Source organism: Maylandia zebra, linkage group LG12 (genome assembly GCF_041146795.1).
Source record: "Maylandia zebra isolate NMK-2024a linkage group LG12, Mzebra_GT3a, whole genome shotgun sequence".
NCBI lineage: Eukaryota > Metazoa > Chordata > Actinopteri > Cichliformes > Cichlidae > Maylandia > Maylandia zebra.
The window spans coordinates 33,551,265-33,623,353 of NC_135178.1; the positions used below are offsets into that span (position 1 = coordinate 33,551,265).

Here is a 72,089-nt window from a genome sequence, read left to right on the forward strand (position 1 = left end):
GAGCTGATCAGACTGACACTGACCTGAGGTGAAAGTGTGATTAGACATTTTATTTGTTTGTTTAAAATATTTACAGATGAACTTGGCTCAGTCTTAGTGTTCTGTTTATCTGTTAAGTGAAGTCATTTCTAACATTTAATGATTTACATTTAAAAATGGGATAAGTGTAAATGTTTACAGTGTAAACATTTTTACTAGAGAAGAAAATCTGAACTTTGTCTCCATCTTGTGCGTAAATATAATATACAAATAAAACACCACTATTATAAAGCTGCACCTTCATCTGAAATCTCTGCAGCTTTGTTCATACAAACTATTTTCTGAGTTTGTAAACATACAGATTAGCTGTGAGAATGTAAAGTTTATCAATGATCACATTTGATTTCTGTCTGGGGTTAAATGTGAATGTTGGTCTGAAAAAAAGATTTAAAATGTAGCTGCTTAAAATAAATTCTTGATTTTATAAAATCTGCTGATTGTTTCAATAAAACAGCTTCAGCACAACAAGAATATTTACAAACTAATAGAAGCAAATAATATTTTATTCTAAGGAGTCAGTTAAATGTAAACACAACAATCAAAGTGAGTTTCCAAGTTAAATGAATCTGAACTAATGACTGTGTCTGAAAAGCTGATTTACTGTCAAACACAACAACAACAGAATCACTGAATTTATTTATTTCACTTCACAGAAACATTTTGTGATCTGAATAATCAAAGAGAGCAGTTAAAGAATAACATTGAAGTACAAATCAAAGGTAGGTGATTCATTGAAACACTGAGGCTGAGAGTGAAGTTTGAAAATCAAATTAAAACCTAATTATGAAACATGAGAAGATCCAGAAATCTTTCAAACTGTGAGAGATGTCAGCTTCTGATTAAGGTTAAAAACAACACAAGAAAGAACATTTTTAATGAAATCAATCAAGTGTAGTTACACTGATGAGACAGCGTCAGAACTTAGAAGTCATTTCTTTGAATTTAGAAAACTTTAAAGAAGACGTGTTACTTTCAAATGTTATTTAACTGAAAGCAAGATGCTGATAATCAGGACATTTAAATCTTGTAGTTGTAAAGTTGACTCTTGCTGATGTTTAATCATGAATCCTTCTTTTAAGAAGTGTCACAGTTTGCTGTTCACACTCAACAACTTTGAAAAGCAAAGAAATCATCATCATTCAGATTTTAAAACTATCAAAAATATTCACATGAACAACATGAGAAATATTCTGAAAATATTAATTTAAAAGAAACAAGAAAAAAAATGTAAAAGTTTCTTACAGAAACTCGAGTGGGTCACAAGATTTTCACATGAAAAAGTTGCTTTGGTTTCATTGAATTGCTAATAGTTCCACTAGAACAACAAAATGAAATAAAACCTGATAATGAAGTTAGACAGTGTGATTAATAATTTCCCTAAAATTAACCCTGTTGCTGTACTGAAAAAACAGTTAAAATAAAGAATCACTTTACAATCAAATCTCAGTCTGACAGATTTTGATATCAGAGGTTTTGGCGTCTCCTGCCTTTCCAACACTGAAATATGGGAAGAGTTTCTCAGTGAAAGTGTGTCTGTGAGTGTAGATGTGAGTCATGTCTTCAGGGTCATAGAAGGACACCTCCCCCCTGTCATAGTCCAGCTGGACTCTGATCCTCATGAGACTCTTCTTCACTGTCACAGTCTGACCATCACTATTAGTGTATTTTCCAATGCGATGGAATAAACACCAGTTTCCATATTCTGTTGAAGCAAAACGCTCTCCCTTCCTCTCAACTGACTCTTTAACTAAACCCACATTCCAGACAGGATGGTCTCCCACCTCCACCTCCCAGCTGTGTTTCCCTGAGCTGAAGCCCTCAGAGCCAAAAACAGTGGCACTATAAGTGTTTCTCTCTGGATTATCAGGAAGCTTCTGATTTGTGTCTCCTTGTCTCACACTGGTCAGATCATCAGACAGATAGAGCCAGCGGTTTGCAGTGTTTGGGTCCAGAATGACAGGACTGAAGTGGACCTTCTCCTTCATCTTCTCCCACACTCTGAAGGACAGGTTGCCCAGGTGTTTGGCCACATCTATCAGTGCTCCTGAGACCAGCTGTGGATCTGACACTGAGCTCTGGGCTCTGGCTCTGCTCTGAGTGTCTTTATAACTGCTGAGGAATGGCACGCTGTGTTTCTGCAGCTCTTCTTCAACAGCACAGATGCTGTCTGACAGAGAGGAGATCTGCTCCTCAATCATCTTCATCTCTCTGCTGATAGTCCTCCCCTTCTGCTCCTCTTCCTCCCTCAGAGCTGCCAGTCTGGACTCCTCTTCCTCTTTCAGGAACTGCTGGAGCTTGTTGAACTCTGCTCTGATCTGCCTCTCTGTGGACAACAGCTGCTTCTTGGAGTGTTGAATCACTTCATTGTAAGTTTCCTCCACTTGTTTGTATTTGTTCCTCTTGTCCTGCAGAGACTTTAAGTCAGATTTCAGCTGCTCCTTCAGGTCACTGACTGCTTCTTCTACAGGAACCACTTTGTGACTGTGGTGGAGAGAAAAGTCACACACAGGACACACAACTCTCTGCTCATCCACACAGAACAGTTCAGGCTCTTTCTGATGATCATTACAAAATACATCCACTTTCCTCTTCTTTTTTACTGTCTCTGATGATTTGTCTTCCTGTCTTTGAGCAAAAGTGTCAGCAAGTTCTTTCAGTGTAAAGTTCACATTAGGAAGATCCTTTGAAGATTTTCTTTTACAAATGGGACAGTTTTTGTTTTTAGTTTGTTCCCAGAATTTCTGCAGGCAGCTTGAACAGAAGCTGTGGCTGCAGCTCAGAGACACAGGATCTCTGAAAGTCTCTGAACACACATGGCAGCTCAGGAAATTTTCAAAAAGTCTAAGTTTCTCAGCCATTTGATCTTTAAGTATTTTTAACTCACCAAATTAGTGTCTCTTGAACTTTCTGATTAAAATCCTCCAAACGTGTGTTTTGCAGCAGAGATCTGACTCCCTGTAATGGCGTCTCAGCTCAGTTCAAAAGTGTCGGAATTTACTTTCATTTTCATGAATCACGTGTTAAACTGAAACACGCACATAAGACTTGTGTCCGTCAGAGGGCGCTGTCTGTGTCATTCAGATAGTTTTCAGTTTGTGCTCCTTAAAACGACACAAAAGTGAAAAATTTAGAAAATTTTGACTTCTCCTTTTTAAAAAACGAAACCTAAATAGAACATAAAAATGACACAAAGAAGGTGAAGCTGTGGTGTTTCAGAAGTTCAAGTAGGAAAAGTCAGCTTGTTCTCAGAGTTTTTATCTGCATTTAACTAAAGTTTTCGTTGCAGCCGAAGACATAAATTTGGATTCATCACAGGGTTTAGTTTGTCAACCTGCCAGACCTCTGCTCTCACACTCAAAACAAAGAAAAATTCTTGACCCTCACGAACATGAAGTAATAATTCTGAGTAAAATGCAGCTGAAATACATAAAATCAAAAGTTTATTTTCTCAAATAATACATCATTAAAATATGCTTGTATACCAGTGAAGTTAATTTCCTTTGACCAGATTCAATCAAAGATGACTGTATTACTGTAAACTGACTACATCCTGTAAGTAGTTCGAGTTCAGGGACACAGGATCTCTGAATGTCTCTGAACACGTTACAGTTCAGGAAAGTTTCTACACTCATCAAATGTCACATCTTTACAGCTTGAACCTTACAGTCCTTCAAGAAAGCAAAGTTCTTTTAGAGAATTCACCTGTTGTAATGGTGTTCTAGTTAATTAATAACCACCAAACACAATATCTGCTTTTACTACCTGGGCTGTGGCCTCAAACCTGCGTAAGAGTTTAGACCTTTAGACTCCAACTTTCAAGTTTGTCATGAACTGAAATGTGATGAGCTGACCAGTGTTAGAGATGTCACAGGAATTATAATGAAAAATAAAGAGAAAAATCACAGTGAACAGACCAGAAATGCTAATAATCAAAAAATAAAACTGATATAAACTGTTGATATGACATAATATGACATTGAACTGTGACAACACAGAAGAATTTACAGTCACATGTCACAAATCAGATTCTGGTCAAAGTCATGTTTAAGGTACTACTGCCTCGAAGTTGTTAATCACGTCCACTTTCTTGAAAAATAATTAAAAAGACAAAAACAACAACAACATTGTAGAGCTCTTATAAATACATTAAATGAAGCCAATGAAAGAAAAAATACAAAGAGTGAAGTGTTCAATAAATCAATACATAATATGACACAATAAGGATCTTATGTCTAAACTGAGTACAGGGATTGTGGTGTGAGGTGTAGATTTTCTGTATCTTTGTGTCAGTGAAGCTGAAACAGTTGTTGAAGGAAGTGTTTATCTGCAGGTCCAGTAGGAGATGCAGAGGTTGGTTTGGGTCCATTATCCACAGCAGCAGTCATCAGGATGGAGGGATCTAATCAGGTTGTATAAACCGAATGAATGAAATATTCAGTTTTTTTACAATCCTAAACTCATTACTTTCACCAAACGTGGAGCAACGTGTGTATGGTATACCGATTATTGGCCATGATTGTAGCATAACTATCCACACAAAACACAGGCTTTATTCAGACCATGACATGTGAATTAAGACAATAACTATGGTGTTATACTTGGTTAGAGTTGTAGGGACTCCCAAAAACTTCCTTGAGGTGACCGTTTTTGTGATTTGACACTATATAAAAAATGAATTGAACTTTTGTGTGGTTTTGACCTTTTTGTAGAGCAGTGTCTGCTTTACACGCGCTGTGACAGTTTCACGCTCTCGCAGGTAGCTCTCTGTGCTCGGAGAGACATCCTGCTCACGCGAGTAAATTAATTTTTATTTCTCTACAGGAACTTTGTGTTAAAGGGTCAACGCACCAAAAAGGGTTTTGATAAGATTTGATTGCTCGTGCAAGAGAGAAACTAATCAGGATGATTAATAATGAGCACAAGTTAAATGAGCTTATAACACTAAATTAACTTTATTAGTCCTGCACAGAACAGACTGATCTTGAATTCTCTTAAAGTCTCTTAAAGAAGTAAATTATGAAACTGAAGATTTCTGAATCTTAAATAAAAAACTAAATCTTAAAGAAACAACCTAGCTGTGGGGTTTAGAACAAATGTAAGGATAAGTGTGAGCTACTTAACATCAACTGATCATGTTGATGTTTTTCTGTTTTTATTAAAGATGGCTGCTTTTCATTTGAAACGTTTCTGGCTCTGGTCTCTTCACTGTGCTTTCCTCCATCACTCCTCTGAACCTAGAACTAGTCCAGTAGCTTATATATCTATTTTACAGCAACATCAGTGCTACAACTGGTTCAAGAAAACAGTGTCAGCCCAACAGGAGTATTTAAAAACCATCAGAATCAAATGTTCTTTTCTTCTAAGGAATCAATTAAATGTAAAAACAACAATAAAAGTAGAAACTTCTGTGATGAATGTATTTGAACTAGGGCTGTCTAAATTAACTCATTAATGCAGGTTAATCCATCATCATGATTAATCTGATTAACATTTTTAACGCAGTTAATCCATCTGAAGAGCAGAATGACTCAAAATCCCTGGAATGTCTCTGTCAACACATTTCGGGCAGTTTGTCCAAGTAGAGTCAAATGAGCAGTTGATCTGGTGACGGGCAGCTGAACCAACCAACTCAATATGCAAGATGACAAACAGCACGTTGGCCCTCTCAATGGGAAATCTGAGTATAAAAACAACAAGACGGAACAGTCGAGCGACATAAAGTATTATGCGCTTTGTGCAGGAAATAATTGTTTTCACCAAAGCACTTCCAGCTCAAAATATCACATTAACGCGAAGCATACGTTAGTCGGGGATGCTGCACTTTGTTGCCCAGCTTGCAACAAACCACTCACGAAGCATCGGGGACTCAGTGAACCTACCTTGGACAATTTGACTGACACAATTGCCGAGTGGATTGCAACAAATTGCAGACCTATTAATATCGCCGAGGACACGGGCTTTACAAAGGTTTTGCAAGTTGCTTTTTAAAAAGCTCCAACAAGAAGCACAATAGTGTCAAAAATCCATGGGCTCTATGAAACTGAAAAGGAAAAAAAGCACGAGGGCTTAGCTGTAGCCAAACATGTCGCCCTGACAGGTGACTACTGGACTTCTGTGAGTAACAGTAACTATCTTGGTGTTACTGCATATCTACTTACTGCTGCATAGGAATTAAAGTCATTTGCATTGAGAATAATGAAGACAGAGGAGCGTCACTTTGCAGTGCTGAACATTTTTTTTTTTTTTGCCTGTCCCGTTTGGCTCTTTTGCCATCAGAATTATTGTCTAAAGGCAAAGAAAGATGCCCAACGGATTTACTTTACCAAATTGACCATCCCAGCCTTGCCATAATGGTCCATTTGATTCACCTTTTATTGTTTATTTTATTTTCACTTGCTGAATACGGGACAGACTTGACTGGAGGAAAGAAGGGGAGAAAGAAAGAGGGAAAGAGAAACAGCTGAGAAGAGGGATGGGGGAGAAGGGCAAAAAACAAAAACCAACAGAATGGGCAGGGCAGGAAAAAAAAAAAGAGAAAAAAAATGCATATATCGATCACCTGGATCACCTGTTGAGAAAGAAAAAAGAAAACAAGCAGAAGAGAACAAGAGTAATAGAATAAACAACATCACAATGATATATGGGAATGTGACAGTAAATACTAAATATTAAACATTATTGTGCAGCACATAAGATCAACAGAACACAGTGTGCTTTGAGGTAGGAGCCAAAAAGGGTGTAGTTTGTGGGTGTGATCACCCGTGTGTACACCTGTGAGCACGGACGCGCTTGTTTTTTTAAAAGGTTCCTTCATGTAACGATCTGCTAGAGGGTGTGGGGAGGCCACAGCCCCGTCCTCCAGGTCATGAAGCAGGTATGGAGGAGATCAAAACTCCAGACATCCAGAGGCCCCCAGAACACAAGAGACCAAGGAAGACTAACAGAGGGGCAGCCGCGCCACTGTCCCAGAAAGAGCTGAGGAGAGTCCCAGATGAGGGGTCACTCAGCAGCCGCGGAGCAGAAGCCAGGGGGAGTTGCAGTGACGCGCCCGTGAGCTCCACCGGCAGCCAGCTGTGCCTGAGTGACCGAGCCCCAGGCCGAGAGGCCGGGGGCACCCCACCTCCGAAGTGGCCCGAGCGAGCCCCAGGCTCCAGGCCCCGATAAGCGGCCGCCAAGGAGTGAGCCGGTGTGTACCTGGACGCCCATCCCCGGACACAAAGAACCACCAACGCACCGACACCTGAGGGAGTCCGCCACTGGCAGGGGAAGTGGTGGTGGGGGGGAGATAGGCCTCCAAACCTTGGAGGGCCCGAGATGTCCCCAGAGAGGTGGCGTCTGATACCCAACCTGACATATAGACACAGACATACAGGCACACACAGATACAAACATCCATTCCCACCCTCATGCTCTCATATGCACTTACTCCACACTCAACCAACGTGGAGACAGACATAAAGAGACGCTGTACACACGATCACACTCCCCAAGCATACTCTACGAACCGGGTCTAGGTACCCTTGCCCCTGGAGGGGGGAACTGCACCCAGACCCAGGTGGTGTTACCCTTGTCCCTGCGGTGGGGAGAGGCAGACCGCCCCGACTCCGCAGCAGCAGGAAGGCCCCACACTCCAGACCGCAGTCGGACGGCCAACTCCTCCTCCTAGCCCCCCCGCTCCAGCAGGTCGCAGAGAACGGGGTGGGAGAAGACTCCAAACCTCCCTCCACCCGCTCATTGTAGTGTTGTTCCATGTGTGTTCTAAGGTGCATTTAAAACCCAGGAGGGCATGGAGCTACCTGCCAGAGAGCAGCAGGTAAGCGCATGGTCCCTCCTGCTAGCCCTCAATGTCTACGTGTATTTAAAATTGAGAGGTGGGCAACGATGCCAGGGGTGAGGTGTACACCCTGATGGTAATTTGGACTCCGTGTATCGTGCCCACCCCCAAGATCCTATATGTATGTGTAATGAGGGTGTGAGTAATGTGAATGTCTAAGTTGTGGGATAAAATTGAGGCAGAGGCAGCCAGAAGGGGACAGAGGGGGGGGGGGGGGTAGCCTCCTCTGCTGAACATTTGTTAACAGTGGCACATGAGTGGGAAACTGAGGGAAAAATCACAACTGTAGACTGTTCTCAGTTGCAGGCAACATTGTAAATAAGAAGCGGTCAGCTCTCCTCTCGAACATTGTCAACAAGTTAGTCTTAGTAACAGGGCCACATTGATGTTGATAAATGTTTAGAGTTATTTGTTAACATGAATGTTCAAGATGTTCAATAAGCATGTTAAGTGCATATGTATTCCCTTTTTTCTTGAGTCTGTTTGCTCATGCAAAATGAAATGCGATTTATACCGACTAAAAATGTCAGGATGAATAGAACAGACTCGGGCGCAGACTGAGAAACACAGTTTAACTGAGCTTTATTAACCACACCGGGTGCTCTATATACACGCGGGGGGAAAAGGGTCCACAGGGTAGGGAAACACAAGGTCCTCACACACGCTCCACGCTGAACAGCTCCACTCGCACTCAGGGGTCCAGGGTCACAGCTCCGGGAAATCTACACACAAACACGAAAGTTACTCGTAGGTACGCACAAGAAATGATTGCTTTCTACAGAGCCAGTCAATACTAACTAGAGTTACTCAATATTCCAGCGAGGAGTAGCTCAGCGCCCCTGCCTTATGAAGAGTCAGCAAACAGTTGTGAGGAATCATCGGTAATCAGCTGCAGGTGCGTCGGCCAAGGACAGGCACAAGGACCATGAAAAAAAATGAATGATATTTAATTGTGATTAATCAAAATTAATCCACAGCAATCCTGTGATTAATCTGATTACAAATTTTAATCATTTGACATCACTAGTTTGAATTAAATAAAACTACATGCTGGGTTAAATGTCTGAAGGAGGATTTTCAGGAAAAACAAACAAACAAACAATAAAATCACTGCTGGTGCTGATGAGTAAAATATTAATCAACCATAGACAATATGTTTGCTAATAAGAAGAAAGTTTAAAAAACAACCAAATGTTTACGATAAAGCTTTGCCACTGTAACTTTTCCCCCCATAAGAAAATGTTGATTTTATAATGAAATCTCAGTCTGACTTGATATCACAGGTTTTTGCATGTCTGCAGGGTAAAAAAAGATTCAATTGGCAAAAAGAATAAATGAAGTTTTACTGACTTTTAGTTAATCACTCATCTTTCTCTGATAATTATAGTAACTCAACATTTCTTAATAACTCCTGACAAATTATTTATTTAGACCCACTGTTTATGGAAATACAAGAAAAAGATGTTTTATTTGTCTATTTAAAAATATTTACAGATGAACTCGGCTCAGTCTTAATGCTCTGTTTTACCTGGTAAGTCATTCCTAACATTTAACGATTTACATTTAAAAATGTGAGAAAGTGGAAATAAAATGTTTAAACGTTTTTCCGTAAATGAAAATACAAACTTTGTGTCCATGTTGTGAGTAAAAATAATATACGAATAAAACACCAATATAAGTTGGAGTCACGTGTTGAGCTGAAAGACGAACATATTATTTGTATGAAAGTTTCATTAAGAAATGTATGTATTATATGAACTTTGTCTCCATCTTGTGTGTAAATATAATATACAAATAAAACATCACTATTATAAAGCTGCACCTTCATCTGAAATCTCTGCAGCTTTGTTCATACAAACTATTTTCTGAGTTTGGATGCAGTCATTTGGATGGAGGAATCCAATCAGGTTGGTGACTCAGCAATGATGAATTCTGTCATCAAGCACCACTCCCTGTTAAAAAATATTAACATACAATTACTGTTTTTTAGATAAATGCACCTGTGCAGTAACTGCTAGGAAATTAAAGACAAACATATTTATAGGAAACAACTGTAATGCTTTGAAGAGCTTAACACACGAGAAGTTAAAGGAACTGAAAATGTGTTGAAAGAAAAGGCAGAGTGTTTGGAGAACACGTGAAACAAGATTCAGCTGGACAAAAGTTTATTAAAGAGAAATGGGTTCTCCTCCAAGTTTTGTTCAGTAGATTTCACTTACAGATTCTCTCTAGTGATGTGAAGTCTAGAAGGTGTCTGCTCACAAAACTCATTTAACAAATATTTTGATCATTCATTTAAAGAAACAGCAGTGCACTGAAGACAGTACTGCAGGGCCGTGCAGAGAGGTTTAAAGGGGCGGGTGCTCAAAGTTAAAAAGGGGCACATTGAACCAGGTTGAATAACAACAACACACATTCATCAAGAATCTAATATGGGAAGGGCGGGGCAGTGTTGATCTGAGACTGTAGACATTAAAAAGTCCATAGGAGAGATGGTAGCTGATTAAACAAGTGTCATGAGATAATAACAAAATGCAAAGATTGGTGACAGCGCTTGGAACCATAAGGCAACAAAAAACTGTGAGAAATAATTTAGGCTCTGCCTGTGAATCACTCTTTGCTTCTCTTCTTCCTTCCTTCCCATCATTTCATATATCACTCTCCACTTGCTGTCTATCTGAGAACAAGGCACAACTTGTTATTGCAATAAACTATAATCTAATTATCCACACCTAACAACTCTTGCACTTAATCTATAATAAAATGATGACAGAAAAATGTTATAGCCCTGCCTTTAGTAGCCTCACACAGCTCCTACTGTTTCCTCCTCATGTCCTTACCAGCCATGTCTGGACAATGTTATATCATGAGTAATATTTTTTTTTAAAAATCCATCTAAATAAAACACACACATGCACGCACACACAGTGACATGTTAGACCTTCTTCAGAATACTGTATATATTATGGGCATCATGGTGCTGATCCAGAATCCTTACATTATTATTTATTACTAGAGCTACAATAATAAAGCAAAGAGGAGGGGGAAGTAATAAATATGAAATAATGTCATTATGATGATTCCATTTGTTTCACTATCCACTCTGTGCAGGGGCAAAGCTTATTACATTTTTAAACTGTAGAGATACAATCATTTTACTGCTGTAAAATCCAAATTTTGTCTTATTTAAAATATAAATCTAATATAATCTGCTTCTTAATGTATGTTCTTTAAAATACAGCGTGTGTTTTTTAATATATTATAATAATGCATAATTATGTGGACATGCATATTTTTTTAGTGAAATATAATCCCTCCAGAAAGGCAGGAAAAGCCCGGAAACTTACTTTAAAACTAAATATGTTCTAAATAATTTAAAACTAAATATGTTCCCTAAAACGGTGACAGAGCTACAGACCCATGACAGCCTTACACAGGTAGCCAGCAGCTATGACCAGCACTACCTGTGCAGTTAATAAAAGGACAGGTAATGTTTGCAACAAGACAACTTACCAACGTGTACGTAATAAGCTAATACTCCTGTGTGCTACACACTACAGTGTGCGCTGTACACCTACTTACTGGTTTTGTCGCATCAGTCTGTGTCTCTGAGTTAACTTGTGTTTCTCCTACAGCTCCGGACCGCTAAAAATGCGCGTGCTCTTTGTGAGCTCGTTCCCGTCTCGTAACCAGCGCGTTCTGCCGTCGAGGGCGATCATTGGTTAAATGTGATCATGTGACTGATGCAAGCCAGATCCTTTTATTTAGCAAAACTGTGATTAATAGTTAAATATTATTGTTGAGGGGCACAGACAGGACTCCGCACCCACACACACATTAAAAAAAAAATAATAATTTTTTTTAAAAAGTTGCCTTATCAAAAGGGCACTTTGGGCACCCATCAGGAAAGGGGCGGGTGCTCAAGCCCCTCTAGCCCCCCCCCCCCCCTGCACGTGCCTGCAGTACTGTTACCAATAGAGTCAGTGTAAACAGATAAGTGCCGAGATAATGCTACAATGCACTGACTAACATGTCTAAGAAACCACAGTATCAATGTTAGGTTGCACAGTAAATGCACAGAGTCACATATAACTGTGTTAGGCCATTGATAATAATTTCATATTCATCATATAAATGAATTTATGAAACACTGCACTAATTTAGGATTAATAAAAAACATTCAAAAACATGTTTTTTTTTTATTCTGGAGAGATCACTGCATTACAAGAATGTGTACTCGATTAGTCTTTTCACTAGGCTGATGCTAGTACACTCTTAGAAAGGATGTGTTAAAAATGAAACAAAGAAATATGTTATTGCAGTAGTAACAATCTTTTTTTGTGAATTTTAACATAGCATGTAAAAAAAATGTGTAAAAATCTTAACAGTTATTTTCAGAATCCAACCAACAACAGGACAGTTCTTCGTAGTTATATTTTTCAGCAGGAGATCTCACACTTTGCAGTGGAATTTAAAATCAGATTTCAGCTACTCCTTCAGGTCATGACTGCTTCTACAGGAACCACTTTGTGACTCTGGTGGAGAGAAAACTCACACACAGGACACACAGAAAAGTTTAGGCACTTCCTGTTGAATTGTCTATTTTTCGTAGTTGTATTTTTCAGCAGGAGATCTCACACCTTGCAGTGGAATTTAAAGTCTGTTTGACAGTGTGGAAATGTTTTCATTCATGACTGTTAAAAGCAAGTCAACCAGCAGATGGTGTTGTCGTAATACAATCTTAGAAGATCTTGGCAGTTTTGTTTCCATACAGAAAGAAAATGAAAGAAGAAAATTATATGTTGAGCTCTCAGGATTTGCTTTTATTTAAATAAAGTATAAAAATGACAGAAAGATGGAGAAATCTGAGTTGTTTTAGTCTGCTGAGGAGGATTTCAACTGACAGATACTAAACCAGTTTTACAACATTTTTGTTTTTCAGCAACTGCCACAGGAAACACTTTCCCAGCATGACTTTAACAACAACATCAACATGCATAGAAAATAAAGAAATCTTTTTACATTTTTGATCAAATCCAAATCAAGACTGAACCAAAAGAGAAAGTGTAAAATGCTAAAAAAAAAAAGAAAAAAAAAAAGAGCAGTCATGTTTTAATCAAGATGATTTAAAAGTCAGAAACAGACATATTGTTACAAAATGCCTATCCCAGCTTTCATATCAAGACAGTCTAGTCTGCCCCAGGGCCAACACAAGGAGACAAATGACCGTTTTCACCCTCATTCACACCCACGGGCAATTTGAAAATCATCAGTTAACTGTGGGAGTAGTTGGTGGAAACCCAGGCAAACAGAAAGTCAGTTTGTGGATTCGAACTCAGGACTTTCTTGCTTCTTGCCACCACGCTACCATATTCAGACACAGTACAAGGTTTTAATGAATGTATCTGCAATATTTTCTGAAACTATAGTCTTGATTTTTTTGTTTTACTTGTGAACTAAGGTTACTGAAGCAAATCATATTACATATGAAAATGTGAAACTAAATTGTGTTATAATACTGTTTGTCAAGTTCCTGGGTACCACCATCTCCCAGGAGGTGAAGTGGGAGACCAAGATTTTAAAAAGACCCAGCAAAGGATGTACTTCCTGAGACAAGTGGGGAAGTACAGTCTTCTACATGAGCTGCTGATCCAGTTCTACACTGCAGTCACTGAGTCTGTCCTGTGCTCTTCCATCACAGTCTGGTATGGTGCAGCCACTAAACAGGAGAGGTGCAGACTGCAGCGGACTGTACGGGCAGCTGAAAAGATCATTGGCGCCCCCTGCCCTCCACCCAGGACCTGCACCTCTGAAGAACCAGGAAACACGCAGGGAAAATCATCACAGACCCCTCACACCCTGGACACAGACTTTTTGACCTGCTGCCCTCTTGTAGACGGTATAGAAGCCTGCAGACCAGGACCACCCGACACAGGAGCATGTTCTTTCCCCTCACCATCTCCCTCCTAAGTCTCACACTGCTTCACACTGCTAGACTGCAATAGATGTGTGTGTGTATTGAGTCATTTACATATTATTGTGATCCGGTAGAGACACCATCTACCGGAAACAAATTCCTTGTATGTGTTTGAGCATATACTTGTTCAATAAACGCAATTCTGATTCTGATTGTGTTGAGAAAATATCAACTTTGTCTCCATCTTGTGGTTTTTGCAGGAACAAAACTGTTCACAGTTTCGTCCACATGATCAGGTTTTATTGCAGTACATCAGGAGTCAGTGTTTGGTGAAATTATAAGTAGTGTGCATGAAGGTTGTGCTGTCCATTGGCAGGATGAGACAAACAGAAACCTCTAAGTTGCTCTAATAAGTTTTCATGTACTGTGTGCAGTAGGCAGGAATGGTGGAACAAAAGGTGAACTTCTCCTGTCAAATACTAAAGTTGTTCCATAAACTACTTGTGTTTTATGCTTGTTTCTGTGCAGTGTGGACCACAACAACACAAAATCACCTAAATTGATTTTTGTTTCACGTTACAGAGGCAACTTGCTGAACAGTTCTGTGATCAATATTCTAACATGTTAGCTAAAAATAAAATAGCAATGAGAGTTATAATAACTTTTGATTCACTGAAACACTGAAACTCAGAGTGAAGTGTAAAAAATAAAATTAAAGCCTTATTATAAAACATCAGAAGATCAAACTATCAGAGATGGCTGCCTGCTGCTAGTGGGGCAGAATTTGTTTTTAGCTTCTTCCCTGAATCTTCTCAGGCAGCTTAAACAGAAGCTATGATGGCATCTCAGAGACACAGGATCTCCGAAAGTCTCACAACAACATACATGGCAGCATGTCAGGAAAATTCGTTTTGCAGTCCTGTTTAGGCGTTAAATGTTTTTAAAGAAATATTATAAAATCTGACCTTCAGCTCACATCTCTGCAGTTTTGTTCATACAAACTATTTTCTGCTCTGTGTAAATATTTCTGTAGGATACGTCTGAATTTTATTTTTACTCTTAAACAACATATGTTAGAGTTTATAAACATACAGGTGTGAGAATGTAAACGTTATCAACATTTGCATTTGATTTCTGTGAGGATCAGACCAAAGTGAGAATCAGTGACTCCATCAAAGCAAACTGCACAAGTCTTCTCTGATATGCAGTTTAAGAGAGCTGAGGTTACATGTGAATGTTTGTATTTACAAACCAACAGAAGTAAATGATCATTTATTCTAAGGAGTCAGTAAATGTTTACACAACAATCAAAGTGAAGTTTCATGTTAAATAAATCTGAACCAATGACTGAATGTGTCTGAAAGCTGATTTACAGTCAAACACAACAACAACAGAATCACTGAATCTGATTTATTTCACTTCAAAGAGACATTTTGTGATTTTCAATAATCAACTGAAACGGCTGAAATGAAGATGCTGCTGAAGTAAACATATTGTAATTTTATCTGTTTAAACATTTTTAACCTGCTGATGAGACAGTTTCAGAACTTAGAAGTCATTTCTTTGAATTTGGAAAACTGTAAAGTAGACATGTTACTATAAAATGTTATTTAACTGAAAACAAGATGCTGATATTCAGGAAAATTAAGATCTTTAGTTGTAAAGTTCACTCTCGCTGATGTGACACAAGTTTAATCATTAATCCTTCTTTTAAGAAGTGTCACAGTTTACTGTTCACACTCAACAACTTTGAAAAGCAAAGAAATCATCATCATTTAGATTTTAAAATTAATAAAATATTTACATAAACAACATGAGAAATATTGTGAAAATATTAATTTAAAAGAAACAAAAATATTAAAAGCAAAAATTTCTTACAGAAACTCGAGTGGGTCAGATTTTCACATGAAAAAGTTCCTTTGGTTTCATTGAATTGCTAATAGTTCCATTTAATAAATAAAATAAAATAAAATAAACTCATAATGAAGTTGGTTTGATTAATAATTTCCCTAAAATTAACCCTGCTGCTGTACTGAAAAAACAGTTAAAATAAAGAATCACTTTACAATCAAATCTCAGTCTGACAGATTTTGATATCAGAGGTTTTGGCGTCTCCTGCTTTTCCAATATTAAAATATGGGAAGAGTTTCTCAGTGAAAGTGTCTCTGTAAGTGCAGATGTGAGTCATGTCTTCAGGGTCATAGAAGGACACCTCCCCCCTGTCATAGTCCAGCTGGACTCTGATCCTCTGGAGACTCTTCTTCACTGTCACAGTCTGACCAGCACCATTAGTGTATTTTCCACTGCGATGGAATAAACACCAGATTCCATATTTTGGTGAAGCAGAACACTCTCCCTTCCTCTCAACAGACTCTTTAACTAAACCCACAAGCCAGACAGGATGGTCTCCCACCTCCACCTCCCAGCTGTGTTTCCCTGAGCTGAAGCCCTCAGAGCCAAAAACAGTGGCATACTCAGTGTTTCTCTCTGGATTATCAGGAAGCTGCTGCTTTGTGTCTCCATGTCTCACACTGGTCAGATCATCAGACAGATAGAGACAGCGGTTTGCAGTGTTTGGGTCCAGAATGACAGGACTGAAGTGGACCTTCTCCTTCATCTTCTCCCACACTCTGAAGGACAGGTTGCCCAGGTGTTTGGCCACATCTATCAGTGCTCCTGAGACCAGCTGTGGATCTGACACTGAGCTCTGGGCTCTGCTCTGAGTGTCTTTATAACTGCTGAGGAATGGCACGCTGTGTTTCTGCAGCTCTTCTTCAACAGCAGAGATGCTGTCTGACAGAGAGGAGATCTGCTCCTCAATCATCTTCATCTCTCTGCTGATAGTCCTCCCCTTCTGCTCCTCTTCCTCCCTCAGAGCTGCCAGTCTGGACTCCTCTTCCTCTTTCAGGAACTGCTGGAGCTTGTTGAACTCTGCTCTGATCTGCCTGTCTGTGGACAACAGCTGCTTCTTCATGTGTTCCCTCATTTCGTTGTATGTTTCCTCCACTTGTTTGTATTTGTTCCTCTTGTCCTGCAGAGACTTTAAGTCAGATTTCAGCTGCTCCTTCAGGTCACTGACTGCTTCTTCTACAGGAACCACTCTGTGACTCTGCTGGTGAGGAAAATCACAGAGAGGACACAGAGGTTTGCCTTCATCCACGCAGAATAATTGGGGCTCTTTTTGATGTTTACTGCATACAGTCCAAGCTTCCATCTCCATCTTTTGGTTTTCTGTCCAAGGTTTCTGTCTCCCAGCAAAGGAATCAGCCATCTCTTTCAGAGGAAAATTAATTCCAGAATATTTTTTTGAACTTTTTCTTTTACAAATAGGACAGTTTTTCTTTTTCTTTTCCCCACAGAATGTTTTCAGGCATTTTGAACAGAAGCTGTGGTTGCAGGTCAGAGTAACGGATCTCTGAAAATCTCTGAACACAGATTGCAGCTCAGATGGCTTTTGATAAAAGTGGGTTTCTCAGCCATTTTCACTCTTTTCAAAATTTTAAAGAAAAACTCACGAAATGTTATTTCTTTCAGATTGTCCCTCTCAGTCCTCCGAGTAAGATCAGTTGAGTTCTCACCTCCTGTAATGGTGTCCTGGCTTCAGCGATGTCATATTCATATCTGCAGTTTCATCCAGATCTTTCCCTGGTTAATTTTTAATTGCCAACACTTTACTATCTGCTTTTATAACTTTTATACAGAATGGGATGCCACCTGAAACCTGTATAATGTTACCTTCAGACTGACAAGTAAGCCTTTAGCTTTCACACTGTGGGCTTACTTGTTGTTCCTAGAGTATTTAAAAGTAGAATGGGAGGGAGAGCCTTCAGTTTTCAGGCCCATATTCTGTGGAACCAGCTTCCAAATTGGATTTGGGAGACAGACACTATGTCTACTTTTATGGTTAGGCTTAAAACTTTCTTTTTTGATAAAACTTATAGTTAGGGCTGGATCAGGTGACCCTGAATACCCCCGTAGTTACACTGTAATAGTTCTCTCTACATGTAATTATTAGTAATGATTAATCTATGGCTCCACAGCATGTCTTTGTCCTGTCTTCCTCCCCTCAGTCCAACCGGTTGTGGAAGATGAGCCTGATTCTACTGGAGGTTTCTTCCTGTTAAAAGGGAGTTTTTCTTCCCACTGTTGCCAAAGTGCTTGCTCATAAGGGGTCATATGATTGTTGGGGCTATTTCTCTTTACTTTACCTTACAACATGAAGCGTCTTGAGGCAACTGTTGTTGTGATTTGGTGCTATATAAATAAAATTGAATTGAATTAAAAGTTCATGGTACTGTCATGGTCCTGGGTCGGTGACCCAGGGTTTTTGATTTTGTACTTTTACTTTTGATAGTTTTATGTATTATGACTGTTGTGTTTTGGATTCCCAGGGTTTAGTTTGTGTTCCCTCTGTTTGGTGTCATCCCTGCCTGTGTATCCCCTTTAGTGTAGTAAGGTCTCAGTGTGTTCAGTTTACGTTTCCCCTGTCCTGTCATGTCTGATTACTCCCAGCTGTGCCCTCCTTCTGTCTGCCATTCCCTCTTTATCCCTCTGTGAATTTAAGCCTTGTGTTTGCCTCTGTTAGTTGCGTCTTCTTACTGTTCACAGTCTCCATTGTTTGATTTTCTGTCTTAAAGCAAAGGCTTCAAATGGGGTCAAATTGGCACTTACCTGCAATCTGTTTACAATAATACCAATATTAACTGTGATTAAATCTAAATTCTGCTGCCTATTATTGAAATCTGCCACCATCTGCTTTGGACCTGTAGTGCTGTACAGACTCACACTAGAGGACCACACAGAAAGCTGCAGGCTGATGAAGAGTTAATATGAAAATAATATAAGGTTGAACTATTTTGTTAGAAATGACTGTGTTCCAGAGAACTGAGACTCAGGTGGACTGCAGGACTTATCCAGAGAGGAGGTGCTTTATTACAAACTAATCCTCCATATTAACCTAAAATCTGTGTAACAGCTGACATGTACAATGTGTAGCAGAAAAAACATTATTTTCTGTGAGATCAAGACCCATCTGTGTATTATTTAAGGTAATTACTGGGAAGAGTACTTTTCTGTGAATGACCACAAGATGGCGCCAAAACTTCGTCACTGTGCTCACAGCTTTGAGTCGTCCTGCCTGCCAATTGCATACTTGCTCCTATAAGATTCCCCTTAATTTAATCACAGCACCCCTGAAAATAACAGAAGTAATAGTAATGATAATCTATTTTTCTATTTTCTTACATTGTCCTCTAAGTTTTGCCACTTAGTCTACTGGAGATAGGGAAAACAGGTTTAACTGTTTAGTGTTCTTGGTATCGTTGTTACAGTGCAATTACAGCGAGGCTTTGCTGTTTTAACAACAGGTTTGTCATTAAAAATAGACTTACGAGCTTGAAAAGAAAGTGACTGGATTTGTTTCCCATTTTTTTGAAGACGTTTCACCTCTCATACAAGAAGCTTCTTCACTTCAGTTTGAAACTAACATCTTTTGTTTGCAAAGTTTTCTCTTGTTAATGTGATCCGAATCTTTTTTCAAGAAGTGTTGGAACTTATTAACAGATATTTAAAACTTAAAAGATCAACATCGTTCTGTTTGGTCAGAGTATTTATATGAACACCATGACAAATTATCTGGACATCATGAAAAAAAATCATTAAAAATAAAAGAGAAAAAAAAGCAAAAGAAAAAACGTTATCAGCCTTACATGGCATAAAATCATTGGAACAAACAGCAGCTTTAAATGCATAAATGTTTTGAAATTATTCAAAGAATGTTCCTGTTTAAATGAGAAATGCAGAACATTTGCTTGTTTGTGAGCTTTTTGTCTCTTTATCAGTCATGTTCTGGAGTTTCATAGAAAAACAATCAACAGATTGTTAAGTTAAATAGTGTTCAGTTGTAGTTGTAAATAAGATAGTCTTCAGTTTTCTCACACTTAGAAGTGATTAATTGTGTCTGATATTATCAAACAGTTCCCACAGAATTCTTTTTTGTAGAGTGGAAAGTACAAATTGAGAAAATAGATTTTCTGAATATTGAATAAGTGTAATTGTAAATTAGTTGTTATACAAATACAAGGTCAACTGGTATATCAACATGACTCGTTAGGTCTATTCTACACATGAATATTTTGTACTTTATTAAAACTATCAACAAAAACATTAAAAAATAAAGTAAAATACTTAACTATAAAACTAAAAAACAAGAGAGTAATAGAAAATATTCACTTTACAATCACATTTCAGTCTGACAGATTTTGATATCAGAGGTTTTGGCATCTCCAGCCTTTCCAATACTGAAAAATGGGAAGAGTTTCTCAGTGAAAGTGTCTCTGTGAGTGTAGATGTGAGTCATGTCTTCAGGGTCATAGAAGGACACCTCCCCCCTGTCATAGTCCAGCTGGACTCTGATCCTCTGGAGACTCTTCTTCACTGTCACAGTCTGACCAACACCATTATTGTATTTTCCACTGCTGTACCATAAACACCAGATATCATATTTTGGTAAAGCAGAACGCTCTCCCTTCCTGTCAACTGACTCTTTAACTAAACCCACAATCCAGTCAGGATGGTCTCCCACCTCCACCTCCCAGCTGTGTTTCCCTGAGCTGAAGCCCTCAGAGCCAAAAACAGTGGGATACTTAGTGTTTCTCTCTGGATTATCAGGAAGCTGCTGCTTTGTGTCTTGACGTCTCACACTGGTCAGATCATCAGACAGATAGAGACGGTGGTTTGCAGTGTTTGGGTCCAGAATGACAGGACTGAAGTGGACCTTCTCCTTCATCTTCTCCCACACTCTGAAGGACAGGTTGCCCAGGTGTTTGGCCACATTTATCAGTGCTCCTGAGACCAGCTGTGGATCTGACACTGAGCTCTGGGCTCTGGCTCTGCTCTGAGTGTCTTTATAACTGCTGAGGAATGGCACGCTGTGTTTCTGCAGCTCTTCTTCAACAGCAGAGATGCTGTCTGATAGAGAGGAGATCTGCTCCTCAATCATCTTCATCTCTCTGCTGATAGTCCTCCCCTTCTGCTCCTCTTCCTTCCTCAGAGCTGCCAGTCTGGACTCCTCTTCCTCTTTCAGGATCTGGTGGAGCTTGTTGAACTCTGCTCTGATCTGCCTCTCTGTGGACAACAGCTGCTTCTTGGAGTGTTCACTCACTTCATTGTATGTTTTCACCATTTCTCTGTATTTGTTCCTCTTGTCCTGCAGAGACTTTAAGTCAGATTTCAGCAGCTCCTTCAGAACATCGATAGCAGCTTCTACAGGAACCACTCTGTGACTCTGCTGGTGAGGAAAATCACAGAGAGGACACAGAGGTTTGTCTTCATCCACGCAGAATAATTGGGGCTCTTTTTGATGTTTACTGCATACAGTCCAAGGTTTCTGTCTCTCAGCAAAGGAATCAGCCATATCCTTCAGAGGAAAGTCAATTACAAGAATTTTTTTTGAACTTTTTCTTTTACAAAGTGGACAGATTTTCTTCTTAGCTTTTTCCCATATTGTTTCCAGGCAGCTTGAACAGAAGCTGTGATTGCAGGCCAGAGTTATAGGATCTCTGAACGTCTTTGAACACACAGAGCAACTCAGGTGGCTTTTGACAAAAGTCTTTTTCCCAGCCATTTTTTTTTTGTTTTCAAAATTCTCATAAAAAAAAACTCACCAAATTTGCTTTCTTTTTACTTGTCCCTCTCAGTCCTCGGAATAATATCAGTTATGTTTGAGGTCTGACCTGCTGTAATGAGATGATTCATAATCTGCAGTAAATTTCATCCAGATCTTTCCCTGGTTAATTTTTAACATCTAACATCCTCCTATTTACCTTCATAACTTGTATAAAGAATGGGATGTGACCTGAAACCTCTGTCATACAACCTTTAGACTCTGAAGTAAAAGTTTATGGGAGAGTAAAATGCGATTAGCAGGAGATTTGCGGGAAGTTTCCATTCGATCATCATTAATGATAGTTGTATGATTGTATTACATTGTAATGCTGAATGAAGTCCAGTTTTATTGTTTAAGAGTATCATTTAAGATCAAGGTATTTGTATTTTCCAAAAGTAGTCTGGTCCAACATGAGTTAATCATGTTTCAGAAAGAAGAAGAAGAAGAAGAAAAATATATATTATTTCCCCTCTTTCTTGTATTTGGGTTTTGCTTGCCAGCTTTTACTTTCACTTTTAATGCTGCATGGTGAATTGTGATGAACAAGAAACTTCCTCATAGTTTTTAATTCAAGCACTAAAAATGTCTGTACGACATGAGGCCTGATCATTCAGGGTGTAGAAAAGCATTTTAAATTAACACTGCTCCAAGAATTAAAAATATAACATGAAAGAACATAAAAAACATATTTTGAAAGTAGTATTTTAGATACATAAACTGTATATGAGTAGTTAGGATTTACCTTAATGACGCTGTTTAGTTCTTCAAACACAATTAAGGTTTGACTGTCTTTCTAAAAAAAAATGCCTTCAGTAGTTTATACATCATCTATGTCTGGATCAAACCAATAACTCACGTTAAACAATGGATTTGTTGACCTTATGCAAAAAGTTATACTGCTGAATAAATTAACAGCATAAACAACTATGGGAAAGTTCATAGGAACTTCAGTGTTTACGACAATGCATAATGTGGGAGTCAAATGTGCGTGAGCTGGAAAATAAAAGCTGTGAAGTAAAGTCCAATGAAAATAAAGAAAAGGAGAAGCATCAGCTTGTATAGGAGCAGATTTTGTGTGGAAAAATACAAATGTGTTGTGATCTAAAAAATAATTTTAGAAAATAAAACTAAACTTCACTGAGCACTAAAGTGTATAACAACCACAAAGCTGTCATCAATGATGATAAAACACTAAATATACTATTAACATTAATAATGTTATCAGGTTTTCTTTATTAGTATCTCCAACTGTTTGTGTCTCCTCTGTGAAAAACGACATTTCCTCCAATTCTCATGCTGATCACGTCATCACATTTTAGTTTGTCATAAACTTCAAAGTCTAAAGGTAACATTACACGTGTTTCAGGTCGCATAAAATTCTGTCCAAAGGTTATAAAAGTAAATAGCAGAGCGTTAGGAATTAAAAATTAACCAGTGAAAGTCATAGATGAAATTCATTGCAGATTATGAATCTCACTGAAGACTATGCTGAAGTCAGGACGCCATTACGGGAGATGAGAATTCAAGCTCTTATTTTGAGGACTAAAAGGGACAAGCTGAAAGAAATAAAATTTGGTAAGCTTTTTTCTTGAAGAGAAATTTGGAAACTGAGAAAATGGCAGAGAAAGACACATTTCTCAAAAGTTATCTGAGCTGCCATGTGTGTTCACAGACTTTCATAGATCCTGTTACTCTGAACTGCAAGCACAGCTTCTGTTTAAACTGCCTGCAGAAATTCTGGGAACAAGCAAAAAACAAAAACTGTCCCATTTGTAAAAGAAAATCCTCTAAAGAAGATCTTAGAGTGAACTTTGTTCTGAAGGAGCTGGCTGATTCCTTTGAGATGAGGCAGAAAGCTGGAGAAACAGGGGAGAAGGAATTAATAATGGTGTGCAGAAAACATGCAGAAGAGCCTAAACTGTTCTGTGTGGAAGAGGACAGAGTTGTTTGTACTGTTTGTGACTTTCCTCACAAGCAGAGTCACGAAGTGATTCCTGTAGAAGAAGCAGTCGATGTCCTAAAGAAACATCTAAAATCTGACTTAAAGTCTCTGCAGGACAAGAGGAACAAATACAGACAAATGGTGAAAACATACAATGAAGTGATTCAACACATCAAGAAGCAGCTGTTGTCCACAGAGAGGCAGATCAGAGCAGAGTTCAAGAAGCTCCAGCAGTTCCTAAAAGAGGAAGAGGAGTCCAGACTGGCAGCTCTGAGGGAGGAAGAGGAGCAGAAGGGGAGGACTATCAGCAGAGAGATGAAGATGATTGAGGAGCAGATCTCCTCTCTGTCAGAAAGCATCTCTGCTGTTGAAGAAGAGCTGCAGAAACACAGCGTGCCATTCCTCAGCAGTTATAAAGACACTCAGAGCAGAGCCAGAGCCAGAGCCCAGAGCTCAGTGTCAGATCCACAGCTGGTCTCAGGAGCACTGATAGATGTGGCCAAACACCTGGGCAACCTGTCCTTCGGAGTGTGGGAGAAGATGAAGGAGAAGGTCCACTTCAGTCCTGTCATTCTGGACCCAAACACTGCAAACTGCTGTCTCTATCTGTCTGATGATCTGACCAGTGTTAAATATGGAGAGACAAAGCAGCAGCTTCCTGATAATCCAGAGAGAAACACAAAATATAGTAATGTTCTTGGCTCTGAGAGTTATAGCTCAGGGAAACACAGCTGGGAGGTGGAGGTGGGAGACCATTCCAGCTGGAATTTGGGTTTAGCTAAAGAGACAGCTGAAAGGAAGAGAGAGTGTTCTGCTTCACCAAAAAATGGAATCTGGTGTTTAGTGCATCGCAGTAGAAAATATAATAATGGTGATGGTCAGATTGTCAGTGTGACAAAACATTTCCAGAGGATCAGAGTCCAGCTGGACTATGACAGGGGGGAGGTGTCCTTCTATGACCCTGAAGACATGACTCACATCTACACTCACAGAGACACTTTCACTGAGAAACTCTTCCCATATTTTTGTATTTTTAATGCTGGTAATGCTAAGACAGTTAATATTAAAATCTGTGAAGCTAATATTTAACTGTAAAAGTTAAATGCTGTGAGAAATACATTTAGCATTTTTTGTAGTTATTATTGTGTAAGATTTTAGCTTGTTGATACTTACTTTTGATAAATACTGCTTAAAAATCACCTTTTCATGCTTTTTTTTTAAAATGAAAGTTAATGAAAATAGAAAAAAGAGACCAAAGACTCAAATATGTGACAATATTCTGCCAGTTAAACATCTTTGAAATGTGGACCTCTCATTTATTTACTGAACTGGAATATTTCTTTTACCACATTTCTTCAATTGCAGCTGCTGTTCGTTTACATATGGCTAAATAAGCCTAAGGTGATAAACCTTTAAACACTGACAGAAAAGGCTAATTAGGGGAAAATCTGTATAATTCAGATGGCATTTTATCCTGTTTTTGGTTTTGTGCAGTCAAATAATATTTTATCACTTTTATATGTACTTTGTACTGTTCCAGTCTCAAATATAATATCTATTTGAAGGGTAAAATGTCTTATGCCATTGGACAAAAAAAGTTTAAACATCCAATAAGTTTCTGACCTTCGAATCACCTTTGCAGGATCTTGATTTCAGTCAGAAGATGTACATGCACTGATTTCTTGTCAAGGCAGATAGCATAGGCATTGTATTTTTGGTTTCAACCTAGATGTTACTTTTTCTTCATTTTCATATTTTGTTATTTTGGCCTTGGAGACCCCTGATGTTAAATTGCTTACTTTTCCCTCCCATGTAGTTTGAATGGTGTAGAGAAATTATAAATTGTTTTTTTTTTTATCATTTTAAAATTGTAAAATAAATTCATTTGTCTATGGTTTGCACTGCCAACACTATATGTTACTCTCCATGTGTCCCATTGACCTTTTGCAGAGAAGGGGGTTTTAACACAAGTCCTGGCCTACCTCCAGCCATAGATCCTTTCATAGTTCTCTCCCTGCTGTCTTCCTGTGCTGGTGCCTTCAGGCTCCTCTGTTGGCTATTCTAAGCGGTTGATGCAGCTCTGTCATATAATACTAACCAGAGGAAAGGCAGCAGAGAACTGAGGAAAAGTTTAATGTGTATTGTGGGCAGCCTTGATACTTTGTTGCAACTTGTCTGGTGCAGCCAAAAAACAATGCCAGTAAAAGTAGAGATATGGAGCAGATCACCATGAAACTGAACCGCCCCAACTCATCCTCTCACAGGTGATCACAGCAATGTCCTGTAGTTTTTTTTGTTTTTCAGTCACCTCACTTGGTTGCTTCTAAATGCACAATCCATGCTTTAACTTGGGAGACAGACATATTGAAAGTTGAAGCCTTTATCGTTTATCCCATCCTTAACAATCAACTGAGAAATGTCTAGAACTAAGTCCTTCAGATTTTTAGTGCCAGCTTCACATACATCTTAGTAACAATAAACTTTGAGTCTGGTCAAGTCTGGTTTCTGTCTACTTCATAGCACATAAACAGCACTATTAAAATCTACCCACAACTTCCTGATGGCAACTGCCTCAGTTTCTCTCACCATCCTCATCCTTCTTGATCTGACTGTGGTGTTCTCACATTATCCTTCTGAAAGGACTTGCATCCACTGGCATTAGTCATACCCCCTTTTCCTGGTTCACCTCATATCTCTCAGATCACACTCAGTTCATTCAATTTAAATCTCACTTTTCACAAAATTTTCTGTTTCTGCTGGTGTGCCCCAGGGTTCAGTTTCGGGGCCTATTTTATTCATTATTTACATGCTTGCACTCGGTCACATATTTTGGAAATATAATATCAACTTTCACTGTTAAATGGATGGCGCTCAGTTATATTTCTTCCAAACCCAATTTGACCCTTTGTGACTGCCTCGTGGAGTTAAAATCATGGTTCTCCAAAATATTAAAACTTATGTTCTGCTCGTTGGCACAGCTTCCACTCTAACCAAATTGCACAAGTTTTCCATTAATATTGACAACTCCTCCAGCTGTCTCCATACTTTTTTCACCTCCCGTGCTGGTGCGATACTTGTCCACAGACTTGTCACTTTTCAGATTGATTACTGTAATTGTTACATGTCTTGCGGACTCTTTGTTTTCTCCCTCCACTTTGTTTTCTGTTTCTCCATAGGTACACAGAATGCAGGCTGGTGCCAGTTTGGAATCTTCAGCTAACTGGATGGAGGCGCATTAAAAACACCAACCGTGATTGAGGACCTTCATATAAAGGAAGCTTACCTGTGGCTGGACTCTCTCTCCTCCTCCCTGCTCATGATTGTTTGGCACACCTCAGTTGCTGCTCTGGCGCTTTTATTTGTTAAAGGTTTGTAGTGGGAGTTAGAGGACTAGGTAAGTCTGTGGTACCCTGTACATTTTCACACGTAGGCTCTTTTCCGTTAAACACACTAGGCAAGTAGGTTGGTGCCACGCATGTAATGGTTTTGGTAAGCCTCTGTGTTAAGCCCCTTTTCCATTGGTACATACTTGGATCATCTCGCCATAGTTCGCCAAGGTTTTTAAGGGTTAGGCCATAGTACCTGGTACCAGGTACTTTTTTTCCTAGCGATCCAAGTAGATACTAAAATGTGACATCATCAGACTGCATGCCACCGATTGGCTGGTCAGTAGCACCACTCAATGAGTCATGAGAGCGTTTCATTCACGAAAATTAAAACTGGCATTTTTGAAACCTGGCAACATGGTTCTCCAATTTTACAATGCTGTGTTCCCAGAGTCTGACGTAAAGCCACTGACTGCGCAGTAGTTATGTTATGTTATGTTCTTGCTTCGACGGTCACCTTTTTTTAGCGTGACTCTGGTTTGTTTTATTTTTCTTTACTTTAGCACAACTTAATGGTCCCTTTCTCTCCCACATTGTGTATAGCCTTTTTTTTTTAAACTTTTTACAAGGATTCTGTGCAATTACTGTGGTTGTCGTGTTATTTCCTCCTTCCCACAGTGATTGTCTTCTCTTTGTGAAGGGACTTGTTTAGGAGATCAAACTCCAACTCCTCCCGAATTCCAACTCCTCTAGAGAGCACATAACTCAGCAGTTTCACTGGCTGACTGCAGATTCTAGAATCACTTTCAAGATATTGCTTCTCACTTTCAAATGTATCTGTAACCTGGCCCCACCTTACTAGTGTGATTTACTCCACATTGCTATTCCCTCTTGTTCCCTCAGGTCTTTGTATTAAGTACAATAACCTCAGTTTTATCTGAATTTTTTTCTCTACTTGATAAAACACATAGGAGTGGATCAGGTAACCCTGACCCTTAGTTACATTGCAATAGGCCTAGGCTGTTCGAGGCTTTACATGATGAAGTTTTTCTTCTTTACTGACCTTTTTTCACTCTCAGCTGACTGACCTGCAGTCAGCTGAGACTGAAGAAGCCACATTGATGATTGACGAAACATTTCTCCCACTGAAAACATTCATCAGTATATTTTCCACTGTGATGTTTCAAACACCAGATTTTGGATTTTGCTCCCCCTTTCTGTCAAACCCCTCTGGATGGTCTCCCACCTCCTTGCTGTGTTTCACTGAGCTCAAACTCTCAGAATCCAGAATTATTAAAATATTTCTCTGTGGATTTTCAGGAAGCTGCTGTTTTATGTCTCACACTGGTGATATCATCAGATAGATAATGACAAGGGTTTGCAAAAAAATAAAATAAAATACCAAACATTAGATCTGATTTCTGTTACAAACTCAGTCGCAGATGAGTGTAAGAACTGATCACTCTATCAAAGCTACCTCACAAGTCTTCTCTAATATTTGATTTTGTTTCAGGTTTCTTCATAAAAATATCAGTAAATGTATGCTATTACAGTATAAATAGAAACTGAATTAACTGGAGTTAAAGGGTCATTTATGTTGAAAAACTGGAAATCAAGTCTTCACAATTTGGCAATTTTATTTTCACAAAAAATTATTTTTTATATAATTTAATTTCAGTACATTTAGTGTCAGGGTAGGTGTAGAAAACAGGACTCGTATGCAGGACTCCTTTTGGAGAAGACAGTGGATTTATTTACAGTGCGGTAAAGGTGCAACAGTTCAATCTCTCTCATATTCATATGAATGAGAGAGAGAGAGAGAGAGAGAGATGGGTGCCCAGGTGTGGTCTCCTCCTTCTCCTCCTAGCAGTGCTCGTGGCCGTGAAGTGAAAACACACGTAGTGACTCCTTCCAAACACTAATCCCAAGTGGCGGTCCAGCTCCCGTGATCTCTCTCCGTTTCCCTCCTAGTGGCAAACACACAAACACACGCAAAGTAATTAGACAATCCTCAGCTCAACGTAAACTGCCACAAAAACCGTCCGCGCTGCTCTACCGTGCTTCACACAATTATCCAGCGCTGACTGAAGCTCGATCGCCCTGTTAAGAAGGCAGCCCGGGAGATGGCGGATAATTGGCTCCAGCTGGTCGGCTCCGATCAGCAACAGGCGCGGCCAGTCTCTGCGCGGGAACACTCTCGGGAATGCTCGTCACCGCTCGGAGGTAAACCGTTACGAGAGAGAGAGAGAGAGAGAGAGAGGGAGAGAGCGGGAGTCAGGGGAAGGGAGCAACATGTGCACAATAACACATGGGCAGGCAGCCAGGAGAGGGCTGTCGGACCATGACATTTAGACTGATTAAAAAACATTACAAGCAAATATTCTTTAATAATCAATTAAGAACAGAAAACTATAAAATATGAATATCTTTTTTTTTTTTAAATCAGTGCAATGTTCTCCAGTCAATACAATGTTTGTCTTCCTGCTAAAGTAGACACATGATTCTAAAGTCTGAACAACATTAAATACAGACATGAATGGACAAAACAATTTCCATATAGAAAACAATTAAATGCTTAATGGCTCAAAACTTTCAATAAATGATTTCCATGTGAAAACAGCTGTTTAAATATTGGTTAAATATTAGTTTGTGAAAGCCACAAACAAATTAAATATTCAGATAGAGACAGATGGACTAAAAACGTCTGTGATCTGTTGGAAAACATTCACTGTGTTAAACATTAGAAATAATCAGTCTGAGACAAAATACTTGAGCTCCCTGGTTAACAAAAGCAGAATCAAAGTGTTTGATACAACTGTTGCTGCTAATTGATCATAAACCTATTAGTTAATTTTGGGACTGGATTATTTAATCACACTGAACAAACAGCAGCTGCAATTGGGGACATGTTGTAAAATAAATATTCTGGTTTAGTAAATAAATCAGAGGTCCACATTTCAAAGATGTGCAATTGTTAAATTCACAAAAGTCTAAAACTCTCTTATGCCCTAATTATCACCAGGAAAAAGATAATTAATCACTGACAGCTATTTATCTTTACAATTAAATTTTAGTTTCACAGATTTTGATATCAGATGTCTTCCCATCATCAACATTAAAAATACAAAAATATGGGAAGAGTTTCTCAGTGAAAGTGTCTCTGTGAGTGTAGATGTGAGTCATGTCTTCAGGGTCATAGAAGGACACCTCCCCCCTGTCATAGTCCAGCTGGACTCTGATCCTCTGGAGACTCTTCTTCACTGTCACAGCCTGACCATCACCATTAGTGTATTTTCCACTGCGATGCACTAAACACCAGACTCCATTTTTTGGTGAAACGGGATATTCTCCTTTCCTGTCAGTTGATGCTTTAATTAAACCTATATTCCAGTCAGGATGGTCTCCCACCTCCACCTCCCAGCTATGTTTCTCTGAGCTGAAACCCTCAGAGCCAAAAACATTGGCATATTTTGCGTTTCTTTCTGGATTATCAGGAATCTGCTGCTTTGTCTCTCCATATTTAACACTGGTCAGATCCTCAGACAGACAGAGAATGGGGTGTGCAGTGTTTGGGTCCAGAATGACAGGACTGAAGTGGACCTTCTCCTTCATCTTCTCCCACACTCTGAAGGACAGGTTTCCCAGGTGTTTGGCCACATCTATCAGTGCTCCTGAGACCAGCTGTGGATCTGACACTGAGCTCTGGGCTCTGGCTCTGCTCTGAGTGTCTTTATAACTGCTGAGGAATGGCACGCTGTGTTTCTGCAGCTCTTCTTCAACAGCAGAGATGCTGTCTGACAGAGAGGAGATCTGCTCCTCAATCATCTTCATCTCTCTGCTGATAGTCCTCCCCTTCTGCTCCTCTTCCTCCCTCAGAGCTGCCAGTCTGGACTCCTCTTCCTCTTTCAGGAACTGCTGGAGCTTGTTGAACTCTGCTCTGATCTGCCTCTCTGTGGACAACAGCTGCTTCTTGGAGTGTTGAATCATTTCATTGTATGTTTCCTCCACTTGTTTGTATTTGTTCCTCTTGTCCTGCAGAGACTTTAGGTCAGATTTCAGCTGCTCCTTCAGGACACTGACTGCTTCTTCTACAGGAATCAATTTGTGACTCTGCTGGTGAGGAAAGTCACAAACAGGACACACAGCTCTCTGCTCGTCCACACAGAACAACTGGGGGTCGTTACTGTGTTCGCAGACAAGCATCCCATGCCATCTCTTCTCCTGCTTTTCCCTCCTAAATGATTCAGTTTTCTGTCTCCCAGCAAAAGATTCAGCCAGCTCTTTCAAAGCAAAGTTCACTTCAGTATGTTCTTTTGAGGATTTTCTTTTACAAATGGGACAGTTTTTGTTTTTAGTTTGTTCCCAGAATGTTTTCAGGCAGTTTGAACAGAAGCTGTGGCTGCAGCCCAGAGTTACAGGATCTCTGAAAATCTTTGAACACACTCGACAACGCAGATAACTTTTGAGAAATGTCCTTCTGTCTGCCATTTCCTTTTGTATCAAATCCGTCTTAAACAAAGAACTCACCAAATTGTTTTTCTTTCAGCTTGTCCCTTCCAGATATTTAAGCAAGGTCAACTCACTTGAGCTCTAAACCCCTGTAACTGCATCCTGGCTTCAGCAGTCAGGTTCGATAATACGATTTATAATCTGCAATGAATTTCATCTACTTCTTTCACTGGTTAAATTTTAATTGCTAGCACTCTGCTATTCACTTTTATAACCTTTAGCCAGAATGGGATGTGACCTGAAACTTGTGTAATGTGACCTTTAGACTTTAAAGTTTATGACATTATTGCAGCTTCCCGCTCTCATTATCAATAATGTTTTGACACACACACGCACACACACTACAAGAAGATTTTTGATTTATGTATATATGCTTTTCATATTTATTTTCATGTTCATATTTTTGTGTTCCAGGTGCTGAATGTTTTTTTCTTCCTTTGTTTTTTTTTCCACAGGTGCAGCAATTGGTGAGACATCATGCTTTCTTATTTGCTCTATCTTTTTATTATATTTTCTCCCTCTTTCCTTTTTTTCTCCTGCCTATCCGGTTAGACATTGTTACACAATGAATACAATGTAATTAATGAAACAACACTAACAGAAATGAATATATATACAGATAAAAGCACATCATGAACAAGAAGATCCTATATACATTTTATAGAGCTCATCTTGGAAAAGCAAAATGTGTTTGGTAATGATTATGATTCTGATATAAGATTTTTTAGTTTGTGTTATGTTTATTTGTATCTTCATTTAAAGGAAGAAGAGCTTGTGAATTGGAACCAACACAGGAAGAGAGATTGAAGCCATATGTGTAGAGGAATGCGGTGACATACGACACTTCCTCCTGTTTTAACAGACAAGCTCTCTCTCTCTCTCTCTCTCTCTCTCTCTCTCTCCTTTTATGGGAATGTCTGAATTTCTATACATACCAAGTTATCTCCTGTTTCAGCTGACAAGCGAACAGTCTCTCCTGTTATGGAAATGTTTTGTATTCTGAACATGCCACTCCTACTTCCTTGAAAACTTGCTTAAGTATAAAGAAAGAAAGCTCTGAAAGCCCTGGGCGGTTTTTCCTCTGTCTCACATCTGTCCTGCACACGTCTGGTGCAGGATGGATTGGACGGTGAGGGACGATCGTCCATGTGTGCACATGTATCAGATATCTTGAGTCTGAGTTTCTTTGCCTTCTACAACTTCTCTTCACAGATTCAGATCATAATTCTGACTGGAAAACCTGCCAGACATGACAGGATTAAAAAAATCACAGTAGAAATACACTTGCATGTTTCATGGCTGAGCCTTGAAAGTTTGTGAGGCTCTCAACTGTATTTCAGTTTTGTACACCACACCCTCCCGAGGACGACCAGTGTAATAATCAGTGTAGAGATCTGGTGCAGAAAACATGTTTTTCAGGCTGATGTGCAGCTCTGTGTCCTATTGAACGTTTTTTTTATATAAAATGTATGTATTTTATATGAATTACACTTTTCAGGATCATATACTTGACATTACTGGGATTTATTGACGTCTAAGAAATTTATCTGGCACCAACTCATGCTTCCCTTCTAGACAAGCTCTAATTTGGACCTACGTGTTAAGATAAAACTATATATGACAGCCACCATTTGTGTAGTTGCTTTTTTACATGTACGAAGTTAGGAAAATAAAGTTATAGAAGTGCATTTTGACATACTGTTGAGTGACTAAATATTTTAAACAAGCAAATATTTTTTTTCACAGTCACATCACTGCAATTTTGTATATACTATCTTTAGCTCTATTTTTTTTATTTCAGTCTAACAAAAGTTGGATTTCACAAACATGCAGTCTAAGTTACATTTGATTTCTGTTACACATTGGAGGAGCAGACCAGTGTGAGAATATGTGATTCAATTAAAACAAACAAAAAATGACAAAGAGACTCGTCTTCACTGTCACAGTATGACCAACAACATCCACTGCGATGGAGTAAACACCAGTATCCATATTACATACTACGACCACAAGGCAGTGATTCTAACCTAAAGGTACTCTGTATATTGTTAAATGTGTAAAAATATTATTACATTACATTTTGTGTTTGTCAGGTGTCCTCTTTGAAGCCACATGAATGTATGCATATGCACTGTAAATCCTAATGGTGTGCTCAATTAAAAATATTAAGTGGATTGAACTTTGTTTTTATCAACTTATTATTAGAACTCAGTTGAAGTTCCCAGCACTTTTCATTCAAAAAACTGATAAACTCAGGTTATTTGAGTTGGCTTAGTTTTTCTAATTTAAGAAAGCTGGAAATTTTGCTTTTCAGTGGTAGAATGTAACTAAGTACATTTACTCTATACTGTACTTAAGTAGGTCACAACTCAGAGATAGCCTGCTTTAATTGAACTTTTGGCTTCCCCTTTATGCCGCTCTATTGTTGCTTCATATTTTATATTTCATACATTATATTTTATACATTTCTGATTAATTACACTTTAAATGATAGTTTTAACAGTATTTGTTGTTAAAGATTTGTTTTGTGCCCAAATTATTCTGCAGATCATCAGAATGAATGGCAAGGAGGGAGCCTGAGAGAGTGCATGAGGTTGAGCGATACTCACCTGAGTTGATAGCTGAGTTTTCAACTAATCACCACCTGGTGGTGAGTTGGATCAGGTGGCAGGGGAGCATGCCAGACAGTCCTAGCACACCCAACAGCATTCTGAGGGAGGCTGGGGACACTGAGTCAAAATGGACAATGTTGAGGCTGCTGCAAGGAGCTGCACCTGCAAGATTGTTGGTGTCTGTCATGATGGTAATCAGAATGAAGCTGAAAAGTGGTCTCGTCAGGCTTGGATACCCATCAGTAAAAACTTTGCTGAGATTTTTCCTCTTGGAAAAGGTTTTGTATTTTCTGTCTTTAGTAAATGTGTTTTACTAAAGTCTAAGTCAGAGTGAGAAGTCACTAACTTTGAAGCAGAGTTGAGTTCAGACATTCAGCATTAACCAAACTGCTCTGGTGAGTTTGTATTGATGCACATTCATTTTAGTGCTGTATGCCTTGTTATGCCTCAGCAAAATAACTGCTGTGATGTTTATTGTCAAAGGAAGAAGCTGCATGTATATTGTATGTGAGTGAGATTATTACTAAGTTGATGATCTTTGCTAACAGATAAGTGGTTAAACTGACTACCACCTAAGATGACAACAGTTGTAAAGCCAAGTTCAGAGTTATTGTAATCACCCATGAGAAAAATGTTTGTTTTGTATACATTTTTATATGAATATAGCTGATAAATACCCGGCACACCTGAGAGCAAGCAGGTATTTATGGTTATCCTGACCTATTGGGTGAATCTGTGTGAGATGGTCCTCGTCTAGTGACTCGACCGAGCCTTTCTGCATGGTGAAGGTTCATCGTTCCAGGTGATGCTCCTACTTTTTGGATGCTGCACTGTTCCTGGGGAATGGTAGGAACCAAATTAAGGGCTCTAGTGTTGCACATAAACTTTTCTCTTTAACTAAACAAGTATTCAGAGGTCTTTTCTGTTTGTTATGAGAAACATTGGAGTAAAAGGACACACTGAAGAAAGAGTTATGCATGTAAACACTGTGGTTCTGCAAACTGCTTAAGAATAATTTATAAGTCAGAGAGAAACGTAACAAACGAAACTGATTAAGGTGACTCAGGGTTGAAATTATTGTACTTATAAAATATCTCATATGTTGTGTAATTATTTGTTGTTGTGATGCAATTCTTTATTTTATTTTATTTTTTTAATAAATATGTTTTCTGTTCCTAAGCAGGTGTGGTGTTAATTATGAGCTGGGGGGTCTGATGCTCTTGTGTTGAGCAGCTGCTGCCAATCTCCTTTAAGAACCCGAGATCTGATGAGACATAGGTATCTTATTTATTTATTTCTTTGTAACCTCTTGTCAACAAACTGTGTGATTTGGGGCCTGAATATTTTAATGTCTTTCATAATATAGATCATTAGTATATTGCTCATGTTAGTCACAGATCCTTAGTACCATCATCAGTTTTCTCCCCTTTACCTGAGTACATAAATAAATTAAAAAATATATATAAAGTATAAAAAGTATCACAAAAAAGTTTAAGCTTTGACTGTTTTAATCTACTGAGGAGCAGACTGACACTAAACAAATACTTCGATTGCTCCAACATGTCAGCAAGTCTGTGCTCAGGACTAAAAACACAAGATTCAGTTTGCAAAGAGAATAAATAAAGTTTTATTAGTTTTTAATTAATCACATGTTAATGTGCTCTCATTAACATGAAGCAATAATTTTAAGTAAAATGCAACTGAAATATATAAAAGTAAAGATTTATTTTTTATTTATATGTTTGTTATAAACTGAATGTATAACAGTGAAGTAAATTTCATTTGACTAGATTCTATTAAAGTGAATATTATATGACTGTAAACTCACTACATCCTGTAAGTAGTCATAGTTCAGGGACACAGGATCTCTGAATGTCTCTGAACATATTACAGTTCAGGAAAGTTTCTAAACTCAAAAAATGTAATGTCTTTACAGCTTGTACCTTACAGTCTATGCTGGTCAGCCAGCTACAGTTACTTCAAGAAAGTTCTTTTACAGACCTCACCTGTTGTAATTGTTGTCTAGTTAATTAATAAACACCAAACACACTACTGTCTGCTTTTACTACCTGGGCTGTGACCTCAAACCTGCAAAAGATTTTAGACCTTTCGACTCCAACTTTCAAGTTTGTCATGAACTGAAATGTGATGAACTGACTACAGTGAGAGATATCACCAAAAAATAAAATGAAATGAAAAAAACAAAACATTAAAGAATCATTACAGAATAGAATAGAATTCAACTTTATTGTCATTGCACATGCACAGGTACAGGGCAACGAAATTACAGGCCCATACTTTTTAAAAAAATTCCAAATAATAAGAAATCACAGTCATTAGATATTGAATTATATCACATTTAAATATAGTCCTTTGTCACTTGACAACTTGTAATAAGGTATCGTGTTTGTTTCTTAACGTTCTGTTTATTTGAACCTTTGTATACAGCGCTTTGTGACTGCCTGTACATGAAAAGCACTTAATAAATACACTTTACTTACTTACTTAAAGTACTACTGCTTTTGAAGTTGCCAATTAGTCTTTATCAGTCTTCGTGATCAGTTTTACCTCTTAAGTTATTTGATTATTTACCTTTTAAAATGTGAGTAAATAGAAATAAAAGAAAAAAAAAACATTTAACCAGAGAACAAAATATGAACTTTGTCTCCGTCTTGTGAGTAAAATTTGCAGCCCTGCTTAGTTTGGAGTTTCATCTGACATCTCTGCAGCTTTGTTCAGCTCTGCTCTGTGTCTCTGTCAGTGTGTAAATATTTCTTTGAAGTTTTAATATTAAAGATATTTCTTCAAAAAAGATTGTAGTTATATATATTTATATTTAATGATTTCTCTAAAAATCAAAACTAAAACCTAATTATATAGCACAGAATAACACAACAAAGCAAGTATTTAATTCAATCATTCAGCTGTAGTTACACTGGTATCCAGTTATGGGAATAATGGCGTTATAAGTAACAGCGTTACTTTTTTCAGTAACGAGTAATCACATTTATTACTATTGCTAACGTTACAACGCCGTTACCGTAACTAACAAGAAAACGTGGTGCGGTCGAGTTACTATTTTTCAACAAACAGACGGTTGAAGCTGTCTTCATCTTACCGCACCTTATATCAATCTGGGCGCTACAACTTTAAGCAGCTGCGCGAGGACGGCAATCACTTTCTGGCAGACAATCACTTTTTGGCACAACACCTGGAGCTAAGGGGGCAAAACAATCGCATGAGTGCTGCTGTTTGACTGAGGAAGAATAAAGTAGTCGTGGTAAGCCAATCACATGACCACTTAAAGACAAAGCAACAAGGTGATATATACCAGTTTTTAAATTGTGTTGATAGGCCACGTAAAACCAGAGTCATGATAAGCAATATATACACGGCGTTTTTTTCTTCAATAGTTTGGTCACGTTTACTGTCTACACGTTTACTGTCTAAGGACAGCACTCTCTGCTTATGAGCAAAAAAGAGAAAAAAAATAAAACTAAACAAAAAACACCCCTTTCCTGTTGGTGGATAAATGTACAATGTGACCAATCAAAAAATGATTTGGCAACATGACATTTGGTTGTTTAGGAGGAAGGGGAAGTTTTAGGAGTGAGGAAGAGAGAGAGCGGAAAAGAGAGAGCGCGCGAGTTTAGAGACGTGAGAAATTTGTGACGTTTAGCGTGTTTGGAGTGTGTAGTTAATGTGTAGTGTAGTGGATAGTTTTGTGTTGTGTGTCAGAACAATGAGGTGACAGCTGAATGTTGCAGGTGCTGCCAAAAAGCCACCAAAGGCAGATTACAGTATAAACTAGAAAACAGGAGTGATGAATCTTTGAATATTGCTAAAAAAGGGAAACATATTTAAAAACCAGATTTATGATCAATTAGCAATATCTTGGCCTGATCTCAGATCGATTGTTATTTATTTCCAACATTTTAATTTGATGCAACAGGTCACAGAGGTTTTTGTTCCATCTGTCTCTGTCTGAATATGTTATTTGTTTTGTGGCTTTCACAAACAGGAGCTCATTGAAGTTACACAAATACATAAAAAACTTTATTCACTTCAAAATTAGTTTTTGAAAGATCTGAGCCACCAAGTATTTAATTGCTTTTATATGGATATTATTTTGTATCTGTGTATGTGCATTTTAATGATATTCAGAATGTTTGTCATGCTGTTCATATACCCTGAATATGCTGTAATCTGACTTATGATGATTTCCTGACATGTGAAGTGAGTGAGTGAAGTGAAACGAATCCTAAATTCAATTGGAAGCCAGTTTAGGAAGGCCAGAACCGGAGTAATGTGCTCAAATGTCCTTCTACCGGTCAAAAACCGTGCCGCAGCATTATGTACTAGTTGCAGGCGTGTCAGAGTAAATGGTAAATGGACTGGTTCTTATATAGCGCTTTTCTACTCTGTCTGAGCACCCAAAGCGCTTTATACAACTAATTCATTCACCCATCCACACAAGCACTTCTTCTAAGTTTAAGTGCTCAGTATCTAACATTCATACACATTCACACTCCAATGGATGCATCGGAGAGGGTTAGTATCTTGCCCAAGGATATTTGGCATGCTGACAAGGAGCAGCCTGGGATCGAACCACCGACCTTCTGGTTTGCCACCTGAGCTACAGCCCAGTGCCCAGTCCAACCCCTATTAAAAGGGAGTTGCAATAATCCAAGCGTGATGCTATAAAAGCATGGATAACAGTCTCCAAATCACGCCTTGAAAGAAAAGGTTTGACCTTCGACAGACGCCTGAGGTGATAGAATGATGATTTCACCACCCCATTCACGTGGCCATCAAAAGTAAGTGCAGAGTTGATTTTTACCCCAAGATTGGTAATCGAGCTCTTCAGGTAAGGGGTCAAAGCAGCAAGGTCAACATCAGGGATATCAAAGGAGCGATTCGGGCCGAACAGAAATGCTTCCGTTTTAAGTTCATTCAAATTTAAAAAGTATTTGATGACATCAGTATAACATGTAATTTCGGCTTACCTGTAATGCAGGTTCTGACTGTGGTGGTGTCAAGCCAAGCCAAGTGTTTTGAACCATGGATCAAGCAATGTTGCTGGTGAATTCACACTTCAGCTCAGTATCCTGTTTAGATTTTGTCCAAGTTGTTTTGCTATGTCATTTGTGAACTGGCCTAACATTTCATTGAGTGTTTGTCTGAGCATGTGAATTAGTGGGATAACTTTGGAGCCTGACATTCTTTGCTCTTGGGCAACTTCAGCAGTCACTCTTTAAAAAGGTAACAAGATTTTCTGAATGAAGCAGTAAAGTGTTTCAAACATAATCGGTGACCCACTGCTTCACAATAAATAACCAATTGAGTCCCAGTGTTGGAGGTAATCACAACAACTGACATCAGTTGCCCAGAGTTATTATAAATATCAGAATTATCCATCCATTCATTCACTTCAGCTAAATATTTTCAGGGTCGCGGGGGGCACTGGAGTCTATCCAAGCTGTCTTAGGGCGAGAGGCAGGGTACACCCTGGACAGGTCGCTAGTCTGTTGCAGGGCTAACACATAGACAGAGACACATTCATTCCCATATTCACACCTATGTCAATTTAGTGTTTCCCCACTAACTGCATGCCTTTGGAGTGTGGGAGGAAGCTGGACTACCCAGGAAGAACATGCAAAGAAAGACTCTTTCAAATTCAAATTCAAATTTTATTTGTCACGTACACAGTCATACACAGTACGATATGCAGTGAAATGCTTAGACAACTGCTCGTGACCTAAAGAAAAAAAAAGGAAAAGGCTATGAATAAGATAGGAAATAAATATGAAAAATTAAAAAGGGTAAATTTAACTAAGAAGGAATAAAATATAAATTAAGGTTAAAAATTAAATAACTGTACAACACAAATTAGAATGAAGGGTAAATTTAACTGGGAAAGAATAAGATAAAATATAAATTAAAGTTGAAAATAAAATAACTGTACAACAAAATACACAATACACAGTATAGAACTATATAAGAATGTATGAAGAAATATAAATAAATAAATATATATACAGTGGGGCAAAAAAGTATTTAGTCAGCCACCGATTGTGCAAGTTCCCCCACCTAAAATGATGACAGAGGTCAGTAATTTGCACCAGAGGTACACTTCAACTGTGAGAGACAGAATGTGAAAAAAAAATCCATGAATCCACATGGTAGGATTTGTAAAGAATTTATTCGTAAATCAGGGTGGAAAATAAGTATTTGGTCAATAACAAAAATACAACTCAATACTTTGTAACATAACCTTTGTTGGCAATAACAGAGGTCAAACGTTTACTATAGGTCTTTACCAGGTTTGCACACACAGTAGCTGGTATTTTGGCCCATGGCCCATTCCTCCATGCAGATCTTCTCGAGAGCAGTGATGTTTTGGGGCTGTCGCCGAGCAACACGGACTTTCAACTCCCGCCACAGATTTTCTATGGGGTTGAGGTCTGGAGACTGGCTAGGCCACTCCAGGACTTTCAAATGCTTCTTACGGAGCCACTCCTTTGTTGCCCGGGCGGTGTGTTTTGGATCATTGTCATGTTGGAAGACCCAGCCGCGTTTCATCTTCAAAGTTCTCACTGATGGAAGGAGGTTTTGGCTCAAAATCTCACGATACATGGCCCCATTCATTCTGTCCTTAACACGGATCAGTCGTCCTGTCCCCTTGGCAGAAAAACAGCCCCATAGCATGATGTTTCCACCCCCATGCTTCACAGTAGGTATGGTGTTCTTGGGATGCAACTCAGTATTCTTCGTCCTCCAAACACGACGAGTTGAGTTTATACTAAAAAGTTCTACTTTGGTTTCATCTGACCACATGACATTCTCCCAATCCTCTGCTGTATCATCCATGTGCTCTCTGGCAAACTTCAGACGGGCCTGGACATGCACTGGCTTCAGCAGCGGAACACGTCTGGCACTGCGGGATGTGATTCCCTGCCGTTGTAGTGTGTTACTGATGGTGACCTTTGTTACTTTGGTCCCAGCTCTCTGCAGGTCATTCACCAGGTCCCCCCGTGTGGTTCTGGGATCTTTGCTCACCGTTCTCATGATCATTTTGACCCCACGGGATGAGATCTTGCGTGGAGCCCCAGATCGTGGGAGATTATCAGTGGTCTTGTATGTCTTCCATTTTCTGATGATTGCTCCCACAGTTGATTTTTTCACACCAAGCTGCTTGCCTATTGTAGATTCACTCTTCCCAGTCTGGTTCAGGTCTACAATACTTTTCCTGGTGTCCTTCGAAAGCTCTTTGGTCTTGGCCATGGCGGAGTTTGGAGTCTGACTGTTTGAGGCTGTGGACAGGTTGTTAGATTTTGTATTGTTGATTGCCATTTATGCTTAGAAATATTTAACCATATATGCTTAGCGGTGTATAATCAATTGTGTAGTGGTAGGCTGTGTGATCTTTAACAGGCTACAAAGGCTTGGTGTGTATTCCACACTAGAATGCACACCCACAGCCTAGGAGCATAAGAGAGATCCTATCTTCTCTTTATTGATATATGGTATAGCAAACACACGTATATCTCTTTAAGTATAAGAGCCTTTTGTTCAGATGGACCCGCTAGACTCCTGGCACCAGCTTTGGGGAGTCTTCACAGGGTCACATAAGGTACCAAACCTTACAGTAATACACTGTAAGGTTACCTTACAGTGTATTACTGTAAAGTTGTTATCTTACAGTGTCAAGCACCTTGAAAAGACCAGCATTTAATTTCCTTTGGCGCCTTACAGATTAGTTTAGCTCTGTGATGTGTGACAAACTGCACAGAAACAGTTTGTGAATGTGGTGATTTTTTTGAGTTTAGATTTTTATGATGTCACTAGAAGCAGCAGGAAACTGCAGTACACACAAAAATTTACTTACTCTACACTAATATACATTAACCTGCCCATCAGATTTAATTACCTGAACATGCAGATTATATGTATATTTTCCATTGCAATGTCTCAAATACCAGATTTCAGGTTTTGTAAAAGATTTTGCTCCCCATTAGTGAAGGACTCATTCTGTCAAATGACTCCTTCACTAAATCTCTCTTGATGGTCTCCCACCTCCCTGCTGTGTTTCATTGAGCTGAAGTTATGAGCGGCCAGAAACAGAGTTTATAATAATTGTGTCTCACTGGTTGTCAGGAAGTTGCTTTTTTATGTCTCCATGTCTCATACTGGTGATATCATCAGATAAATAAAGATAAGTGCTTATTCCCCTGAGATTAAAGAAAAATGGAAGACAAAAAACCCCAACAAAGCTGTAAACATAAGGTGAATTTTGTCTCCATCTTATGGTCATGAATGGAAGAAAAAAAAACACATTTATAGAAACAACACATGTTTATTTGTTAAAATGTTCCTATAATGCTACTAAAAAAACATTTTAATAAGTCACTGGAGTGTTTTAGTCAGTCATCACGATTGAGATGCATGCAGCTTATGTGCCATAGTGTAAAGTACCCCACAAATATGATTCTGTGGTTTTTCACAATATAAATGAATTAACTAGAGTTTAGACTATAAGCAAATGTTCCATAATAATCAATTAAGAACAGAGGAAACTATCAAAGATGGTATAATTGGAAAATTATTATTTTTTAAATCTCCGATATGCTCCAGTCAATACAGTGTTTGTCTTCAGACGTAAATAAAGATCCTGCTAAGTTCAACACATTATAATTGAAACATCGCAAAGAATTAACAGCATGACAAATATTCTGACATGAATATACAAAAAAATTTCCATATAGAAAACAATTAAATCCTTAAAGTCTCAAATCTTTAAAAAACTTTTTTTGGTGGCTTTTGTGAAGATCGTCTCATAAAATCATCTCAGAGAATCTCATCTAAATGTGTCTAGAATATTAAACTTCTAAACAATTTTTGTTTTTACATAATAACTAAAATCTTACACACTAATAATCACAAAATGACAGCTAAATAAATCACTGACAGCTGTTAATCTTTACAACTAGACTTAGTTTCACAGATTTTGATATCTGAAGTCTTCGCATCATCAGCATTAAAAATACAAAAGTATGGCAAGAGTTTCTCAGTGAAAGTGTCTCTGTGAGTGTAGATGTGAGTCATGTCTTCAGGGTCATAGAAGGACACCTCCCCCCTGTCATAGTCCAGCTGGACTCTGATCCTCTGCAGATGTTTATTCAAATTGACAGCCTGACCATCGCCATTATTGTATTTTTGGCTGCGATGCACTAAACACCAGATTCCATTTTTTGGTGAAACAGGATATTCTCCTTTCCTGTCAGTTGATGCTTTAATGAAACCAATATTCCAACTAGGATGGTCTCCCACCTCCCAGCTGTTTCCCTGAGCTGAAGCCCTGAGATCCAAAAACATCAGCATACATAGTGTTTCTCTCTGGATTATCAGGAAGCTGCTGCCATGTCTGTCCTCCATGTCTCACACTGGTCAGATCATCAGACAGATAGAGACAGGCTTTTGCAGTGTTTGGGTCCAGAATGACAGGACTGAAGTAGACCTTCTCCTTCATCTTCTCCCACACTCTGAAGGACAGGTTGCCCAGGTGTTTGGCCACATCTATCAGTGCTCCTGAGACCAGCTGTGGATCTGACACTGAGCTCTGGGCTCTGGCTCTGCTCTGAGTGTCTTTATAACTGCTGAGGAATGGCACGCTGTGTTTCTGCAGCTCTTCTTCAACAGCAGAGATGCTGTCTGACAGAGAGGAGATCTGCTCCTCAATCATCTTCATCTCTCTGCTGATAGTCCTCCCCTTCTGCTCCTCTTCCTCCCTCAGAGCTGCCAGTCTGGACTCCTCTTCCTCTTTCAGGAACTGCTGGAGCTTGTTGAACTCTGCTCTGATCTGCCTCTCTGTGGACAACAGCTGCTTCTTGGAGTGTTGAATCATTTCATTGTATGTTTCCTCCACTTGTTTGTATTTGTTCCTCTTGTCCTGCAGAGACTTTAAGTCAGATTTTAGATGTTTCTTCACGACACTGACTGCTTCTTCTACAGGAACCACTTTGTGACTCTGCTGGTGAGGAAAGTCACACACAGAACACACAGTACTCTGCCCGTCCACACAGAACAACTGGGGGTCGTTACTGTGTTCGCAGACAAGGATCCCATGCCATCTCTTCTCCTGCTTTTCCCTCCTAAATGATTCAGTTTTCTGTCTCCCAGCAAAAGAATCGGCCAGTTCCTTCAGAGCATTGTTCACTTCAGTGTCTTCTTTTGAGCATTTTCTTTTACAAATGGGACATTTTGTCTGTTTTTCTTGTTCCCAGTATGTTTCCAGGCAGCTTGAACAGAAGCTGTGGCTGCAGCCCAGAGTTACAGGATCTCTGAAAATCTTTAAACACCGATTGTCTGTGAAGGTTCTCAGTCATCCAGGTCATGGTAGTCAAAGGAGCTTGCAAAGAAAAGCGTCCAAGAAAAGCGTCTGGACTTCTTTAAGTTAGCATCTGATCTCAGGAATTCGCATGATAAGGTGTGGCCAGGTTTCACAATGAACTCACCCAAAACTCTGGCTGATTGGGACCCACACCCAGTTTCACACCTTGTCTCAGGCGATTAGAGGATCATCAGGGGGTCCTTTTGTCCCTCTGTGGGGGGTTACTCCCACTAGGTTTATATCTGGGACTCTCCACCATTTGACCTTAGAACTGAAGAAGCTTCTCGGATGAGAGGTGAAACGTCTTCAAGTAACTTAAAGAAGTCCAGACGCTTTTCTTTGCAAGCTCCTTTGACTTTAAACACCGATTGCAACGCAGGTATCTTTTGAGAAAAGTGTGTCTGTCAGCCATTTTCCTTGTTATCAAATCTCTCCTGAACAAAGAACTCACCAAATCTATTTCTTTCAGCTTGTTTCTTCCAGTTCTCGAAGCAAGATCCTTTCAGTTAGATCTCTAAACCCCTCTAACTGCATCCTGGCTCCAGCAGTCAGAATCGATAATAAGATTCATAATCTGCAGTGAATTTCATCTACGTCTTTTACTGGTTAAATTTTAATTGTTAACACTCTGCTATTTACTTATATAACCTTTATACAGAATGCGATGTCACCTGAAACCTGTATAATGTTACCTTTAGACTTTGAAGTTTATGGTAGACTAAAATGTGGTGATCTGATCAGTGTGGCAATTGTTGAAAACCTCCTTTTGGTTTTTTTTGTTTTGTTTTTAAACAGAGGATCATAAACAGTTGAAGATGCTGCTGATGAAAAAACCTCATATGAAATTATTAACGTTAATAATATATTTACTGTTTTATCATCATTAATGGCAGCTTTATTGTTGTCTTCCATTTTGTTGCTTAGTGAAGTTTAGTTTTATTTCTAACATTTGTTTTAGATCACAAGTCATTTCTGTTATTCACTACCAATGTGATCCTCCTTGCGCTGATGTTTTGTAAAGATCTTTTTAAATTACTTCTTATTACTTCTGTTTCTATCATCTGACTCAGCAGCTTTTATTATCCAGCTCATGCACATTTGACTGTCACATGATGCATTGTCATAAGCACTAAAGTTCTTATGCTCTTTTCCATAGTTGTTTATGCTGTTAATTTGTTAAGTAGTATAAATTCCTTATGCTTAACAATTCCATTGTTTAATGTGGCTTATTGGTTTGGATCAGACATAAATAATTCACAAGCTATCTCAGGTATTTTTACCAAGAACACAGGGCAGGAGGCGGGATACACTCTGCACAGGTCGCCAGTCTGTTGCAGATGATTATGTTCCTTTCTTCTTGGCTGTAGGTTTTTATAAGGCACACATAGCTTTTAGGATACCACAGGAGTATCTGAGCCTATGTCTTCTAGATCACTAGATGCTGGCCACTGACTCAGTTGTTTCCTGAAAGAGTACAAAAGAGTAATGAAATAAAAAAATAATAAAAAAAATAGTCTTTTAAGAAAGAGTAATTGTGTGCAAAAACTCAACCTTAGATTCTCCTAGGGACCTCTACCTCTACTTCAAGCTGTGCATTAGTCAGCAGGGGGCCAGAACTCGTCCCTGACCCAGGGTGGGCACTCCACCCTTTTCGTGGCCTTAAATTTGGAGGTGCTGCAAACCATTCCAGTGCAAGCTGGAGGCTATCACCTGATGAAGCCAACATCATCAACAACCACATCATCTGTGAAAAGCAGAGGTGAAAGCTTTCCACCACTTGGCTACGCCTAGAAATTCTGTCCATAAAGATTATTAACAGAATCGGTCACAAAGAGCAACCCTGGCAGAGTCCATCACCCACCAGAAACGAATCCAACTTATCGTTGGCAATGCCTTCTCCAAGTCTACAAAGCACATGTGGGCTGGTTGGCCAAACTCCCATGCACCCTCAATTATCCTCTAAAGGATAAAGAACGAGATCGTGGATACAAGCGGCAGAAATGGGCTTCCTCCGAAGGGTGGCTGGCCTCTCCCTTAGAGATAGGGTGAGAAGTTCGGCCATCCGGGAGGGGCTCAGAGTAGAGCAGCTGCTGCTCCACATCGAAAGGAGCCAGCTGAGGTGGTTCGGGCATCTGACAAGGATGCCCCCTGGGCGCCTCCTGGGTGAGGTGTTCCAGGCATGTCCCACCGGGAGGAGGCCCCGGGGCAGACCCAGGACACACTGGAGAGATTATATCTCTCGGCTGGCCTGGGAACGCCTTGGTATTCCCCCGGATAAGCTGGAGGAGGTGGCTGGGGAGAGGGAGGTCTGGGCCTCTTTGCTTAGGCTGCTGCCCCCGCGACCCGGCCTCGGATAAGCGGATGAAGATGGATGGATGGATGGATGGATAAAGAACTGATCCAGTGTTCCACGACCAGGATGAAAACTGCATTGTTCCTTCTGTATCTGAGGTTTGACTTACAGACCGACTCTCCTTTCCAGCACCCTGGCATAGACTTTCCCTGGGAGGCTGAGGAGTGTGATCCCCTATAGTTGGTACCCACCCTCTGGTCCCCTTCTTAAAGATGGGAACCACCACCCCCGTGTGCCAATCCAGAGGTACTGTCCCTGATATCCATGCGAGAGGCATGTCAGCCAAGACAGCCCTACAACATCCAGAGCCTTGAGGAACTCAGGGTGAACCTCATCCACCCAAGGGGCCCCTGCTACCAAGGAGTTGTTAAACTGCCTCAGTGACCTCAACCCCAGAGATAGATAAGTTGTCCCCCTTATCCCCAGACTCTGCTTCCTCCATGGAAAACATGCCAATGGGATTAAGAAGGTCTTCGAAGTATTCCTTCCACGCCCGACAATGTTCTCAGTCAAAGTCAGCAGTGCTCCACCCGCACTCCACCCGCACCAAGCCTTTTGTTGATCTACATATTTTATATTTTTTACATTATTTTATATTTTGTATAATGTCTATTGATTGCATTGTTTATTGTAATATTGTTTACAGCACTTTGTGACTGTTTGTCTGTGAAAAGGGCTTAATAAATAAATTTTACTTACTTACTTGCTATACACAGTGCAGGTAGACCACTGCTTTCCCTTCCTGAATCACCTGACAGTTAAACAGATATAGTTTTAGATGTTGATTTTTAGTTTATTTTTATTAGCTTTTATTAGTTGATTCTATGTTATCTTTTTTTTTTTTTTTTTTAAATAGGGCTGTTTTAATTTGAATTTTATGTATTATGTGTTTCATTTTTTCAGTTTTGTTTTATTCTATTGTTCTTAACTTATTTAATGTACAGCACTTTGGTCCTGTGTTGGGTATTTTCAAGTGCTTTATAAATAAAGTTGAATTGGACTGGATGGATTAGAAATTTTCTGGACTGACTGACCTGCAGTTCTTCAAGTAATGATGGACTGCCGTTTCTCTTTACTTAGCTGATTGGTTCTTGCCATAATATGAATTGTAACAGCTGTCAAATAGGGCTGTTAGCTGTGTACCAACCTGACGTCTGCACAACACCACTGTTGTTCCCACCCCATTAAGAAGGCAAGAAATTCCACAGATGAACTCTGACAAGGCACACCTGTGAAGTGAAAACCATTTCAGGTGACTACATCGCGAAGCTCAATGAGAGAAGGCCAACTGTTTGTTTGCAGCACTGTCAAGAAGCAAGGGGTAGCTACTTTCAGGAATCTAAAATATGAAACATAGTTAGAGTTATTTATCCATTTTTTTCTGTATTTGATACATCTTCCTTCATGTAATATGTCTACAGAGTAGAAAGTAGTAAAAAATAAAGATAAAACATTAAATGAGAAGGTTTGCCCAAAATTTTGACTGTTAGTGTATGCATGTGTTCGATAACTAGGTTCAATTTGTGTGGGTGGGAAAATAGGCCCCATGGATGATTTTTTTTTTTTTTTTAAATGGTCTTACATAGTGCTTTTCTGCTCTGAGGATTCAAAGCACTTGACACAAATTGCCTCATTCATCCAAGCACTTTTTTCGATGCAAGGGTATCTAAATGCTTTCTATCTACCATTCACATTTATTAATGCATCAGAGATCAGCTTGGCAGAGGTGTGGACTCGAGTCACATGACTTGGACTCGAGTCAGATTCGAGTCATTAATTTTATGACTTTAGACTTGACTTGAAAAAAGGTTGTAAGACTTGTGACTTGACTTGGACTTTTACACCAGTGACTTGGGACTTGAATTGGACTTGAACCTGTTTAGACTTGATATTTTACCCAAATCTAAAATTTAACATACATATTATATAAAAAGTGTGGACCATTAATTCACTTTATTCATTCATTCATTCTTACCACATTCCGTATGTATGTGAGCGTGAGCTGTAGCACAGCCAATCAAATTAACCAGATTAAAAAAAACAAAAAAAAAAAACAAAAACGCTCGAGCCAAAAATGCTCCCAAGAGTAATTTCTTTCGGCTACATAAACTACGAAGTAGTCAACAAAAAACGAAATGCAACATGCAAAACATGCAAGAAGAGAATTACAGACGGAGATGGAACAACTTCCAACTTTGTCCGACATTTGAAGTTGCACAAAGAACGGTAGGTGCTGCCTTTTTTTGCTACGATGAGATAGCGACTTAGCTAACTTCATCTTATTAGCAAATGTTCTCCGGGCTACGTTGATGATACTGTTTGGCTTTAACAGGTATGATATGTTTGTCATGCTATTTTAAATCCGGTCCTACAAGCGCATCCAAGAATAATACGCAACTTGTTAGCTCAGAATTGTCGGTGAATGGTGAGCAGGGTCCGTTTCAGAAAGTGGGTTCTGTAGCTGTACTCAGGGAAGACAGTTTCTCTCCGTCTCCTCCTCATCATTAACCCCGTAGAGCTACATGTTTATTTTTGTAAGAAAACCAATTACACCCTTATTTTTTTGTTTATTATTGTGACTTATTTTGACATTGTTATGTGTTGCCAGACCATGGTTATATTTCATTATGCCAGTAGATAGTGCTCTTGCATTGCTGTGGAACTACCAAAGAGACTCTAGCAATAGGCTCTGTGCACGCGCAGCTCAGAAATCTGGCCCACCTTAGTGTGTAATTGAGTAGTCCTGCTATATATATGGCCTTTTTCTTCTGTCATTTATGTCAATACATCAAATAAAATACTTTGATCTTATGTTATTAGCTGTTGTTTATTTGCAAAGGTCAGTTATTCTTAACAGGGATGCTAAACATTGCTTATTAGAACTGTATGCAGAGTTTTGAGAAAAGTGTTTTAATAAATATTGTTTATATATTTTTCATTTATATTTTTTATTGTCTGAAAACTATGAGAGTTTAAGTGTTAATAGTTATTTAGGATTATTAGGATCAACTTACAGTAAAATGCAATTCATGAATGGCTGAAATGGAATTTCTGACATGAGTCTAATATGCTTACCTCTATCAGATTTGAAGAATACCAGATGAAAAAGAGGATCACAAATGAACCTCAACAGCCTTCCATATCACAGTTTATGGACACTTGTGCCGGACAGTACAGCATGACTCATCCACAGCAGAAAGCTATCACGAATGCATTATTAAGTGACTTGATTATTGGTTGCAACCTGCCCCTTTCTATTGTGGAAAACAAGAATTTTCGGCACTTTCTGACGGTAGTTGACAGAAAATACAGCCCAGTATGTCGCAGAACAATTATATCAAAAACAGAGAACCTTGCTGCTGAGAAACGTTCAATGTTAAAAACTCAGTTGAGCGAGACTGATCATGTTTCAGTCACTGTGGACATTTGGTCAGACCGAAAGATGAGGGGTTTCCTTGATATCACTGTGCACTGGATACAGAAAGAGACAGACAGGATGCAGCTAAAATCCAAACTGCTGGCCTTTGACCGCTTCAAAGGATTACACACTGGTGAAAGAATCTGTGAGAAATTTGAAGCTATATGTGATGAATACAACATCAAAGATAAACTAGACTATATTATTAGTGACAATGCTGCCAATATGCGGAAAGCATTCACTGTGTGCTTCCCCACTGAGCAAGCTGAGGAACAGGATGATGATGGTGATCATCTTGACGACCCAGAGCTCTGGCATGACTTAACCTTGGAAGATCAGGAAACAGTAGGTGCTGCTATGGCAAAGACACAGCGCCTGCAGTGTTTTGCGCACACACTTCAGCTGGTGGTGAAAGATGGTTTGTCAGAGACCAAAGTGGCATCTCCTTCACTTTCAAAGTTATCTAAGCTCAGCTCTCTACTGCACACAAGCACAATATTCAAAGATGTGTTTGAAGCTGAATTTGGTGAACAGAAAGCGATCCCTGCAGCTGTAATCACAAGATGGAATTCAACACTGAGACAAGTGAAGGCAGTTATCCAATGTGAACATCTAAAACTCTGTGCTGTTCTTAAAATGGCTGGGCACAAGGAGTTATTATTCACAACACGAGAGTGGAACCTGTTGAAGGAGATGGTGGACATCTTGAAGCCTTTTGCAGAAGCAACAGATTTGACACAAGGTGAGAAAATAGTCACGATTAGTGCTGTTGTTCCATCCGTGCTGTCCCTCAATCACCACCTTGAGAAACTGAAGCCTCAAGTCCGTTTCCTGAATGGTCTGGTCAGGAGCCTCCAAGCATCTTTGAACAAAAGATTTCTTGGAATCTTTATCAGTGTGCGAATGGCTAGAGCAGAAGATGGGATCACTGCCCCCTTTTCAGATCCAGTGTACCTTAAAGCAGCTGCTTTGGATCCAGCATTTTCTCTGTTGTGGGTAGAACAACATGTGTTGGGCAGTTGTGACATAAAGACAGAGGTGACACAAAAAGTTAAAGGTAAAGATTGAATATAGTTTATATTTTTTCTGTATTTTTTTTTTTTGTCTAAAATTGTAATAAAGGCTCTTTTGCTGTTGTTAATTTGTTTTGCCAGATCTGATCCTGCAAGATGTTGCAGATCCTGCAAAGTCAGAGCAACCTGTGACTCCTGGTGAGGAACATCAAGAGGACTGTGAAGATGGAGGACTCTTTGCTGCTTACTGTAAGAGGCAGAAGAAGGATGTGGGGAAGAGTCCAGCTCTACAGCTAAGTCACTACCTGGATATTGCTGATGGACAGAACGCCCTCTTGTTCTGGGCAATGAACATGCAGACTCTTCCTTCTCTGTTTCATGTGGCCACCAGAGTTTTGGCAGTACCTGCATGTAGTGCTCCTGTGGAGCGAGTTTTCAGCTATGGTGGCATCATTCTACGGCCTCATCGTCCACAAATGACTGACAGACTTTTGGTCTTTTGCAAATGCAATGCAGAATAGTTAATAGTGAACTGAAATAACTTAAAGTGCACATTCTTGCACATTCTTGTTCATTGTTTTTATACATATATATATATATATATATATATATATGTGTGTGTATGTGTATATATATATATATATATATATATATATATATATATATATATATATATATATATATATATATATATATATATTTTCATTGTTTTGTACATAAGGAAATCTCAGCACTTTTTGTTTCAACAGGAAGTTCTGCTTTTGCATTTTTTCACTGAATGTTTATTCTGTGAATTTGTCATTTAGAGGAAGACTATTCTTGCAGCAAAGTTTAATTGAGCTGTGCAAGGTGCAATTTCAGAATTAGTTTGTGCATATTTTGTAAGTTACTTGTTTCATCAGGTGATGAGATCAATACAGATTTAAAAAAAGAACACATGGTCTATTATTTACACCTAACATATAACTGCAACATTGTTTTTAAAAAAAAAAAAGACTTGAAAGGACTTGAAATTCAAAGTTTCGGACTTGGGACTTGACTTGAAAGTTGTCTGTCTTGACTTACGACTTGACTCTGACTTGCTTGACTTTACTTGAGACTTGACTTGTGACTTGAGGATAAAGACTTGAGACTTACTTGAGACTTGCAAAACAATGACTTGGTCCCACCTCTGCAACTTGGGGTTAGTATATAAAGATAGTTGGCATACAGACTAGCGAAGGATTAAAACACCAACCTTCTGATTATCAGATGACCTGCTTTACGTCCTGAGCTACAGCCATGCCTAAGGCTAAAGTAGGATGTAAGAAGCCTTAACTAGACGTCCTACTTGTACACAAGTTTAACTTTACTGCTTCAGAAGAGTTAAAAAAGGAATGTCAACAATTTTGACTTTTTGAATGCAGGATATTTTATTAAAGTAATTTAGCAGAGGGCAAAGCAAAACCTGCATCGAATAATAATCACATAATGCAAACACTTTAAATATACTTATCTAATTAACTCTGAGCTAAGGTTGTTTGCTAATACTGAACTTAAGAGGAGGGTGGGAACATCCAAGCCTGAAGATGCACTTATATCTGATCCATGTCAATATAATCCAATAGGAAGAATTCTAAATCCTTAAATATTATTATTATTAAACACGACAAAAATGACCAGGAAAAAAAAGCCAAAAGATGTAAATCCAATTTGTGTCCACAGCATTTGGCAGTGGTTGATCCTCTGGCCTTTCTTGCAGTAATTTCCAATTGTGAACTCCCAGGCCTGGATCTGATTATGCTCTATACCCATCGCAGTAAACTAGACGAATGACAACTAATTCCATCCATAAGTTTCATTCCAATGGTTACATTTTCTTCTCTTCTATTTGTACCTTGACAGGATCCAACTCCATCATGTATGAATATATTTTTCTTCATGCTTCATTCACTTTGTAAGTTGTTTTACTTCATCATTAATTCTTATTGACTCAGTCTCACATGAATATCACAACTCTTTATGATTGCAAAATGATTTCCTTTTATTCCACTGTTGGATGGTGATCCATCCATCCATCCATCCATCTTCATCCGCTTTATCCGAGGCCGGGTGACACGCTGGAGAGATTATCTCTCCAGCGCATCCTGGGTCTGCCCCGGGGCCTCCTCCCGGTGGGACATGCCTGGAACACCTCACCCAGGAGGAGCCCAGGGGGCATCCTTGTCAGATGCCCGAACCACCTCAGCTGGCTCCTTTCGATGTGGAGCAGCAGCTGCTCTACTCTGAGCCCCTCCCGGATGGCCGAACTTCTCACCCTATCTCTAAGGGAGAGGCCAGCCACCCTTCGGAGGAAGCTCATTTCTGCCGCTTGTATCCGCGATCTCGTTCTTTCGGTCACTACCCACAGCTCGTGGCCATAGGTGAGGGTAGGGACGTAGATCGACCGGTAAATTGAGAGCTTCGCTTTTACACTCAGCTCCCTCTTCACCACGACGGACCGGTGCAGCGTCCGCATTACTGCAGCTGCAGCCCCAATCCGTCTGTCGATCTCCGGCTCCCTTCTCCCATCACTCGCGAACAAGACCCCGAGATACTTGAACTCCTCCACTTGGGGCAGGAACTCATCCCCGACCCGGAGTGGGCACTCCACCCTTTTCCGGCTGAGAACCATGGCCTCAGATTTGGAGGTGCTGATCCTCATTCCTGCTGCTTCACACTCGGCTGCGAACCGTTCCAGTGCGAGCTGGAGGCCCTCACCCGATGTTGGATGGTGATGAGCCAGGAAATCTCAGTCTCTTGGACAGACTATTCAGATGTTCATGTACTTGTTTTTATATGTTTGTATGTGGCGATTTATAAACGTTGACTTGGTTTTAGCTTAGACACCATTTGTGTAGTTGCTTTTTGGTATAAATGTTATAAAATAATTTTTAAAAGGGCATTTTGCGTCCTGCTGAGCGACTAGGAGCGTTTTTAAAAGAGCAAATAAACTTTTTGATACTCGCATCGCTCTAATTTTGTCTGCAATGTTGTTTCCATTTTGTTCATTCGAAATTCTATCTACTATCTAAACACACTTCATCAGCGCTAAGGTTAAATTTGAATGTTGCTTAAAAAAAGATTTTAAAATGTAGTTGCTTCAAATAAATCCGAAACAAAATCCAACTGTGATTGCTTCAAAAAGACAACTTTAGCACAACAAGGTTATTTACAAAACAGAGACAAATGATTTTTTTTTTTCCTCAGAATCAATGGAAAGTAAAAAGAACAACAAAGTAGGAGTTTCCATTTAAAATAAATGTTAACTAAAAACAAATCCTTGGCTGAATGTCTTTGACATGAATAAAAAAAATTTATGACAGTAATTAATCATTAAACATTTCAGCTGAAAATTAAAACAAAATGAAAATGAATCCTGTTTGATTTGCTGGATCACTGAATCTCTGAGAATGAAGTGTAAAAAACAAACAAACAACCCCCCCCCCCCCCCAGATTAAACCGCATCAAACTATAAGAAATGTCTGCTGCATAATAAAAGAACTAGAAAGAAGATTTTTCATCTAATGAATCAGCCTTAGTTACATTGTTAACTGACTGAAATGAAAATGTTATAATTTTACCTGTTTAAACGTTTTTAGCTGATGATTTGACACAGTTTCATTGAATTTGGACAACTTCAAAGTTGTCATGCACTAAAACAAAAACAAGGTGCTGGCAAGCAGGATAATAAACATCTTTCATTTGTGTTCTCAGAGGTCTAATGATGAATCTTTCTTTAAAGAAGTGTCACAGGCTGCTGTGCAAGAAGTCCTCAACAGGTCAAGCATTTAAAAAAAAAAAAAAAAAAAAAATTTCCACAAGAAAAAGATGAGTTCCATAAGAACAACAAAATAAAACTTTCATGATTCATTCAGACTTTTGTCATTTCTTTGGCCCTTTACAATAAACCATTTCTGCTGCTGCTATCGAGCAAAATACTAATCAATCACAGACAAAATATTTTCTGCAAGCCTTTGTTAATAACAAGAAAAAAGGATGTCAATACATGATATGGTCAATTAAGCTTTATCCACTTAAGCTGATACAAACACACTGAAACATCAGCCCACCTCGTCACTCCATACAGTCTGCCACAATCAGACTGTGACAAAAAGACCTAGCCGCATCAGAAAATGGAGACAACTCTGGCCTTTCCTGTCGAGTGCAGTGGTGTCTTTAACCCAATCCAGTTTACTGTCAGTCTGTACGCCGAGTTATAGTCCTTGTCGACCCTGGATTGAAACAGGAGTCAGATTTCCTGGTCCTATTAAAGTCCACATTCATTTTCTTGGTCTTTGTCACGTTGAGCTGCAGATGATTCTGCTCACAGACTCAGAGGAGTCCACCACAGCCAGGTACTCGGTCTCATCACCCACGATGATGCATCCAACCAGCACAGAGTCATCAGAAAAACTCTGAAAATGTTAGATTTCTGTGCAGTGGCTAAAATCTGTAATTTACAGCAACTAAAAAAAATCTGATGCTGGAAAAAAAAAAAAGCACCTCATATGCCTTTTGTCATTGTGGTTTGGATGGTTTGGCTGTGTGGCAGACAGGTTATGGACCCAGTTCTTAAACTCAGAAAGCTTGATGTTATTTTGATAGGTATCACTGAATACCTTTAAATAGTACAAAGAAAAAAGGAGAGTCGGCGCAAGACAGCCAAAACTAGAACTCTGAACAAGGGTACACACAGCCTACAGCAGGGGTGCCCAATCCCGGTCCTCGAGAGCTACCGTCCTGCAGCTTTTAGATGCATCCCTACTCCAACACAGCTGAATCAAATGGTTTGATCTCTTCAGCATGCCATCATGTTTGGCAAAGGCCTGATAACAAGCCATTCATTTGATTCAGGTGTGTGGGAACAAGGATGCATCTAAAAGCTGCAGCTCTCGAGGACCGGGATTGGGCACCCCTGGCCTACAGCAATGATGTAACAATGAGCGGAGGAAGGCTCAGACAGTATAAACACCAGATAATGAGGGAAATGTGGAACAGGTGAAAACACGGCTGAAGACAATTAACCTAATGATAGGAGAGGGAAGTAGATTTAGACACCAGACCAAAAAATTTTGTGTCAAATTAAAACAGGAAGTAACAAATATACAGAGTTGGAAGACACAACACAGCAACTTTACAGAAAAGGAAACACTGGTGAAGACTGTGAACCGCAAAACTAAAAGCATGACAATAATAAAAAAAATAAATGATAAAAAAAAATTCTAAATCAATCCACAAAACCCCAAAGCACAAAAGTACCAAACCCTGGGACCATGACAGTGATAGTTACAGCAAGTGTTTGTTCATGTAGAGTGAGAGGGGACGATCATATCAGAATGAGTACTGCCTGTTACTGCAGTGAAATGGAAGTGAAAACCAAGGAAGGCTCGTCTTTCAGCTCCAGTGTTCATGATTTATTACCACCACTGTGATCCCACCAGGTCTCATTACCATCTAGAGGTAACTGAAAACCTTGAACACTGATTCTTCTGCCCACACCTGGAAAAACGCACAATTTAAAACTCTTTAATCCAAAAATCCATGATATTGTCTTCGTGATCTTTGAGGAGGTACGAAATCATTTGCACTCGTATTTTAGAGCAAGAAAAGATATAATGTAGGAGTAGTAAATCAGATCATATGATTACCAATGAAAAGTAACAATTAACAACAAGAGTTGAGAGATTTGTTACTGCAGAGGATGATCAGTGTGGAAAACATGTTTTTTTATGAAACACTGTGATGCACAAGTACTAACATAAATCTGATACGAATACCACTTTTTACTTCATATTATTGGAACACAATTATAGATTTTTTTTCAGCTGTATATCTCTTTAATTTTGCAGATATTGATTATTTTAATTACTTATATATTTCTCAGTAGCTTCATCTATAATACAGCAGTTTCTCTAGACTAAGTGACACTTTAAAAACTGTTCAATCTTTTCTTTAAATTCTATTCTTTCTATTCAGTTTAATTCACTTTTATTTATATAACACCAAATCACAACAACAGTTGCCTCAGGACACTATCATTGTCCTATAATTGTCACTATTAGGCAGAAAAGTTTGACTTGAAGATTACACATTAATTCTGAGTTGAACTGCAGACTTTTTCCATTTACTTGTGATTGAAGTGAACTGCCAGCAGGGGGAAGCCTTTTATTTCTCTGCTGCTGCACAATATCCTGCTGCTCAGCCTTGTTCAGCTTTACATTACATTTCATTCCACTCTGTTATATTAAGGCTCTGCTGCATAAATGATATTAAGGTATAAATCATCTTACCATCAGCATTAATGTTTGATGTAAAGGCCTTCACAGAGCTCATCAGCAGGGGTCAAACGTTTAAAGAGGAGTTAATTCATTTTACTATTGACGTATGTGTTGAGTGGAGTTGTTGATGGCTGTGTTGTGAGTTGGAGGTCACATTTCTGTCACACCTGCTGACCTGCAGGAAGCAGTGACTCTGTCATCAGCACTGAGCAGAGAAGTTTGTGCCTGTGCTCATAAAAACAATAATAATGATAATAACTATTCAGAGAAAATTTCTTTCCACTTAACCACTCGACATCCTATCTGCACCTTGGACGTGACGTGATAGTTTATAGGTTTTAGCTGATATTTCTCTTTGGAGTAAGTATGATTTCTCTAATGATGCATTCTTGCAATTTTAAGTTCAACTTATTCCTCTCTTAATGTCTCTTTAATGAGTAGACATAGAGTGAAGGCTCAGTCTGAGGGTTGTAAACTCTCTGAGGCAGAAATAAGCTAAAAGCTCTCATTAATCATGGATAAAGACCAACAGTGACCATGTTATCTGAAAATTCTACTCACATTAAGACTCATTTCACTTTTACTTTTGAATTGAATTATGTGAAAATACCTTTCACTGTTGCCTGAAATCAAAAGTGAAATTGTTCTCTGCTAAGAATCACTTTTACATAGAAAAGTAAAATATGCTGTAGATAAGACATGTTATTGATACACCAGAGAAAAACAAAACGAGTGAAGCCAGCATAGAAACAGGATATTAACTTTCCAATGCCCAGCAGGGGGCGACTCCTCTGATATTAAAACAAAGTCTGCTTACACAGAAGCCTATGAGAAAAAAAACCTGCTTCTCACTTAAATTATGACATCAGTAAACACTTTCCTAACATGTTTATGGTCTCAGTCTCTATTTTTAATTCTTATTCGACACAACATGATGTTGGGTTTTTAAATCAGGTCTCAATTAGAATCAAAAAGGACATTAAAGTGGATCATACCTTAGAGTTTGCCAAAATACTCCCATTTAGGCTTCATCATCAGACTTCAGTTGCTAATAAGTCACATGGTGGTGGATATGGATGAGTACAAACAGAACGTATTTAAAATTATAGATGTATTGCTAACTAAAAAAAAAATAAATCACTCACTACAGGATAGTATATTTATTATAATGTTGAGAAATCATGTAAGAAAAAGGTTTAAACCAGCAAATGACCTGATTTTGTTCTTTTTTTTTTAAGTGAAAACATCGGTGGTGACTGAGAAAAGAGCCAAGAGAAGAGCTTTCAATCACTGACAGTGGAGTGGGCTGAAGGAAAAGAGAAGATGAAAATAAAACTAGAGAACGAGAACGACGAGGCATCTTTAGGGAGTAGCAGGTCATATTCATGGAGGATCGCGGTTTATTCTTTTTAAACACAGCTGAATTATTCAACAGTTTTTTCTCTTTCTCAGAGTAGCACTGGGAGACGTAAATCAAGGCCACAAGTGAAACTCTCACAGGTTTAGTTTAGTTAGTACAGACAAAAACACACTCATGCAAACAATGCCTTCACACACACACACACACACACACACACACACACACACACACTGGCACACAAATAAGACAGGAGAAGGATCACATAAACATACTAGGCTTATCAAACAAACCACCCTGAGGAGTATCTAAGAACAACATCTAATAACAAAATGCATACTTTCATCTGAACAAATGAGCCGAGTTTGTTCTCCCAATTAAAGATAATTTGTGTGTGTGTGTGTGTGTATGTTTATGATCATTATTCAGTTGCAGCAGGCGTGCAGCTCAGAAGACAGATGTGTAATAACAAACAAGTGTGCGTTCAGACAGCAGGGATGAGATGGGCGTCGCTACCCGACCACTGTGATCTGCAAAAGACACCTGGAACCACCTCTCTCTCTCTCTCTCTCACACACAGACACACACACACACACACACACACACACACACACACACACACGGCTCCTCAATGATCTCTCAGGGAAGAAACCATGGAGACATGAGGTGGAAAAGATACTTCAACCCTTGGAGGACTCTCATGTGTATGAAACAAAGCAACCTGTCTTACACACACACACACACATGATTGTCATTGAGGCCAGGTGAGACACTTAATTCATCCTGTTGTTTGCTTGAAGTTTTTGCTTTATTAATCACTTACAGTACCGACCGTCAGCTAATACGTGCTGTGTATTGGGCACCATTTTGCACAACTTGCATTCTCCTACTTGCACACGCATGGAAAGCCTCCTCAGGGCTTGATGTTAATATTCATATCCTGCCCTCACCATGGAGCTCACTGGAGACCCGGGCCGGAGATAGCTGTGAGCAGGCGTGGTCTGAGCCCGCCCAAACATGTGTCTTGTTCATGCAGTAAAAAGTAAAGAAAAAAAAAATAGTTCAGCAAATGTAAAAAACAAAAGACAGAATATGCTTGCATTACATTAATAATAATAATAATAATAATAATGGATTGGATTTATATAGCGCTTTTCAAGGTTGTAGGTTTATAGGTTGTACACTAGGCAACCTATAGCCTACTTCAAAGTCACCAACTGCCCACCTTTTTTTTGTCATGCATACACACGACCCCTTCACTGTATGAGCTGATAGCTCAGATTTCACAAATCCACACTGTCTCTCTGCTCTTTGGAGAATCATACATTTATGAGGCAAACATGACTGCAGCAAAGATACACACAGATGCAAATACCATAGTAAACAAACATCTGTGCAAGTTATAAATATTACCCAAATTATTTACAATAATGGGCTGTGAAAGAATATCTGCTGAGATTCTCCCACGAAAAACCAGGGTGGATGTAGCTGAGGAGGTAGAGCAAGGCATCTAGTAATAGAAAGGTTGGGGGTTTGATTCCTGTCTGTATCCCAAAGTATCCTTGTGCAAGGTACTGAATACCACATTGCTCTCCAGTGCTTTAATCAGAGTGAATATTAAATAAATGGAGCTTGTATAAATATATAGGTGAATGAGGCATGTTGTATAAGTGCTATATAAGAACATTTACCGTACGTCCTTCAAGCTTCTTTTTATAAAAAGCCAGAAAAAGTGCTTGGCAAAAAGTAAGCATAGCAGGACTTCCTAATAACTTCTGAAATGAAACCGTCACTATAGATAATGATATCTTGTACAGAAGGATGGCTTTATGCTGTATTTTGCACCACTAGTTATTTATTATTAAATGTGTTAATCATTACTGCCTCCTAACTGGCAAAGACATTATTCCTGCAATAGTATAGAACTTAGGTGGTTAAGCTAATGAGCCATGTCGACTTCTTGCTTTCCTTCTTTGATTTATGGTTGTAGCATTTCTTTTCTTGACAGGAGAGTGAATGTGGAAGAAGAGACATATTGTTGCTTACTGCACTTATTGTTGTTAAAACTATTGCAGGCTGATCTTTATCTGTTTATACGTGATCGTCATTAAATGTGAACATTTTCAGAGTGTGCTTTTTCTTCTTTAGACTGAAAAGGAATGGAAACATTTAGAGACATTATGTTTTAGAGCTTACTATGGATTAGTTTTACTGATCTGAGTCACATGAGATCAAATAGAGCTGCATGTGGCTCATAAACAAAAAAAGTTTGACATTAATGGTAAACATAGCCACACATTAACCTCCAGGACCGGCTTTGACTCTCATTGCTGATTGTCCAGCGGGATGTCTGGACTATCAGATCCTCTGGACAGCTGGGTTTGTGCGACCAGCTGTCTTGGATGCGTGTGCTACTCTGACTGGACCGTTACCCTGGCTGAAATGGCAGCCTTGTCTGAGTCCCTTGGCAAGCTAGGCATCATTAGCTGCCATCTTGGCCCAGACGCTTGCTGAGTCCTGTAGAGCGAGAAGGAGGCCAATTAATGTTGACGTGAGGGGATAACGTTTCATTGTGGTTGTGTTGCTGGACATCATTATTGTTGGTTTAGCTGTGAAGGTCAAAATGAAATGAAATACAGTAATCCTACAAACCTGATGAATGTTTATCAGTAAACACAATAAGCAAACAAAGTCTTTCACTGTGTTTTAAGTTCAAGACGACTGGTAGTTTGGAATAAACAGAAGCAGAACTGAAGTCTGCACTGGATGGTTGATAGTGGTTCACATGTTACTAGGGTATATTGCCATGATGACACCTGCTAATGACCTGTCACACTCCAAGATAAGTGATAAACACATAAAACCTTTCTACTGGTTCGTTCACTGAGCAACAATGGGTAGGGTACCAAAATATCATAGGTTTCTGTATATACTCATATAGAAATTGTATCACACACACTTTCAAACTCCAGTGAACACAGCGGGAACAACTTGAGGTTCAGGATCATTGCTGGAGCAGCCATGAATCAAACCACCAACCTTACAATCAGTTGATGATTTGACCTCCTGAACCACAGCCACCCCCAAGTAACAAATAACAAATAAGTGTGTGTGTTTCTGTCTGTGTTCATGCATTCATGGGTTACACTGTATGTGTGACTGTGTGTGTTTGTGTGTGTCTGTATGTGTCTGAGATGATCTACTCTGCATTGTGTGTACACACATCCCTATTTACATGCTCACACTATTGCTTAAGTGACCCCTGATCTCCTGACGCTTCCTCTGACCTGATTCTGGGGTCGGCTCTTACCCCTGTCACTCTCGTCAAGTTCACTGCCCTCACCAGTGGAGTGACACTATGACCCTAACTGTCCAATCACATTCTTTCCTCCCATGAAAAGCCCTCATGCTCATTTCCTGCAAATTAATATTAGTGCATGGTTACACATTGCTTTCACATTGCAGGTTGCTTACACACATCTTCACTCAATGCTCTCAATAGCTGATCCCAATCCCTGCTCTAACCCACTCAATTCAAATGACCAACAGGGTATTATGAGTTGCAACTGCCTGATAACAGGACAACAATTGAGACGTACTGCTTTACCATGATTCTCTTTAACAATGAACCAAAAAAAGTCCCCTTTTTTAGTATACATATTTAAATTTAATGTTTAAAAAGGCATTAGTCTTAGCAGTAGCTGGCACTTTGTCCAGAAAGGATAGCTCTACCCTCAGCTCAAAAGTAAAACCCTTCTCTAAACTCCTCATTTCACTGAACAATGATGCATTTTGTGTCATTAAATAAATAAATAAATGCATACATACATAAAAAAAAATACAAATTTAAGGGACAGCGTAATCACCAAAAATTTCATTTATCACCATCATGCCATAGAAGGTGACCAGTTAATTCCTTGGACAATTCCTCCCCATTTCTTGAAGATCTGATGGACTTGTGTAGATACTAAAAGACTCGTTTTTAGAGGCCATCTAAATCCTCCGTTTTCCCTGATGAACCTCAGTGAGATACAGATTATCTGCACAGCAAATTTTAATCCTGTTTCATTTTGTCCTGCTGGACATTCTCAAACACAAATTCTTTTTTCCTTTTTTACTGGAAACCTACAAGTGGGCCCACTTTGTAGCTGAAACCAAAGGGTTCAAACTGTCTTAAATACCATAATAATACATCTTGCAAGTCATTAACTTAATTTAGTACATAGGTGCCATTATAATCAGACCTACACGTGCCTTAATGACTGGTTAATGATACTAATATGCCTGGCATGGTTGCTGGTACAGAAAGGCTGGTCTGAGTATATAAGAAACTGCTGATCTCCTGGAATTTCCCAACACAACAATCTAGAGTTTATGAAGAATTATCCAAAAAAGAGAAAATATCCAGTGAGCGGGAGTTCTCATTCTGCCAGATGCAAATAGCTGGCCTTATGTTGATGGGTCATGGCTTTAGGTGCTGCTGTCATGGTGTAGGGAATATTTTCTTGGCTCACTTTGAGTCCCTTTGTGCAGTTAAGCATCATTTAAACAGGATTTTTTCCTGGATCTTGTTAAATCTTATTGCCACTAAGAATTAAGTTACCTGTGAAGAAAAAATGTGTCCAACCTGGTACTAGCAGGCTTTACCTAATAAAGTGGCACGCGATTGCTTATTTGTGCACATACACTGTCATGTGGCTGCATATTAGCCTGATTGCAGATGTTAGAGAAGCTGAAACCTGATAGGGGTATATTTTATTTGCTTCAAAGGATGATGAACATAAGCCACATCAGTCACCACTTTCATATATTTCAGCAAACATGGTGTGCATTACAATGGCAAACATTATACCTGATGAATATTTGCACGCTAGCCTTCAGCTCGCATCAGCTTTGTTCAATTTCCAAGCCACAAGCCTGACTGTAGAATTTGATTCTATTAGATCGTTTTAGAAAGCCTCCCTTTGCTCTTTTATTAGATTTCATGCAATTTTAGATTTTCCTGAATGGTGATAATTTTCCTGAAGAAAAAAGAAAAACTAAAAGTTTATGGATCCCAGCATCTGATCCTGCTCATAAAGTTAAATCAAATTAAAATGCAACGCTAAGAGGAAGCATAGTATGAATGCGGTATGAGAGAGATCAAGATGAACTTTAAATTTAACGCTTGCATGTCAGAGCTGTTTGCAGGGTCAGAAAGTTGTCTCTGTCAAAGCCCTGGAGGGTTTCATTGAGCCCCTGTTAATGTTGTTATGACCACTGAGCTAATGCACCATCCTGTCATGTTGTTGTCCCTTAGAAATTGTTGTGTGTGTGCTGAGTATCTCACTAAAGGGGAGCTGGGAAAGGAGGGGGGGGGGGGGGGGTTGTCATTATAGTACATTAAGAGGGGGATTATACTGACCATGCTGACATCAACATGTTAGCTAATTGACATAGGGGGATATACTTGCTGGCTACCAAATCCTCTTTGGGCTCAGACTGAATAAAAACACTTATGGGGCAAATGCATGTCTGTAAGTATTTACTTACAAACACAAGCGAGACTTAGGAGACTTTAAAGCTGTTAGCCCACGTGTGCACTGCAACACTGAAGTTTTCATTACATGGAACAACACAAATGTGCAGTGCAACTGGATTATATACTAAATGATCTTTAATCCGTCAAGTTTTTACTTTCAAGTACAAAGTTTATGTGATGTGGGAATATTGCAGGTTCAATGAATCCACAGACAGTCAGTGGGAGTCATGCATCCTGCACGTCCTTCCCAAGCAGCTCCCACGCCTAAACCAAACACAATTTCCAGTAGTGAGAATGCGTCTGAAGCATGTGAAAATCCAGCTGATTGCCACATTTGAGAAAGGGCAACTGTAATAATGTGTGAAAACAGCTCAAAGCAACTTAAGACCTGTGAGTTCAAATAGATTCACTGGAAGTTGACCTCAAAGTGGGTGCAGAGAAATTATCTGTTACATTCTACAAAGACAATGTGGGTATCTATCCATTCATTAATTAACCACTTATCCAGGGTCATGAGGCCCTGAGCGATGCTAACCAGCGCTATTTTAGAATCACTAGTTAACCTAAAAAACACAACTTTGTAGTGTGGGAGGAATCCAAAGAACCCAAAGCTCCAGCAAACAGGAAAGTAGATGTTTGAGGGGTTGAAACATCTCCCATTTGTGTACATATTTTAGTGTTTACTAAATGCTAAAAAGATGACAGATTGTTCTGTTCTATTCTATTTTAAAGCCTTCACTCATTTAACAATAATTTCCCCCAAAGCTTTATAAACCTTATAATCTCATTTTAGGCATTGGTTTTTATTTTAGATGAGTGAGTAACCTCAAAAAGGCACAGAGACAGAGGTACAGTATGGTACTATCATACTCCAAGAGCAGGAAGGACTCAAACACAGACACAGAATGCAGTTCAATGAATTTACAGTGATGTGAAAAAACTATTTACAGTGTATTTCAAAAAGGGAAAATGAAAACATCCACAGTCTCTATGTTTAGTATCCAAGCCAGTGGTCCAATAGATTTCACTCTGTCTTTAGACTCTGCAGTAAAAGAGACTTCCCTCTCCAATTCACATGCATAAATCCTCCTTAAGGAAAACAGGGCAGACTCCAGGACAGAGGTGAGCATCTACAGTGACTGGTTTAACAGACAAGTGCTGACTGAAGGAGTGTCCTCGGGATTGCACTGCACAAAGCAGAGATGAGAATGGGCAAAAGATACCAAGAGCCAATGAGTCTGTGATGTACTTCTCTATGCACAGTGAGGAGGGAGAAGGATCAAGACTCTTATGGAAAATGTTGGCTAGGTCATGATAGATGGATGGCATGGAGGACAGATGGGTGATCTGGTGAAGGACTGGCCCCATTGGCGAAGCTGATCATAGGCAGTCCTGATGGGAGGAGAGGCTCCATCCTGCAATGGTATTCTGGGTCCAGTCAATGTGTGGATTGTGTTTACTCAAGCTGCCCTAAAACAAGGGGTGTGTCAGGTGCACAGTAGTGCCAGCATAAAAATGATTTTAGAAGCATCTGAAGCACAGGTAAAAAAATAAAAATAATAAGCAGACACTGAGTTAAAAAACCTCCACATTTGTCCAACTCAACAAAGAAGACTTTAGGTGTAGGCAACAGCCTCTCCGGCGGCTCCAGAGATGGCAGGAGGAGCATGGGAATCGCGGGCTGAGGTAGGAGCCAAGGTGCTGCAGGAGATGCAGCATCAAGCAACATGAGGGAGTCAGCACACTAACGTTGTTCTTCACATATCTAACCACATTTGAAAAACATTATCTGACACGCAACTGAACCTTTACTAATTGGTGGTTCCTAAATAACATTTAGTAAGAGTTGGGAACTATTATGAACACTTCAGACTTGTTTAAAAGTCAAAGTTGCTAATGAGTGTTTACCATGCTTTGACGTGCATAAACCAATGATTCTTGGCATGTGCCCATAGGGAACTATACATACAGCATCACTGTACTCTCTGGATTTGCATATTTTAAAGCCTCGGTGAAGATCACGGCCTTGTAACAATATCAAATGTCAATTTCACTCTAAGTCTTATGGAAATACTTAACACTTTGTCTTTATTTCATTAGTGCTGAATTATCAGATGCACATATCAAGCAAAACACTCAAAATGTCTGGGGTTCATCCTGTGATGACAGGAAAAACAAATCCACAGAAGTCCCAAACCAGCTGGACTATCTCACCTCTGTGAAACCTGCCTTATCTGTGACCGTGGAGCGATGTTTCCAAATGGCCTCTCCAGCTGCAGCCTTCACCTGGGTGTAGCTCAATAAATAACTTGAACAATTTATTCTGCTTGGAGCAACAAGTTGACAGTCGATTTGTGGCTCACGCACTCAAAGCCAAGGCTAAGGTGCTGTATCTGTTCCAGTGTGACTCATTTAAATTCACAGATGATGTCAGGTCATAATAAAAAGTTTCCATGCTTCATTTTCACTTCTATCCTCTTTTTGTTGCATTTTATTTTTCTGTCCACTCTTTATTTCCTCTCTTAATTGCTTCTTCACTTGTCTTATGTCCTTGATTTCCCTTTCTTGCCTTATCTTCTGCTTTAGTTTCCTCCTCTGTGTATATTTCATTTCTTTTCCTTAGCTATTTATGCTGATCTTTATAATTTTACCTATCCTCATATGTAATTTCCTTCTCCCTCTTCTCCTAAGATCCTTTCCAGTCTTTTCATTTCCTCTCTTCTGTCCCCATTTCCTCCTTCCTCTCCTTTTTTCCTTTCCTTTTTCCACCCTTCTCACTCAGCCACCAAAGGCTCAGAGGAGCGTCATTGTGGAGCATCTCCAAGCTCAGGGCTCCAGACACAACACACCCAATGCTCTCTGCTGGGACAGAGAGAGCGAGTCAGATAAGGAGAATTAACATTGAACAACATTAATAAGCGCAGAACACATCACAGAGTTTCCTCGTGTATTCTCTAAGAGGAGCTGTGGTTGTTTCCAAGAGCTCTACTTGAAAAAAGATTTGACTAAAGTGACACATTTAAATCCCATGTCTGTAAATTACAGTAAATATAAATATTTTGTAGGAAGATTTTTTTAATGCAAGTAATTGAAGGCACTGAAGTGAGAAATGTTGGATTTCTTTTACATATAGTGGCTAAAAGTGTGTCTCATATAGGATAGACTATAAAGGCTAAAAAGATATATGAAGCCTTGTGATTTAGAAAGTTAAGGAAATGTTGAGGTGTATTTTTGGGAAACTGTCCCAACTGCTTAATTTACGTTAGTATTACTTTCAGGCTTTATTTTGTCAATTATTACTTGATTTAAAGTAAAACTCAGATTTTAAGATGTCCTCATTTGCTGAGCATTCAATTGTTTGAACTCTGGATATTTATCCAGCCTAAAATAACATTGTAGCTATTGCCAGTGTCAGTAACCATGCATGCACTGCGTGTAAGAGCTCACAGCCGCAGTGATGTCACCCCTTGGTTTGGCAAGTCCTGCTAAGTAGCTAGAGCTAAATTAGTTGATTAGCATGATCCTCTTGACTAATTATAATCACTTCCAAGACAAAGATGGTGCTTGCCAAAAAGCCGAGGGGTTTCAAAATGATGGCAAACAAAGTAATGGACGACTTAATGTGGCTACATCCATCATTTCACTGCAATCTGTGATAAAGATGCACAAAGTTTGCAAAGAAAGTCATAAAAACTCTGCAAACTAACAAACTGGAATGTTTTTAATTGGTAAATTCATATGTAAATAAAAAGTTCAGACATTTAATTATATGTAGGAACTTCTTTTTCTGTGCTTATGATATGAAAATTAGAAAAATGCAAATGTAAAAATTCGTTTTGGGTAGTTTTGGATGCTGATCATTAACAGAAAAGTGTCTGACTTTGGATCTTTCCTGCATTTCTTCAGTGTTAACTTCTAATGAAATCAAATCTAATCAAAATAAAATTCAGATACATGCATCAGAAGAAAAAAAATAGGGCTGGAAGAAGCAGTTTGCTCATTAACCTCTTTAGTGCAGTCACACAGGCCTGCAGTATTGATTATATGCAGGTAAAGAGGAGCCTTGCTGAGAAAAAGAAGCTGCAAACAGCTGTTCAGTCCTTAAACTTAGCCAATCTGGTTGACTGCCAGTGGATCAGCTCCAGATTTTATCCCTCAAGGATGTCACAGAGCATCCTCTCATCTGCCTCATCTCAAGCTTGAGGACTGACTGAATCTTGTTCACCAGTATCGATTGAACTTAACTGTTTTCTTTCAAAATACCGAACATCTGTGGTGGATGCGAATCTGAGGCTCATCTTTCAGTCAAGTTTGGGTTGTGGAGAGGCTGCATTCCCTCGTGGGAGAAGCCAATACAGAAAAGGGCTTGTTTAAAGAGTACACGTGCAGAGAGCTTGGAGGGTTTTTGTTCATGAAAAAGAATCCTTGGGTCTTCTGAGCTTACTTCAAAGAAAATATTGCAGGAATGCACACACAGAAACAAAAACTTTAACTTCAATATCTCTAGTTTAAAAAAAAAATTCATTGCGGTGGGATATTAAAACACGTCGGTGCTGAAAATGCAGGATATTGTATGCACAAAGTGAAGTTTACTCTCAGCTCAAATTAGAGCGAGACTTTAAAAGCTGAAGATCTCTCTGCAGCTCGTTTCCAACACGCTCTGTGGTGCTCACATGCAAAGACTTTTTGACCTCATTTGTTTGTGGTTCGTGTTAAACACGAGTTGTTGCATGCACTTTGTGCTTTTAACCACATCTCGCAGGCTTCACCACCATGTTGCATATTTCCTGAAAGCAAAACTATGAGAGTGAGCATTTATTCTGTGATTTACATATCAGTATCCAGTCATATCCTGTTTCTTCACATGGCAGATGCAGCAGTTCGCACTTACTGATGATGCAACTGAAATGGTAATGTTTGTTTTGGACAACAAACTGGTCGTTGCTCCTGCTTCTTGTTGACATAAAAATTAAAACTGCACCACCGGTTTTATTCTTATAGTGTTTTTTACAGCATGCGCTCAGTGCACGTTTGTTCCTGAGGCCAAAGAATGTGCTCTGTCACAAAGCTGTTGGAGAGATCTTATCATCGCCTTGTTGCTATTTTTGGCAAAGCATTTGACATTTTTCAGCCATGAAAATAATCTGGGCAATGTTTGCATGTGTGGTTTCTATTGGCTTTGTATATAATGTTCAATAGATCACTACATCCTGCTGAGCGTCAGGATGTAGAGCTCAGCGTTCATTATTTTATCTATAGACTAATGTGAAAATGGAAATCTGTGAATTTTTGAGCAGATGATGTGTGTGATTACTGTCTGTGTCATTTCCAATATGTGAAAAAACTTTGACATGAATTTTAATGTTTCATTTGTACCAAAGATGTTTTAGCAAGCTGGCTGTCCTTGTTTTTTATTCAGCTGACAAAAAAAAAAAAAAAGTGACCGTCAGTGCCGAATGGCTGTGTTGGTCTTGATGTGTTATTTGGCTGCTGTTTGTCAGGTGAAAAACAGACACACACAATCTGTTTGTCAAAACAGTTTTGGCACAACTGAAAAACACTTCAAAAGATACAGACAACGTTTTGTCAAAGGTTCAGCAAACACGAGCACAAATTTATGCCCAGATGGTACCTCGTATACAAGGACGAGGACGAGGGGAAAGAGAACCTTTTCATCTGGTTATTTGTGGAGCAGTGGCTGCTTTTGATTTGAAATTTCAGGATGTTGACGGCTACACCTGCAGCACCTTCCCTACAAAAAAGCCACATGAATGTTGTTTAGATGTCTCTGTAGGAAGAAAAACATTAGGATCAGAAAATGTTAGTGGAATCGGAAAAAAAATTAAGAAACAAAACTGCTTTTTTGGACATGTTTGCCTCGGTGGAAACAAAGTTTGAGCAACTTGAGCAAAACAAACCAATACAAGAACAAAAACTCTCTGTGGTCAGTGAACAACTCTTTTGACTTTTAATACAACACACATGTTTATATTCTCCTCTCTAGACTGTAACTTGAGACTGTTACTCACTTTTCATTCTTCCTCAGCCAACTCTAAATTGATTCAGAATGCAGCAGCTTTTGCTCCAACAAAAACTTACAGGTGCTCACTCATCATCCCTGTTTGTGGTTCCCTTCATTGGCTTCCTTGATTTTCAGGATTCATGTTAAATCCTTCTATTAATTACATTCAAAGATCTGGATACCTCCCCCCTCCAAATGTGCACAGATATTTTCACCACAGTTGATGTGTCCTTTTGATCTGGGCTGTTCCACACTTGCTTTAAATCGAGGTGCATCCAAGGTTTGAACCTGTGACGCCTAATCTTTGGAAAACCCTTTCTCACTTTTTCATGTGTGTTTCTGTGAATCTGTGGTTAATTTTTTTAACCTGCTAAAAACACATTTCTATATGTTTTTTCTTCCCTAAATATTCTCTCTGGACTTTTGCACTTGTACAAATCACTCACAAAGGAAAAAAAATGTTCTCTTTCAAGTCCAAACCTTTAATTGTAAAAATCAGAGAGAAGGCCCTGAAAGACATTGGACGTTGCATTCAATAAGAATTTTCACTTTCATGGAAAAGCTTCACACACAGTCCCTTATAAATAATTTCCTGTGTGCAAAATATGTGTGGCTGAACCCATGTGTTCACCAAGAAGCAAGCAGCCTTTGGTGTTTTCAATCAGCCTCTTACATGCGGCTCTTTGTTCCAAATCTTGCTGTGGCTTCCTTTTTGCTGTCACCCAGATGTTGCTTCCTGCTTTTCACTATGAAAGGCAGGTTTGTAATTTAAAACCATTTATCGCTGATTATAAAGCTGAACCAATCTCATCACATAAAAGATCTGAAAAGAACAAATGGGACCACATCTGATACAAAGCATGTGTTTGCTGTAACCGCCATGTCTGTCTGGCATATTTGTCACTCTTCTGTTGTGGTGAGCCTTGAAGTGTTTGGATTTTTGGGGTGAAAGGTTCACCTAAAGTGTAAAAGTGAAATTGTTCAGTTGTATGCGTTGTTGTTTTTTCTTTGTGAAACTTTTAAATGATTGTCAAAGTAAAAATTGAGAATTTGCTGCTCCGCTGTGTTATTTTGAACTTGAGGTGGTTGTGTTCAAGTCATGCTTCCATGTGGAGAGCAATGCTGCTTCTGAGGATTTCTGCAACAATGAATTTCTCTGAATGGAGCTTAAAGCTAATTGGCCTCCTGACACAGCAGGAAAACAGTTGAATCTCCAAAGAAAACATTTCGTTTGGCTGCTTTGATGGTGCTCAATAAACATTCTGCACCACATTTCAGAAACACTCTCCTTCTATACTAACCTGCTTTAAATAAGTATAACACTGAACACTTACAAGACATCCTTTGCTGGTGTACAAAGGATGAACAGAAATAAGAAAAACAATAGAGTCACAGATTTTGATTGGAAGCTAACATATAACTATGAGGTGTTTTTGGCAATGAAAACCTGCAAGTTCCTTGTACCTGACATCCTGAGATTTGTCACATCTTTCCTCATCAAGTCCAATGAAATCATGCAAAATTTTACCTTCATGCTACTGAAATTGTCTGAATTACAGGCCCTCAAAGTACATACAGTATGAATGGGTTAAGATATGCCTTTGTAAGTAGCCTTGTTTTGTCCAGCATTTGTAATCCCACATCATCATTTAAACACTGTTAAAAAGCCAAATTATTCTTTAATCTGATATCAAAATATAGGTAATCATCTAGACATAATTATATCTGTGTAAAAGTATTTCTCACACTGGGAACAAAGAGGATCATCTGTATCTGTAATCTTGGTATCCAACACGTGACTTTTTTTGTTTTTGTTTTTTCTATCGGACCAGAAAATTGATTATGTAGTTTCTTCAGGCTTTGTGAAGTCT

At 39.0% G+C, this 72,089-nt stretch overlaps 4 protein-coding genes across 4 annotated transcripts; 1 reads left to right on the top strand and 3 right to left on the bottom strand.

Annotated features, from left to right (window-relative positions):
* Nucleotides 1–671: 671 nt before the first annotated feature.
* Nucleotides 672–3,004, bottom strand: LOC143421381 (E3 ubiquitin-protein ligase TRIM35-like). Its single transcript, XM_076890489.1, has one exon. It carries the CDS (start codon nt 2,895–2,897, stop codon nt 1,476–1,478), a length of 1,422 nt encoding a protein of 473 aa, XP_076746604.1. The 5' UTR covers nt 2,898–3,004; the 3' UTR covers nt 672–1,475.
* Nucleotides 3,005–20,028: 17,024 nt separating this feature from the next.
* Nucleotides 20,029–21,204, bottom strand: LOC105941005 (zinc-binding protein A33-like). Its single transcript, XM_014408124.3, has one exon. The coding sequence runs from the start codon at nt 21,202–21,204 to the stop codon at nt 20,029–20,031; it is 1,176 nt and encodes a 391-aa protein (XP_014263610.3).
* Nucleotides 21,205–23,341: 2,137 nt separating this feature from the next.
* Nucleotides 23,342–26,618, top strand: LOC101482733 (nuclear factor 7, ovary-like). The gene is made up of 2 exons (XM_076890526.1): nt 23,342–24,440; nt 26,575–26,618. Exons 1-2 carry the CDS (start codon nt 23,342–23,344, stop codon nt 26,616–26,618), a joined length of 1,143 nt encoding a protein of 380 aa, XP_076746641.1.
* Nucleotides 26,619–29,787: 3,169 nt separating this feature from the next.
* On the bottom strand, nt 29,788–30,927 carry LOC101482150 (zinc-binding protein A33-like). The gene has a single exon (XM_004555799.2). The coding sequence runs from the start codon at nt 30,925–30,927 to the stop codon at nt 29,788–29,790; it is 1,140 nt and encodes a 379-aa protein (XP_004555856.2).
* Between the last annotated feature and the right edge of the window lie 41,162 nt (nt 30,928–72,089).

Coding starts and splice junctions, on each gene's coding strand:
- LOC105941005 (XM_014408124.3), bottom strand. CDS start 21,204: ATGGCTGATTCCTTTGCTGAGAGACAGAAACCTTGGACTGTATGCAGT.
- LOC101482733 (XM_076890526.1), top strand. CDS start 23,342: ATGGTGTGCAGAAAACATGCAGAAGAGCCTAAACTGTTCTGTGTGGAA. Junction 24,441..26,574: donor TTTTTGTATTTTTAATGCTG/GTAATGCTAAGA, acceptor GTTTCTCCATAG/GTACACAGAATGCAGGCTGG.
- LOC101482150 (XM_004555799.2), bottom strand. CDS start 30,927: ATGCTTGTCTGCGAACACAGTAACGACCCCCAGTTGTTCTGTGTGGAC.
- LOC143421381 (XM_076890489.1), bottom strand. CDS start 2,897: ATGGCTGAGAAACTTAGACTTTTTGAAAATTTCCTGAGCTGCCATGTG.